Source organism: Myxine glutinosa, chromosome 14 (genome assembly GCF_964187855.1).
Source record: "Myxine glutinosa chromosome 14, kmMyxGlut1.1, whole genome shotgun sequence".
NCBI classification, from domain to species: Eukaryota; Metazoa; Chordata; class Myxini; order Myxiniformes; family Myxinidae; genus Myxine; species Myxine glutinosa.
In genome coordinates, this window is record NC_136274.1 from 67,692,709 (window position 1) to 67,764,797 (window position 72,089).

Below are 72,089 nucleotides of genomic sequence, written 5' to 3' on the forward strand. Positions count from 1 at the left end.
AACCACTTTTGCACTTGTATTATTGTGGAAAAAACACTTTTTGCACTTCTGATAGTGTTGAAAAACAACTTTTTGCACTTGTGTTAGTGTTGAAAAACCACTTTTCGCACTTGTGTTGGTGCAGGACACCACTTTTGCACTTGTATTAGTGTGGAAAAACCACTTTTTGCACTTGTGATAGTGTTGAAAACCACTTTTCGCACTTGTGTTAGTGTTGAAAAACCACTTTTCGCACTTGTGTTGGTGCAGGAAACCACTTTTGCACTTGTATTAGTGTGGAAAAAACACTTTTTGCACTTGTGATAGTGTTGAAAAACCACTTTTTGCACTTGTGTTAGTGTTGAAAAACCACTTTTCGCACTTGTGTTGGTGCAGGAAACCACTTATGCACTTGTGTTAGTGTTGAAAAACCACTTTTCGCACTTGTGTTAGTGTTGAAAAACCACTTTTCGCACTTGTGTTGGTGCAGAAACCAATTTTGCACTTGTATTAGTGTGGAAAAAACACTTTTTGCACTTGTGATAGTGTTGAAAAACCACTTTTTGCACTTGTGTTAGTGTTGAAAAACCACTTTTCGCACTTGTGTTGGTGCAGGAAACCATTTTTGCACTTGTATTAGTGTGGAAAAAACACTTTTTGCACTTGTGATAGTGTTGAAAAACCACTTTTTGCACTTGTGTTAGTGTTGAAAAACCACTTTTCGCACCTGTGTTGGTGCAGGAAACCACTTTTGCACTTGTATTAGTGTGGAAAAACCACTTTTCGCACTTGTGTTGGTGCAGGAAACCATTTTTGCACTTGTATTAGTGTGGAAAAAACACTTTTTGCACTTGTGATAGTGTTGAAAAACCACTTTTCGCACTTGTGTTAGTGTTGAAAAACCACTTTTCGCACTTGTTTTAGTGAAGGAAACCACTTTTCGCACCTGTGTTGGTGCAGGAAACCACTTTTGCACTTGTATTAGTGTGGAAAAACCACTTTTCGCACCTGTGTTAGTGTTGAAAAACCACTTTTCGCACATGTGTTAGTGTTGAAAAACCACTTTTCGCACTTGTGTTGGTGCAGGAAACCACTTTTGCACTTGTATTAGTGTGGAAAAACCACTTTTCGCACTTGTGTTAGTGTTGAAAAACCACTTTTCGCACTTGTGCTAGTGTTGAAAAACCACTTTTCGCACTTGTGTTGGTGCAGGAAACCACTTTTGCACTTGTATTAGTGTGGAAAAAACACTTTTTGCACTTGTGATAGTGTTGAAAAACCACTTTTTGCAATTGTGTTAGTGTTGAAAAACCACTTTTCGCACCTGTGTTGGTGCAGGAAACCACTTTTGCACTTGTATTAGTGTGGAAAAACCACTTTTCGCACCTGTGTTAGTGTTGAAAAACCACTTTTCGCACATGTGTTAGTGTTGAAAAACCACTTTTCGCACTTGTGTTGGTGCAGGAAACCACTTTTGCACTTGTATTAGTGTGGAAAAAACACTTTTTGCACTTGTGATAGTGTTGAAAAACCACTTTTCGCACTTGTGTTAGTGTTGAAAAACCACTTTTCGCACCTGTGTTGGTGCAGGAAACCACTTTTGCACTTGTATTAGTGTGGAAAAAACACTTTTTGCACTTGTGATAGTGTTGAAAAACCACTTTTCGCACTTGTGTTTGTGTTGAAAAACCACTTTTCGCACCTGTGTTGGTGCAGGAAACCACTTTTGCACTTGTATTAGTGTGGAAAAAACACTTTTTGCACTTGTGATAGTGTTGAAAAACCGCTTTTTGCACTTGTGATAGTGTTGAAAAACTACTTTTTGCACTTGTGTTAGTGTTGAAAAACCACTTTTCGCACCTGTGTTGGTGCAGGAAACTACTTTTGCACTTGTATTAGTGTGGAAAAACCACTTTTTGCACTTGTGATAGTGTTGAAAAACCACTTTTCGCACTTGTGTTAGTGTTGAAAAAACACTTTTCGCACTTGTGTTGGTGCAGGAAACCACTTTTGCTCTTGTATTATTGTGGATAAAACACTTTTTGCACTTCTGATAGTGTTGAAAAACCACTTTTTGCACTTGTGTTAGTGTTGAAAAACCACTTTTCGCACTTGTGTTGGTGCAGGAAACCACTTTTGCACTTGTATTAGTGTGGAAATCCACTTTTCGCACTTGTGTTAGTGTTGAAAAACCACTTTTCGCACTTGTGTTGGTGCAGGAAACCATTTTTGCACTTGTATTAGTGTGGAAAAAACACTTTTTGCACTTGTGATAGTGTTGAAAAACCACTTTTTGCACTTGTGTTAGTGTTGAAAAACCACTTTTCGCACCTGTGTTGGTGCAGGAAACCGCTTTTGCACTTGTATTAGTGTGGAAAAACCACTTTTTGCACTTGTGATAGTGTTAAAAAACCACTTTTCGCACTTGTGTTAGTGTTGAAAAACCACTTTTCGCACTTGTGTTGGTGCAGGCAACCACTTTTGCACTTGTATTATTGTGGAAAAAACACTTTTTGCACTTCTGATAGTGTTGAAAAACAACTTTTTGCACTTGTGTTAGTGTTGAAAAACCACTTTTCGCACTTGTGTTGGTGCAGGACACCACTTTTGCACTTGTATTAGTGTGGAAAAACCACTTTTTGCACTTGTGATAGTGTTGAAAAACCACTTTTCGCACTTGTGTTAGTGTTGAAAAACCACTTTTCGCACTTGTGTTGGTGCAGGAAACCACTTTTGCACTTGTATTAGTGTGGAAAAAACACTTTTTGCACTTGTGATAGTGTTGAAAAACCACTTTTTGCACTTGTGTTAGTGTTGAAAAACCACTTTTCGCACTTGTGTTGGTGCAGGAAACCACTTTTGCACTTGTATTAGTGTGGAAAAACCACTTTTCGCACTTGTGTTAGTGTTGAAAAACCACTTTTCGCACTTGTGTTGGTGCAGAAACCAATTTTGCACTTGTATTAGTGTGGAAAAAACACTTTTTGCACTTGTGATAGTGTTGAAAAACCACTTTTTGCACTTGTGTTAGTGTTGAAAAACTACTTTTCGCACCTGTGTTGGTGCAGGAAACCACTTTTGCACTTGTATTAGTGTGGAAAAAACACTTTTTGCACTTGTGATAGTGTTGAAAAACCACTGTTTGCACTTGTGTTAGTGTTGAAAATCCACTTTTCGCACCTGTGTTGGTGCAGGAAACCACTTTTGCACTTGTATTAGTGGGGAAAAACCACTTTTCGCACTTGTATTAGTGTGGAAAAAACACTTTTTGCACTTGTGATAGTGTTGAAAAACCACTTTTTGCACTTGTGTTAGTGTTGAAAAACCACTTTTCGCACTTGTGTTGGTGCAGGAAACCACTTTTGCACTTGTATTAGTGTGGAAAAACCACTTTTCGCACTTGTGTTAGTGTTGAAAAACCACTTTTCGCACTTGTTTTAGTGAAGGAAACCACTTTTCGCACTTGTGTTAGTGTTGAAAAACCACTTTTCGCACTTGTGTTGGTGCAGGAAACCATTTTTGCACTTGTATTAGTGTTGAAAAACCACTTTTCGCACTTGTGTTAGTGTTGAAAAACCACTTTTCGCACTTGTGTTGGTGCAGGAAACCACTTTTGCACTTGTATTAGTGTGGAAAAAACACTTTTTGCACTTGTGATAGTGTTGAAAAACCACTTTTCGCACATGTGTTAGTGTTGAAAAACCACTTTTCGCACTTGTGTTGGTGCAGGAAACCACTTTTGCACTTGTATTAGTGTGGAAAAAACACTTTTTGCACTTGTGATAGTGTTGAAAAACCACTTTTCGCACTTGTGTTAGTGTTGAAAAACCACTTTTCGCACCTGTGTTAGTGTTGAAAAACCACTTTTCGCACATGTGTTAGTGTTGAAAAACCACTTTTCGCACTTGTGTTGGTGCAGGAAACCACTTTTGCACTTGTATTAGTGTGGAAAAAACACTTTTTGCACTTGTGATAGTGTTGAAAAACCACTTTTCGCACTTGTGTTAGTGTTGAAAAACCACTTTTCGCACCTGTGTTGGTGCAGGAAACCACTTTTGCACTTGTATTAGTGTGGAAAAAACACTTTTTGCACTTGTGATAGTGTTGAAAAACCACTTTTCGCACTTGTGTTTGTGTTGAAAAACCACTTTTCGCACCTGTGTTGGTGCAGGAAACCACTTTTGCACTTGTATTAGTGTGGAAAAAACACTTTTTGCACTTGTGATAGTGTTGAAAAACCGCTTTTTGCACTTGTGATAGTGTTGAAAAACTACTTTTTGCACTTGTGTTAGTGTTGAAAAACCACTTTTCGCACCTGTGTTGGTGCAGGAAACTACGTTTGCACTTGTATTAGTGTGGAAAAACCACTTTTTGCACTTGTGATAGTGTTGAAAAACCACTTTTCGCACTTGTGTTAGTGTTGAAAAACCACTTTTCGCACTTGTGTTGGTGCAGGAAACCACTTTTGCTCTTGTATTATTGTGGAAAAAACACTTTTTGCACTTCTGATAGTGTTGAAAAACCACTTTTTACACTTGTGTTAGTGTTGAAAAACCACTTTTCGCACTTGTGTTGGTGCAGGAAACCACTTTTGCACTTGTATTAGTGTGGAAAGCCACTTTTCGCACTTGTGTTAGTGTTGAAAAACCACTTTTCGCACTTGTGTTGGTGCAGGAAACCATTTTTGCACTTGTATTAGTGTGGAAAAAACACTTTTTGCACTTGTGATAGTGTTGAAAAACCACTTTTTGCACTTGTGTTAGTGTTGAAAAACCACTTTTCGCACCTGTGTTGGTGCAGGAAACCACTTTTGCACTTGTATTAGTGTGGAAAAACCACTTTTTGCACTTGTGATAGTGTTGAAAAACCACTTTTCGCACTTGTGTTAGTGTTGAAAAACCACTTTTCGCACTTGTGTTGGTGCAGGCAACCACTTTTGCACTTGTATTATTGTGGAAAAAACACTTTTTGCACTTCTGATAGTGTTGAAAAACCACTTTTCGCACTTGTGTTGGTGCAGGACACCACTTTTGCACTTGTATTAGTGTGGAAAAACCACTTTTTGCACTTGTGATAGTGTTGAAAACCACTTTTCGCACTTGTGTTAGTGTTGAAAAACCACTTTTCGCACTTGTGTTGGTGCAGGAAACCACTTTTGCACTTGTATTAGTGTGGAAAAACCACTTTTCGCACTTGTGTTAGTGTTGAAAAACCACTTTTCGCACTTGTGTTGGTGCAGAAACCAATTTTGCACTTGTATTAGTGTGGAAAAAACACTTTTTGCACTTGTGATAGTGTTGAAAAACCACTTTTTGCACTTGTGTTAGTGTTGAAAAACCACTTTTCGCACCTGTGTTGGTGCAGGAAAGCACTTTTGCACTTGTATTAGTGGGGAAAAACCACTTTTCGCACTTGCGTTAGTGTTGAAAAAGCACTTTTCGCACTTGTGTTAGTGTTGAAAAACCACTTTTCGCACTTGTGTTGGTGCAGGAAACCACTTTTGCACTTGTATTAGTGTGGAAAAAACACTTTTTGCACTTGTGATAGTGTTGAAAAACCACTTTTTGCACTTGTGTTAGTGTTGAAAAACCACTTTTCGCACTTGTGTTGGTGCAGGAAACCACTTTTGCACTTGTATTAGTGTGGAAAAACCACTTTTCGCACTTGTGTTAGTGTTGAAAAACCACTTTTCGCACTTGTTTTAGTGAAGGAAACCACTTTTCGCACTTGTGTTAGTGTTGAAAAACCACTTTTCGCACTTGTGTTGGTGCAGGAAACCATTTTTGCACTTGTATTAGTGTTGAAAAACCACTTTTCGCACTTGTGTTAGTGTTGAAAAACCACTTTTCGCACTTGTGTTGGTGCAGGAAACCACTTTTGCACATGTATTAGTGTGGAAAAAACACTTTTTGCACTTGTGTTAGTGTTGAAAAACCACTTTTCGCACCTGTGTTGGTGCAGGAAACCACTTTTGCACTTGTATTAGTGTGGAAAAACCACTTTTCGCACTTGTGTTAGTGTTGAAAAATCACTTTTCGCACTTGTGTTAGTGTTGAAAAACCACTTTTCGCACTTGTGTTGGTGCAGGAAACCACTTTTGCACTTGTATTAGTGTGGAAAAAACACTTTTTGCACTTGTGATAGTGTTGAAAAACCACTTTTCGCACTTGTGTTGGTGCAGGCAACCACTTTTGCACTTGTATTATTGTGGAAAAAACACTTTTTGCACTTCTGATAGTGTTGAAAAACAACTTTTTGCACTTGTGTTAGTGTTGAAAAACCACTTTTCGCACTTGTGTTGGTGCAGGACACCACTTTTGCACTTGTATTAGTGTGGAAAAACCACTTTTTGCACTTGTGATAGTGTTGAAAACCACTTTTCGCACTTGTGTTAGTGTTGAAAAACCACTTTTCGCACTTGTGTTGGTGCAGGAAACCACTTTTGCACTTGTATTAGTGTGGGAAAAACACTTTTTGCACTTGTGATAGTGTTGAAAAACCACTTTTTGCACTTGTGTTAGTGTTGAAAAACCACTTTTCGCACTTGTGTTGGTGCAGGAAACCACTTTTGCACTTGTATTAGTGTGGAAAAACCACTTTTCGCACTTGTGTTGGTGCAGAAACCAATTTTGCACTTGTATTAGTGTGGAAAAAACACTTTTTGCACTTGTGATAGTGTTGAAAAACCACTTTTTGCACTTGTGTTAGTGTTGAAAAACCACTTTTCGCACTTGTGTTGGTGCAGGAAACCATTTTTGCACTTGTATTAGTGTGGAAAAAACACTTTTTGCACTTGTGATAGTGTTGAAAAACCACTTTTTGCACTTGTGTTAGTGTTGAAAAACCACTTTTCGCACCTGTGTTGGTGCAGGAAACCACTTTTGCACTTGTATTAGTGTGGAAAAACCAATTTTCGCACTTGTGTTGGTGCAGGAAACCATTTTTGCACTTGTATTAGTGTGGAAAAAACACTTTTTGCACTTGTGATAGTGTTGAAAAACCACTTTTCGCACTTGTGTTAGTGTTGAAAAACCACTTTTCGCACTTGTTTTAGTGAAGGAAACCACTTTTCGCACCTGTGTTGGTGCAGGAAACCACTTTTGCACTTGTATTAGTGTGGAAAAACCACTTTTCGCACCTGTGTTAGTGTTGAAAAACCACTTTTCGCACATGTGTTAGTGTTGAAAAACCACTTTTCGCACTTGTGTTGGTGCAGGAAACCACTTTTGCACTTGTATTAGTGTGGAAAAACCACTTTTCGCACTTGTGTTAGTGTTGAAAAACCACTTTTCGCACATGTGTTAGTGTTGAAAAACCACTTTTCGCACTTGTGTTGGTGCAGGAAACCACTTTTGCACTTGTATTAGTGTGGAAAAAACACTTTTTGCACTTGTGATAGTGTTGAAAAACCACTTTTCGCACTTGTGTTAGTGTTGAAAAACCACTTTTCGCACCTGTGTTGGTGCAGGAAACCACTTTTGCACTTGTATTAGTGTGGAAAAAACACTTTTTGCACTTGTGATAGTGTTGAAAAACCACTTTTCGCACTTGTGTTTGTGTTGAAAAACCACTTTTCGCACCTGTGTTGGTGCAGGAAACCACTTTTGCACTTGTATTAGTGTGGAGAAAACACTTTTTGCACTTGTGATAGTGTTGAAAAACCGCTTTTTGCACTTGTGATAGTGTTGAAAAACTACTTTTTGCACTTGTGTTAGTGTTGAAAAACCACTTTTCGCACCTGTGTTGGTGCAGGAAACTACTTTTGCACTTGTATTAGTGTGGAAAAACCACTTTTTGCACTTGTGATAGTGTTGAAAAACCACTTTTCGCACTTGTGTTAGTGTTGAAAAACCACTTTTCGCACTTGTGTTGGTGCAGGAAACCACTTTTGCTCTTGTATTATTGTGGATAAAACACTTTTTGCACTTCTGATAGTGTTGAAAAACCACTTTTTGCACTTGTGTTAGTGTTGAAAAACCACTTTTCGCACTTGTGTTGGTGCAGGAAACCACTTTTGCACTTGTATTAGTGTGGAAATCCACTTTTCGCACTTGTGTTAGTGTTGAAAAACCACTTTTCGCACTTGTGTTGGTGCAGGAAACCATTTTTGCACTTGTATTAGTGTGGAAAAAACACTTTTTGCACTTGTGATAGTGTTGAAAAACCACTTTTTGCACTTGTGTTAGTGTTGAAAAACCACTTTTCGCACCTGTGTTGGTGCAGGAAACCACTTTTGCACTTGTATTAGTGTGGAAAAACCACTTTTTGCACTTGTGATAGTGTTGAAAAACCACTTTTCGCACTTGTGTTAGTGTTGAAAAACCACTTTTCGCACTTGTGTTGGTGCAGGCAACCACTTTTGCACTTGTATTATTGTGGAAAAAACACTTTTTGCACTTCTGATAGTGTTGAAAAACAACTTTTTGCACTTGTGTTAGTGTTGAAAAACCACTTTTCGCACTTGTGTTGGTGCAGGACACCACTTTTGCACTTGTATTAGTGTGGAAAAACCACTTTTTGCACTTGTGATAGTGTTGAAAAACCACTTTTCGCACTTGTGTTAGTGTTGAAAAACCACTTTTCGCACTTGTGTTGGTGCAGGAAACCACTTTTGCACTTGTATTAGTGTGGAAAAAACACTTTTTGCATTTGTGATAGTGTTGAAAAACCACTTTTTGCACTTGTGTTAGTGTTGAAAAACCACTTTTCGCACTTGTGTTGGTGCAGGAAACCACTTTTGCACTTGTATTAGTGTGGAAAAACCACTTTTCGCACTTGTGTTAGTGTTGAAAAACCACTTTTCGCACTTGTGTTGGTGCAGAAACCAATTTTGCACTTGTATTAGTGTGGAAAAAACACTTTTTGCACTTGTGATAGTGTTGAAAAACCACTTTTTGCACTTGTGTTAGTGTTGAAAAACTACTTTTAGCACCTGTGTTGGTGCAGGAAACCACTTTTGCACTTGTATTAGTGTGGAAAAAACACTTTTTGCACTTGTGATAGTGTTGAAAAACCACTTTTTGCACTTGTGTTAGTGTTGAAAAACCACTTTTCGCACCTGTGTTGGTGCAGGAAACCACTTTTGCACTTGTATTAGTGGGGAAAAACCACTTTTCGCACTTGTATTAGTGTGGAAAAAACACTTTTTGCACTTGTGATAGTGTTGAAAAACCACTTTTTGCACTTGTGTTAGTGTTGAAAAACCACTTTTCGCACTTGTGTTGGTGCAGGAAACCACTTTTGCACTTGTATTAGTGTGGAAAAACCACTTTTCGCACTTGTGTTAGTGTTGAAAAACCACTTTTCGCACTTGTTTTAGTGAAGGAAACCACTTTTCGCACTTGTGTTAGTGTTGAAAAACCACTTTTCGCACTTGTGTTGGTGCAGGAAACCATTTTTGCACTTGTATTAGTGTTGAAAAACCACTTTTCGCACTTGTGTTAGTGTTGAAAAACCACTTTTCGCACTTGTGTTGGTGCAGGAAACCATTTTTGCACTTGTATTAGTGTTGAAAAACCACTTTTCGCACTTGTGTTAGTGTTGAAAAACCACTTTTCGCACTTGTGTTCGTGCAGGAAACCACTTTTGCACTTGTATTAGTGTGGAAAAAACACTTTTTGCACTTGTGATAGTGTTGAAAAACCACTTTTTGCACTTGTGTTAGTGTTGAAAAACCACTTTTCGACCTGTGTTGGTGCAGGAAACCACTTTTGCACTTGTATTAGTGTGGAAAGCAACTTTTCGCACTTGTGTTAGTGTTGAAAAACCACTTTTCGCACTTGTGTTGGTGCAGGAAACCATTTTTGCACTTGTATTAGTGTGGAAAAAACACTTTTTGCACTTCTGATAGTGTTGAAAAACAACTTTTTGCACTTGTGTTAGTGTTGAAAAACCACTTTTCGCACTTGTGTTGGTGCAGGACACCACTTTTGCACTTGTATTAGTGTGGAAAAACCACTTTTTGCACTTGTGATAGTGTTGAAAACCACTTTTCGCACTTGTGTTAGTGTTGAAAAACCACTTTTCGCACTTGTGTTGGTGCAGGAAACCACTTTTGCACTTGTATTAGTGTGGAAAAACCACTTTTCGCACTTGTGTTAGTGTTGAAAAACCACTTTTCGCACTTGTGTTGGTGCAGAAACCAATTTTGCACTTGTATTAGTGTGGAAAAAACACTTTTTGCACTTGTGATAGTGTTGAAAAACCACTTTTTGCACTTGTGTTAGTGTTGAAAAACCACTTTTCGCACCTGTGTTGGTGCAAGGAAAGCACTTTTGCACTTGTATTAGTGGGGAAAAACCACTTTTCGCACTTGTGTTAGTGTTGAAAAAGCACTTTTCGCACTTGTGTTAGTGTTGAAAAACCACTTTTCGCACTTGTGTTGGTGCAGGAAACCACTTTTGCACTTGTATTAGTGTGGAAAAAACACTTTTTGCACTTGTGATAGTGTTGAAAAACCACTTTTTGCACTTGTGTTAGTGTTGAAAAACCACTTTTCGCACTTGTGTTGGTGCAGGAAACCACTTTTGCACTTGTATTAGTGTGGGAAAACCACTTTTCGCACTTGTGTTAGTGTTGAAAAACCACTTTTCGCACTTGTTTTAGTGAAGGAAACCACTTTTCGCACTTGTGTTAGTGTTGAAAAACCACTTTTCGCACTTGTGTTGGTGCAGGAAACCATTTTTGCACTTGTATTAGTGTTGAAAAACCACTTTTCGCACTTGTGTTAGTGTTGAAAAACCACTTTTCGCACTTGTGTTGGTGCAGGAAACCACTTTTGCACATGTATTAGTGTGGAAAAAACACTTTTTGCACTTGTGATAGTGTTGAAAAACCACTTTTTGCACTTGTGTTAGTGTTGAAAAACCACTTTTCGCACCTGTGTTGGTGCAGGAAACCACTTTTGCACTTGTATTAGTGTGGAAAAACCACTTTTCGCACTTGTGTTAGTGTTGAAAAACCACTTTTCGCACTTGTGTTAGTGTTGAAAAACCACTTTTCGCACTTGTGTTGGTGCAGGAAACCACTTTTGCACTTGTATTAGTGTGGAAAAAACACTTTTTGCACTTGTGATAGTGTTGAAAAACCACTTTTCGCACTTGTGTTGGTGCAGGCAACCACTTTTGCACTTGTATTATTGTGGAAAAAACACTTTTTGCACTTCTGATAGTGTTGAAAAACAACTTTTTGCACTTGTGTTAGTGTTGAAAAACCACTTTTCGCACTTGTGTTGGTGCAGGACACCACTTTTGCACTTGTATTAGTGTGGAAAAACCACTTTTTGCACTTGTGATAGTGTTGAAAACCACTTTTCGCACTTGTGTTAGTGTTGAAAAACCACTTTTCGCACTTGTGTTGGTGCAGGAAACCACTTTTGCACTTGTATTAGTGTGGAAAAAACACTTTTTGCACTTGTGATAGTGTTGAAAAACCACTTTTTGCACTTGTGTTAGTGTTGAAAAACCACTTTTCGCACTTGTGTTGGTGCAGGAAACCACTTTTGCACTTGTATTAGTGTGGAAAAACCACTTTTCGCACTTGTGTTAGTGTTGAAAACCCACTTTTCGCACTTGTGTTGGTGCAGAAACCAATTTTGCACTTGTATTAGTGTGGAAAAAACACTTTTTGCACTTGTGATAGTGTTGAAAAACCACTTTTTGCACTTGTGTTAGTGTTGAAAAACCACTTTTCGCACTTGTGTTGGTCCAGGAAACCATTTTTGCACTTGTATTAGTGTGGAAAAAACACTTTTTGCACTTGTGATAGTGTTGAAAAACCACTTTTTGCACTTGTGTTAGTGTTGAAAAACCACTTTTCGCACCTGTGTTGGTGCAGGAAACCACTTTTGCACTTGTATTAGTGTGGAAAAACCACTTTTCGCACTTGTGTTGGTGCAGGAAACCATTTTTGCACTTGTATTAGTGTGGAAAAAACACTTTTTGCACTTGTGATAGTGTTGAAAAACCACTTTTCGCACTTGTGTTAGTGTTGAAAAACCACTTTTCGCACTTGTTTTAGTGAAGGAAACCACTTTTCGCACCTGTGTTGGTGCAGGAAACCACTTTTGCACTTGTATTAGTGTGGAAAAACCACTTTTCGCAGCTGTGTTAGTGTTGAAAAACCACTTTTCGCACATGTGTTAGTGTTGAAAAACCACTTTTCGCACTTGTGTTGGTGCAGGAAACCACTTTTGCACTTGTATTAGTGTGGAAAAACCACTTTTCGCACTTGTGTTAGTGTTGAAAAACCACTTTTCGCACATGTGTTAGTGTTGAAAAACCACTTTTCGCACTTGTGTTGGTGCAGGAAACCACTTTTGCACTTGTATTAGTGTGGAAAAAACACTTTTTGCACTTGTGATAGTGTTGAAAAACCGCTTTTTGCACTTGTGATAGTGTTGAAAAACTACTTTTTGCACTTGTGTTAGTGTTGAAAAACCACTTTTCGCACCTGTGTTGGTGCAGGAAACTACTTTTGCACTTGTATTAGTGTGGAAAAACCACTTTTTGCACTTCTGATAGTGTTGAAAAACAACTTTTTGCACTTGTGTTAGTGTTGAAAAACCACTTTTCGCACTTGTGTTGGTGCAGGACACCACTTTTGCACTTGTATTAGTGTGGAAAAACCACTTTTTGCACTTGTGATAGTGTTGAAAAACCACTTTTCGCACTTGTGTTAGTGTTGAAAAACCACTTTTCGCACTTGTGTTGGTGCAGGAAACCACTTTTGCACTTGTATTAGTGTGGAAAAAACACTTTTTGCACTTGTGATAGTGTTGAAAAACCACTTTTTGCACTTGTGTTAGTGTTGAAAAACCACTTTTCGCACTTGTGTTGGTGCAGGAAACCACTTTTGCACTTGTATTAGTGTGGAAAAAACACTTTTTGCACTTGTGATAGTGTTGAAAAACCACTTTTTGCACTTGTGTTAGTGTTGAAAAACCACTTTTCGCACCTGTGTTGGTGCAGGAAACCACTTTTGCACTTGTATTAGTGGGGAAAAACCACTTTTCGCACTTGTATTAGTGTTGAAAAACCACTTTTCGCACTTGTGTTGGTGCAGGACACCACTTTTGCACTTGTATTAGTGTGGAAAAACCACTTTTTGCACTTGTGATAGTGTTGAAAAACCACTTTTCGCACTTGTGTTAGTGTTGAAAAACCACTTTTCGCACTTGTGTTGGTGCAGGAAACCACTTTTGCACTTGTATTAGTGTGGAAAAAACACTTTTTGCACTTGTGATAGTGTTGAAAAACCACTTTTTGCACTTGTGTTAGTGTTGAAAAACCACTTTTCGCACTTGTGTTGGTGCAGGAAACCACTTTTGCACTTGTATTAGTGTGGAAAAACCACTTTTCGCACTTGTGTTAGTGTTGAAAAACCACTTTTCGCACTTGTGTTGGTGCAGAAACCAATTTTGCACTTGTATTAGTGTGGAAAAAACACTTTTTGCACTTGTGATAGTGTTGAAAAACCACTTTTTGCACTTGTGTTAGTGTTGAAAAACTACTTTTAGCACCTGTGTTGGTGCAGGAAACCACTTTTGCACTTGTATTAGTGTGGAAAAAACACTTTTTGCACTTGTGATAGTGTTGAAAAACCACTTTTTGCACTTGTGTTAGTGTTGAAAAACCACTTTTCGCACCTGTGTTGGTGCAGGAAACCACTTTTGCACTTGTATTAGTGGGGAAAAACCACTTTTCGCACTTGTATTAGTGTGGAAAAAACACTTTTTGCACTTGTGATAGTGTTGAAAAACCACTTTTTGCACTTGTGTTAGTGTTGAAAAACCACTTTTCGCACTTGTGTTGGTGCAGGAAACCACTTTTGCACTTGTATTAGTGTGGAAAAACCACTTTTCGCACTTGTGTTAGTGTTGAAAAACCACTTTTCGCACTTGTTTTAGTGAAGGAAACCACTTTTCGCACTTGTGTTAGTGTTGAAAAACCACTTTTCGCACTTGTGTTGGTGCAGGAAACCATTTTTGCACTTGTATTAGTGTTGAAAAACCACTTTTCGCACTTGTGTTAGTGTTGAAAAACCACTTTTCGCACTTGTGTTGGTGCAGGAAACCATTTTTGCACTTGTATTAGTGTTGAAAAACCACTTTTCGCACTTGTGTTAGTGTTGAAAAACCACTTTTCGCACTTGTGTTCGTGCAGGAAACCACTTTTGCACTTGTATTAGTGTGGAAAAAACACTTTTTGCACTTGTGATAGTGTTGAAAAACCACTTTTTGCACTTGTGTTAGTGTTGAAAAACCACTTTTCGACCTGTGTTGGTGCAGGAAACCACTTTTGCACTTGTATTAGTGTGGAAAGCAACTTTTCGCACTTGTGTTAGTGTTGAAAAACCACTTTTCGCACTTGTGTTGGTGCAGGAAACCATTTTTGCACTTGTATTAGTGTGGAAAAAACACTTTTTGCACTTCTGATAGTGTTGAAAAACAACTTTTTGCACTTGTGTTAGTGTTGAAAAACCACTTTTCGCACTTGTGTTGGTGCAGGACACCACTTTTGCACTTGTATTAGTGTGGAAAAACCACTTTTTGCACTTGTGATAGTGTTGAAAACCACTTTTCGCACTTGTGTTAGTGTTGAAAAACCACTTTTCGCACTTGTGTTGGTGCAGGAAACCACTTTTGCACTTGTATTAGTGTGGAAAAACCACTTTTCGCACTTGTGTTAGTGTTGAAAAACCACTTTTCGCACTTGTGTTGGTGCAGAAACCAATTTTGCACTTCTATTAGTGTGGAAAAAACACTTTTTGCACTTGTGATAGTGTTGAAAAACCACTTTTTGCACTTGTGTTAGTGTTGAAAAACCACTTTTCGCACCTGTGTTGGTGCAGGAAAGCACTTTTGCACTTGTATTAGTGGGGAAAAACCACTTTTCGCACTTGTGTTAGTGTTGAAAAAGCACTTTTCGCACTTGTGTTAGTGTTGAAAAACCACTTTTCGCACTTGTGTTGGTGGAGGAAACCACTTTTGCACTTGTATTAGTGTGGAAAAAACACTTTTTGCACTTGTGATAGTGTTGAAAAACCACTTTTTGCACTTGTGTTAGTGTTGAAAAACCACTTTTCGCACTTGTGTTGGTGCAGGAAACCACTTTTGCACTTGTATTAGTGTGGAAAAACCACTTTTCGCACTTGTGTTAGTGTTGAAAAACCACTTTTCGCACTTGTTTTAGTGAAGGAAACCACTTTTCGCACTTGTGTTGGTGCAGGAAACCATTTTTGCACTTGTATTAGTGTTGAAAAACCACTTTTCGCACTTGTGTTAGTGTTGAAAAACCACTTTTCGCACTTGTGTTGGTGCAGGAAACCACTTTTGCACATGTATTAGTGTGGAAAAAACACTTTTTGCACTTGTGATAGTGTTGAAAAACCACTTTTTGCACTTGTGTTAGTGTTGAAAAACCACTTTTCGCACCTGTGTTGGTGCAGGAAACCACTTTTGCACTTGTATTAGTGTGGAAAAACCACTTTTCGCACTTGTGTTAGTGTTGAAAAACCACTTTTCGCACTTGTGTTAGTGTTGAAAAACCACTTTTCGCACTTGTGTTGGTGCAGAAAACCACTTTTGCACTTGTATTAGTGTGGAAAAAACACTTTTTGCACTTGTGATAGTGTTGAAAAACCACTTTTCGCACTTGTGTTGGTGCAGGAAACCACTTTTGCACTTGTATTAGTGTGGAAAAAACACTTTTTGCACTCGTGATAGTGTTGAAAAACCACTTTTTGCACTTGTGTTTGTGTTGAAAAACCACTTTTCGCACCTGTGTTGGTGCAGGAAACCACTTTTGCACTTGTATTAGTGTGGAAAAAACACTTTTTGCACTTGTGATAGTGTTGAAAAACCGCTTTTTGCACTTGTGATAGTGTTGAAAAACCACTTTTCGCACTTGTGTTAGTGTTGAAAAACCACTTTTCGCACTTGTGTTGGTACAGGAAACCATTTTTGCACTTGTATTAGTGTGGAAAAACCACTTTTCGCACTTGTGTTAGTGTTGAAAAACCACTTTTCGCACTTGTGTTAGTGTTGAAAAACCACTTTTCGCACTTGTGTTGGTGCAGGAAACCACTTTTGCACTTGTATTAGCCTGGAAAAAACACTTTTTGCACTTGTGATAGTGTTGAAAAACCACTTTTTGCACTTGTGTAAGTGTTGAAAAACCACTTTTCGCACCTGTTTTGGTGCAGGAAACCACTTTTGCACTTGTATTAGTGTGGAAAAACCACTTTTCGCACATGTGTTAGTGTTGAAAAACTACTTTTCGCACTTGTGTTAGTGTTGAAAAACCACTTTTCGCACTTGTGTTGGTGCAGGAAACCACTTTTGCACTTGTATTAGTGTGGCAAAAACACTTTTTGCACTTGTGATAGTGTTGAAAAACCACTTTTTGCACTTGTGTTAGTGTTGAAAAACCACTTTTCGCACCTGTGTTGGTGCAGGAAACCTCTTTTGCACTTGTATTAGTGTGGAAAAAACACTTTTTGCACTTGTGATAGTGTTGAAAAACCACTTTTTGCACTTGTGATAGTGTTGAAAAACCACTTTTTGCACTTGTGTTAGTGTTGAAAAACCACTTTTCGCACCTGTGTTGGTGCAGGAAACTACTTTTGCACTTGTATTAGTGTGGAAAAACCACTTTTTGCACTTGTGATAGTGTTGAAAAACCACTTTTCGCACTTGTGTTGGTGCAGGAAACCACTTTTGCACTTGTATTAGTGTGGAAAAACCACTTTTCGCACTTGTGTTAGTGTTGAAAAACCACTTTTCGCACTTGTGTTGGTGCAGGAAACCACTTTTGCACTTGTATTAGTGTGAAAAAAACACTTTTTGCACTTGTGATAGTGTTGAAAAACCACTTTTTGCACTTGTGTTAGTGTTGAAAAACCACTTTTCGCACCTGTGTTGGTGCAGGAAACCACTTTTGCACTTGTATTAGTGTGGAAAAACCACTTTTTGCACTTGTGATAGTGTTGAAAAACCACTTTTCGCACTTGTGTTAGTGTTGAAATACCACTTTTCGCACTTGTGTTGGTGCAGGAAACCACTTTTGCACTTGTATTATTGTGGAAAAAACACTTTTTGCACTTGTGATAGTGTTGAAAAACCACTTTTTGCACTTGTGTTAGTGTTGAAAAACCACTTTTCGCACTTGTGTTGGTGCAGGAAACCACTTTTGCACTTGTATTAGTGTGGAAAAACCACTTTTCGCACTTGTGTTAGTGTTGAAAAACCACTTTTCGCACTTGTTTTAGTGAAGGAAACCACTTTTCGCACTTGTGTTAGTGTTGAAAAACCACTTTTCGCACTTGTGTTGGTGCAGGAAACCATTTTTGCACTTGTATTAGTGTTGAAAAACCACTTTTCGCACTTGTGTTGGTGCAGGAAACCACTTTTGCACTTGTATTAGTGTGGAAAAACCACTTTTCGCACCTGTGTTAGTGTTGAAAAACCACTTTTCGCACATGTGTTAGTGTTGAAAAACCACTTTTCGCACTTGTGTTGGTGCAGGAAACCACTTTTGCACTTTTATTAGTGTGGAAAAAACACTTTTTGCACTTGTGATAGTGTTGAAAAACCACTTTTCGCACTTGTGTTAGTGTTGAAAAACCACTTTTCGCACTTGTGTTGGTACAGGAAACCATTTTTGCACTTGTATTAGTGTGGAAAAACCACTTTTCGCACTTGTGTTAGTGTTGAAAAACCACTTTTCGCACTTGTGTTAGTGTTGAAAAACCACTTTTCGCACTTGTGTTGGTGCAGGAAACCACTTTTGCACTTGTATTAGCCTGGAAAAAACACTTTTTGCACTTGTGATAGTGTTGAAAAACCACTTTTTGCACTTGTGTAAGTGTTGAAAAACCACTTTTCGCACCTGTTTTGGTGCAGGAAACCACTTTTGCACTTGTATTAGTGTGGAAAAACCACTTTTCGCACATGTGTTAGTGTTGAAAAACCACTTTTCGCACTTGTGTTAGTGTTGAAAAACCACTTTTCGCACTTGTGTTGGTGCAGAAAACCACTTTTGCACTTGTATTAGTGTGGAAAAAACACTTTTTGCACTTGTGATAGTGTTGAAAAACCACTTTTCGCACTTGTGTTGGTGCAGGAAACCACTTTTGCACTTGTATTAGTGTGGAAAAAACACTTTTTGCACTCGTGATAGTGTTGAAAAACCACTTTTTGCACTTATGTTTGTGTTGAAAAACCACTTTTCGCACCTGTGTTGGTGCAGGAAACCACTTTTGCACTTGTATTAGTGTGGAAAAAACACTTTTTGCACTTGTGATAGTGTTGAAAAACCGCTTTTTGCACTTGTGATAGTGTTGAAAAACCACTTTTCGCACTTGTGTTAGTGTTGAAAAACCACTTTTCGCACTTGTGTTGGTACAGGAAACCATTTTTGCACTTGTATTAGTGTGGAAAAACCACTTTTCGCACTTGTGTTAGTGTTGAAAAACCACTTTTCGCACTTGTGTTAGTGTTGAAAAACCACTTTTCGCACTTGTGTTGGTGCAGGAAACCACTTTTGCACTTGTATTAGCCTGGAAAAAACACTTTTTGCACTTGTGATAGTGTTGAAAAACCACTTTTTGCACTTGTGTAAGTGTTGAAAAACCACTTTTCGCACCTGTTTTGGTGCAGGAAACCACTTTTGCACTTGTATTAGTGTGGAAAAACCACTTTTCGCACATGTGTTAGTGTTGAAAAACTACTTTTCGCACTTGTGTTAGTGTTGAAAAACCACTTTTCGCACTTGTGTTGGTGCAGGAAACCACTTTTGCACTTGTATTAGTGTGGCAAAAACACTTTTTGCACTTGTGATAGTGTTGAAAAACCACTTTTTGCACTTGTGTTAGTGTTGAAAAACCACTTTTCGCACCTGTGTTGGTGCAGGAAACCTCTTTTGCACTTGTATTAGTGTGGAAAAAACACTTTTTGCACTTGTGATAGTGTTGAAAAACCACTTTTTGCACTTGTGATAGTGTTGAAAAACCACTTTTTGCACTTGTGTTAGTGTTGAAAAACCACTTTTCGCACCTGTGTTGGTGCAGGAAACTACTTTTGCACTTGTATTAGTGTGGAAAAACCACTTTTTGCACTTGTGATAGTGTTGAAAAACCACTTTTCGCACTTGTGTTGGTGCAGGAAACCACTTTTGCACTTGTATTAGTGTGGAAAAACCACTTTTCGCACTTATGTTAGTGTTGAAAAACCACTTTTCGCACTTGTGTTGGTGCAGGAAACCACTTTTGCACTTGTATTAGTGTGAAAAAAACACTTTTTGCACTTGTGATAGTGTTGAAAAACCACTTTTTGCACTTGTGTTAGTGTTGAAAAACCACTTTTCGCACCTGTGTTGGTGCAGGAAACCACTTTTGCACTTGTATTAGTGTGGAAAAACCACTTTTTGCACTTATGATAGTGTTGAAAAACCACTTTTCGCACTTGTGTTAGTGTTGAAATACCACTTTTCGCACTTGTGTTGGTGCAGGAAACCACTTTTGCACTTGTATTATTGTGGAAAAAACACTTTTTGCACTTGTGATAGTGTTGAAAAACCACTTTTTGCACTTGTGTTAGTGTTGAAAAACCACTTTTCGCACTTGTGTTGGTGCAGGAAACCACTTTTGCACTTGTATTAGTGTGGAAAAACCACTTTTCGCACTTGTGTTAGTGTTGAAAAACCACTTTTCGCACTTGTTTTAGTGAAGGAAACCACTTTTCGCACTTGTGTTAGTGTTGAAAAACCACTTTTCGCACTTGTGTTGGTGCAGGAAACCATTTTTGCACTTGTATTAGTGTTGAAAAACCACTTTTCGCACTTGTGTTGGTGCAGGAAACCACTTTTGCACTTGTATTAGTGTGGAAAAACCACTTTTCGCACCTGTGTTAGTGTTGAAAAACCACTTTTCGCACATGTGTTAGTGTTGAAAAACCACTTTTCGCACTTGTGTTGGTGCAGGAAACCACTTTTGCACTTTTATTAGTGTGGAAAAAACACTTTTTGCACTTGTGATAGTGTTGAAAAACCACTTTTCGCACTTGTGTTAGTGTTGAAAAACCACTTTTCGCACTTGTGTTGGTACAGGAAACCATTTTTGCACTTGTATTAGTGTGGAAAAACCACTTTTCGCACTTGTGTTAGTGTTGAAAAACCACTTTTCGCACTTGTGTTAGTGTTGAAAAACCACTTTTCGCACTTGTGTTGGTGCAGGAAACCACTTTTGCACTTGTATTAGCCTGGAAAAAACACTTTTTGCACTTGTGATAGTGTTGAAAAACCACTTTTTGCACTTGTGTAAGTGTTGAAAAACCACTTTTCGCACCTGTTTTGGTGCAGGAAACCACTTTTGCACTTGTATTAGTGTGGAAAAACCACTTTTCGCACATGTGTTAGTGTTGAAAAACTACTTTTCGCACTTGTGTTAGTGTTGAAAAACCACTTTTCGCACTTGTGTTGGTGCAGGAAACCACTTTTGCACTTGTATTAGTGTGGCAAAAACACTTTTTGCACTTGTGATAGTGTTGAAAAACCACTTTTTGCACTTGTGTTAGTGTTGAAAAACCACTTTTCGCACCTGTGTTGGTGCAGGAAACCTCTTTTGCACTTGTATTAGTGTGGAAAAAACACTTTTTGCACTTGTGATAGTGTTGAAAAACCACTTTTTGCACATGTGTTAGTGTTGAAAAACCACTTTTCCCACTTGTGTTGGTGCAGGAAACCACTTTTGCACTTGTATTAGTGGGGAAAAACCACTTTTCGCACTTGTGTTTGTGTTGAAAAACCACTTTTCGCACCTGTGTTGGTGCAGGAAACCACTTTTGCACTTGTATTAGTGTGGAAAAAACACTTTTTGCACTTGTGATAGTGTTGAAAAACCACTTTTTGCACTTGTGATAGTGTTGAAAAACCACTTTTTGCACTTGTGTTAGTGTTGAAAAACCACTTTTCACACCTGTGTTGGTGCAGGAAACTACTTTTGCACTTGTATTAGTGTGGAAAAACCACTTTTTGCACTTGTGATAGTGTTGAAAAACCACTTTTCGCACTAGTGTTGGTGCAGGAAACCACTTTTGCACTTGTATTAGTGTGGAAAAACCACTTTTCGCACTTGTGTTAGTGTTGAAAAACCACTTTTCGCACTTGTGTTGGTGCAGGAAACCACTTTTGCACTTGTATTAGTGTGGAAAAAACACTTTTTGCACTTGTGATAGTGTTGAAACACCACTTTTTGCACTTGTGTTAGTGTTGAAAAACCACTTTTCGCACCTGTGTTGGTGCAGGAAACCACTTTTGCACTTGTATTAGTGTGGGAAAACCACTTTTTGCACTTGTGATAGTGTTGAAAAACCACTTTTCGCACTTGTGTTAGTGTTGAAATACCACTTTTCGCACTTGTGTTGGTGCAGGAAACCACTTTTGCACTTGTATTATTGTGGAAAAAACACTTTTTGCACTTGTGATAGTGTTGAAAAACCACTTTTTGCACTTGTGTTAGTGTTGAAAAACCACTTTTCGCACTTGTGTTGGTGCAGGAAACCACTTTTGCACTTGTATTAGTGTGGAAAAACCACTTTTCGCACTTGTGTTAGTGTTGAAAAACCACTTTTCGCACTTGTTTTAGTGAAGGAAACCACTTTTTGCACTTGTGTTATTGTTGAAAAACCACTTTTCGCACTTGTGTTGGTGCAGGAAACCATTTTTGCACTTGTATTAGTGTTGAAAAACCACTTTTCGCACTTGTGTTGGTGCAGGAAAACACTTTTGCACTTGTATTAGTGTGGAAAAACCACTTTTCGCACTTGTGTTGGTGCAGGAAACCATTTTTGCACTTGTATTAGTGTGGAAAAACCACTTTTCGCACTTGTGTTAGTGTTGAAAAACCACTTTTCGCACATGTGTTAGTGTTGAAAAACCACTTTTCGCATTTGTGTTGTTGCAGGAAACCACTTTTGCACTTGTATTAGTGTGGAAAAAACACTTTTCGCACTTGTGTTAGTGTTGAAAAACCACTTTTCGCACTTGTGTTAGTGTTGAAAAACCACTTTTCACACTTGTGTTAGTGTTGAAAAACCACTTTTCGCACTGGTGTTAGTGTTGAAAAACCACTTTTCGCACTTGTGTTAGTGTTGAAAAACCACTTTTCGCACTTGTGTTGGTGCAGGAAACCACTTTTGCACTTGTATTAGTGTGGAAAAAACACTTTTCGCACTTGTGTAATGTTGAAAAACCACTTTTCGCACCTGTGTTGGTGCAGGAAACCACTTTTGCACTTGTATTAGTGGGGAAAAACCACTTTTCGCACTTGCGTTAGTGTTGAAAAACCACTTTTCGCACTTGTGTTAGTGTTGAAAAACCACTTTTCGCACTTGTGTTGGTGCAGGAAACCACTTTTGCACTTGTATTAGTGTGGAAAAAACACTTTTTGCACTTGTGATAGTGTTGAAAAACCACTTTTCGCACTTGTGTTAGTGTTGAAAAACCACTTTTCGCACTTGTGTTGGTGCAGGAAACCATTTTTGCACTTGTATTAGTGTGGAAAAACCACTTTTCGCACTTGTGTTAGTGTTGAAAAAGCACTTTTCGCACTTGTGTTAGTGTTGAAAAACCACTTTTCACACTTGTGTTGGTGCAGGAAACCACTTTTGCACTTGTATTAGTGTGGAAAAAACACTTTTTGCACTTGTGATAGTGTTGAAAATCCACTTTTCGCACTTGTGTTAGTGTTGAAAAACCACTTTTCGCACTTGTGTTGGTACAGGAAACCATTTTTGCACTTGTATTAGTGTGGAAAAACCACTTTTCGCACTTGTGTTAGTGTTGAAAAACCACTTTTCGCACTTGTGTTAGTGTTGAAAAACCACTTTTCGCACTTGTGTTGGTGCAGGAAACCACTTTTGCACTTGTATTAGCCTGGAAAAAACACTTTTTGCACTTGTGATAGTGTTGAAAAACCACTTTTTGCACTTGTGTAAGTGTTGAAAAACCACTTTTCGCACCTGTTTTGGTGCAGGAAACCACTTTTGCACTTGTATTAGTGTGGAAAAACCACTTTTCGCACCTGTGTTAGTGTTGAAAAACCACTTTTCGCACTTGTGTTAGTGTTGAAAAACCACTTTTCGCACTTGTGTTGGTGCAGGAAACCACTTTTGCACTTGTATTAGTGTGGCAAAAACACTTTTTGCACTTGTGATAGTGTTGAAAAACCACTTTTTGCACTTGTGTTAGTGTTGAAAAACCACTTTTCGCACCTGTGTTGGTGCAGGAAACCTCTTTTGCACTTGTATTAGTGTGGAAAAAACACTTTTTGCACTTGTGATAGTGTTGAAAAACCACTTTCTGCACTTGTGTTAGTGTTGAAAAACCACTTTTCGCACTTGTGTTGGTGCAGGAAACCACTTTTGCACTTGTATTAGTGGGGAAAAACCACTTTTCGCACTTGTGATAGTGTTGAAAAACCACATTTGCACTTGTGTTAGTGTTGAAAAACCACTTTTTGCACCTGTGTTGGTGCAGGAAACTACTTTTGCACTTGTATTAGTGTGGAAAAACCACTTTTTGCACTTGTGATAGTGTTGAAAAACCACATTTGCACTTGTGTTAGTGTTGAAAAACCACTTTTTGCACCTGTGTTTGTGCAGGAAACTACTTTTGCACTTGTATTAGTGTGGAAAAACCACTTTTTGCACTTGTGATAGTGTTGAAAAACCACTTTTCGCACTTGTGTTAGTGTTGAAAAACCACTTTTCACACTTGTGTTGGTGCAGGAAACCACTTTTGCACTTGTATTATTGTTGAAAAAACACTTTTTGCACTTCTGATAGTGTTGAAAAACCACTTTTTGCACTTGTATTAGTGTGGAAAAACCACTTTTCGCACTTGTGTTGGTGCAGGAAACCACTTTTGCACTTGTATTAGCCTGGAAAAAACACTTTTTGCACTTGTGATAGTGTTGAAAAACCACTTTTTGCACTTGTGTAAGTGTTGAAAAACCACTTTTCGCACCTGTTTTGGTGCAGGAAACCACTTTTGCACTTGTATTAGTGTGGAAAAACCACTTTTCGCACCTGTGTTAGTGTTGAAAAACCACTTTTCGCACTTGTGTTAGTGTTGAAAAACCACTTTTCGCACTTGTGTTGGTGCAGGAAACCACTTTTGCACTTGTATTAGTGTGGCAAAAACACTTTTTGCACTTGTGATAGTGTTGAAAAACCACTTTTTGCACTTGTGTTAGTGTTGAAAAACCACTTTTCGCACCTGTGTTGGTGCAGGAAACCTCTTTTGCACTTGTATTAGTGTGGAAAAAACACTTTTTGCACTTGTGATAGTGTTGAAAAACCACTTTCTGCACTTGTGTTAGTGTTGAAAAACCACTTTGTCGCACTTGTGTTGGTGCAGGAAACCACTTTTGCACTTGTATTAGTGGGGAAAAACCACTTTTCGCACTTGTGTTTGTGTTGAAAAACCACTTTTCGCACCTGTGTTGGTGCAGGAAACCACTTTTGCACTTGTATTAGTGTGGAAAAAACACTTTTTGCACTTGTGATAGTGTTGAAAAACCACTTTTTGCACTTGTGATAGTGTTGAAAAACCAGTTTTTGCACTTGTGTTAGTGTTGAAAAACCACTTTTCGCACCTGTGTTGGTGCAGGAAACTACTTTTGCACTTGTATTAGTGTGGAAAAACCACTTTTTGCACTTGTGATAGTGTTGAAAAACCACTTTTCGCACTTGTGTTAGTGTTGAAAAACCACTTTTCACACTTGTGTTGGTGCAGGAAACCACTTTTGCACTTGTATTATTGTTGAAAAAACACTTTTTGCACTTCTGATAGTGTTGAAAAACCACTTTTTGCACTTGTATTAGTGTGGAAAAACCACTTTTCGCACCTGTGTTAGTGTTGAAAAACCACTTTTCGCACTTGTGTTAGTGTTGAAAAACCACTTTTCGCACTTGTGTTGGTGCAGGAAACCACTTTTGCACTTGTATTAGTGTGGCAAAAACACTTTTTGCACTTGTGATAGTGTTGAAAAACCACTTTTTGCACTTGTGTTAGTGTTGAAAAACCACTTTTCGCACCTGTGTTGGTGCAGGAAACCTCTTTTGCACTTGTATTAGTGTGGAAAAAACACTTTTTGCACTTGTGATAGTGTTGAAAAACCACTTTCTGCACTTGTGTTAGTGTTGAAAAACCACTTTTCGCACTTGTATTGGTGCAGGAAACCACTTTTGCACTTGTATTAGTGGGGAAAAACCACTTTTCGCACTTGTGTTTGTGTTGAAAAACCACTTTTCGCACCTGTGTTGGTGCAGGAAACCACTTTTGCACTTGTATTAGTGTGGAAAAAACACTTTTTGCACTTGTGATAGTGTTGAAAAACCACTTTTTGCACTTGTGATAGTGTTGAAAAACCACTTTTTGCACTTGTGTTAGTGTTGAAAAACCACTTTTCGCACCTGTGTTGGTGCAGGAAACCACTTTTGCACTTGTATTAGTGTGGAAAAACCACTTTTTGCACTTGTGATAGTGTTGAAAAACCACTTTTCGCACACGTGTTAGTGTTGAAAAACCACTTTTCGCACTTGTGTTGGTGCAGGAAACCACTTTTGCACTTGTATTATTGTGGAAAAAACACTTTTTGCACTTCTGATAGTGTTGAAAAACCACTTTTTGCACTTGTGTTAGTGTTGAAAAACCACTTTTCGCACTTGTGTTGGTGCAGGAAACCACTTTTGCACTTGTATTAGTGTGGAAAAACCACTTTTCGCACTTGTGTTAGTGAAGGAAACCACTTTTCGCACTTGTGTTAGTGTTGAAAAACCACTTTTCGCACTTGTGTTGGTGCAGGAAACCACTTTTGCACTTGTATTAGTGTGGAAAAAACACTTTTTGCACTTGTGATAGTGTTGAAAAACCACTTTTTGAACTTGTGTTAGTGTTGAAAAACCACTTTTCGCACCTGTGTTGGTGCAGGAAACCTCTTTTGCACTTGTATTAGTGTGGAAAAAACACTTTTTGCACTTGTGATAGTGTTGAAAAACCACTTTTTGCACTTGTGTTAGTGTTGAAAAACCACTTTTAGCACTTGTGTTGGTGCAGGAAACCACTTTTGCACTTGTATTAGTGGGGAAAAACCACTTTTTGGCACTTGTGTTTGTGTTGAAAAACCACTTTTCGCACTTGTGTTAGTGTTGAAAAACCACTTTTTGCACTTGTGTTGGTGCAGGAAACCACTTTTGCACTTGTATTAGTGTGGAAAAAACACTTTTTGCACTTGTGATAGTGTTGAAAAACCACTTTTCGCAGTTGTGTTAGTGTTGAAAAACCACTTTTCGCACTTGTGTTGGTGCAGGAAACCATTTTTGCACTTGTATTAGTGTGGAAAAACCACTTTTCGCACTTGTGATAGTCTTCAAAAACCACTTTTTGCACTTGTGTTAGTGTTGAAAAACCACTTTTCGCACCTGTGTTGGTGCAGGAAACCACTTTTGCACTTGTATTAGTGTGGGAAAACCACTTTTTGCACTTGTGATAGTGTTGAAAAACCACTTTTCGCACTTGTGTTGGTGCAGGAAACCACTTTTGCACTTGTATTAGTGTGGCAAAAACCCTTTTTGCAGTTGTGATATTGTTAAAAAAACACTTTTTGCACTTGTGTTAGTGTTGAAAAACCACTTTTCGCACCTGTGTTGGTGCAGGAAACCTCTTTTGCACTTGTATTAGTGTGGAAAAAACAATTTTTGCACTTGTGATAGTGTTGAAAAACCACTTTTTGCACTTGTGTTAGTGTTGAAAAACCACTTTTTGCACTTGTGTTAGTGTTGAAAAACCACTTTTCGCACCTGTGTTGGTGCAGGAAACCACTTTTGCACTTGTATTAGTGGGGAAAAATCACTTTTCGCACTTGTGTTTGTGTTGAAAAACCACTTTTCGTACCTGTGTTGGTGCAGGAAACCACTTTTGCACTTGTATTAGTGTGGAAAAAACACTTTTTGCACTTGTGATAGTGTTGAAAAACCACTTTTTGCACTTGTGGTAGTGTTGAAAAACCACTTTTTGCACTTGTGTTAGTGTTGAAAAACCACTTTTCGCACCTGTGTTGGTGCAGGAAACTACTTTTGCACTTGTATTAGTGTGGAAAAACCACTTTTTGCACTTGTGTTAGTGTTGAAAAACCACTTTTCACACCTGTGTTGGTGCAGGAAACTACTTTTGCACTTGTATTAGTGTGGAAAAACCACTTTTTGCACTTGTGATAGTGTTGAAAAACCACTTTTCGCACTAGTGTTGGTGCAGGAAACCACTTTTGCACTTGTATTAGTGTGGAAAAACCACTTTTCGCACTTGTGTTAGTGTTGAAAAACCACTTTTCGCACTTGTGTTGGTGCAGGAAACCACTTTTGCACTTGTATTAGTGTGGAAAAAACAGTTTTTGCACTTGTGATAGTGTTGAAACACCACTTTTTGCACTTGTGTTAGTGTTGAAAAACCACTTTTCGCACCTGTGTTGGTGCAGGAAACCACTTTTGCACTTGTATTAGTGTGGGAAAACCACTTTTTGCACTTGTGATAGTGTTGAAAAACCACTTTTCGCACTTGTGTTAGTGTTGAAATACCACTTTTCGCACTTGTGTTGGTGCAGGAAACCACTTTTGCACTTGTATTATTGTGGAAAAAACACTTTTTGCACTTGTGATAGTGTTGAAAAACCACTTTTTGCACTTGTGTTAGTGTTGAAAAACCACTTTTCGCACTTGTGTTGGTGCAGGAAACCACTTTTGCACTTGTATTAGTGTGGAAAAACCACTTTTCGCACTTGTGTTAGTGTTGAAAAACCACTTTTCGCACTTGTTTTAGTGAAGGAAACCACTTTTTGCACTTGTGTTATTGTTGAAAAACCACTTTTCGCACTTGTGTTGGTGCAGGAAACCATTTTTGCACTTGTATTAGTGTTGAAAAACCACTTTTCGCACTTGTGTTGGTGCAGGAAACCACTTTTGCACTTGTATTAGTGTGGAAAAACCACTTTTCGCACTTGTGTTGGTGCAGGAAACCATTTTTGCACTTGTATTAGTGTGGAAAAACCACTTTTCGCACTTGTGTTAGTGTTGAAAAACCACTTTTCGCACATGTGTTAGTGTTGAAAAACCACTTTTCGCATTTGTGTTGTTGCAGGAAACCACTTTTGCACTTGTATTAGTGTGGAAAAAACACTTTTCGCACTTGTGTTAGTGTTGAAGAACCACTTTTCGCACTTGTGTTAGTGTTGAAAAACCACTTTTCACACTTGTGTTAGTGTTGAAAAACCACTTTTCGCACTGGTGTTAGTGTTGAAAAACCACTTTTCGCACTTGTGTTAGTGTTGAAAAACCACTTTTCGCACTTGTGTTGGTGCAGGAAACCACTTTTGCACTTGTATTAGTGTGGAAAAAACACTTTTCGCACTTGTGTAATGTTGAAAAACCACTTTTCGCACCTGTGTTGGTGCAGGAAACCACTTTTGCACTTGTATTAGTGGGGAAAAACCACTTTTCGCACTTGCGTTAGTGTTGAAAAACCACTTTTCGCACTTGTGTTAGTGTTGAAAAACCACTTTTCGCACTTGTGTTGGTGCAGGAAACCACTTTTGCACTTGTATTAGTGTGGAAAAAACACTTTTTGCACTTGTGATAGTGTTGAAAAACCACTTTTCGCACTTGTGTTAGTGTTGAAAAACCACTTTTCGCACTTGTGTTGGTGCAGGAAACCATTTTTGCACTTGTATTAGTGTGGAAAAACCACTTTTCGCACTTGTGTTAGTGTTGAAAAAGCACTTTTCGCACTTGTGTTAGTGTTGAAAAACCACTTTTCACACTTGTGTTGGTGCAGGAAACCACTTTTGCACTTGTATTAGTGTGGAAAAAACACTTTTTGCACTTGTGATAGTGTTGAAAAACCACTTTTCGCACTTGTGTTAGTGTTGAAAAACCACTTTTCGCACTTGTGTTGGTACAGGAAACCATTTTTGCACTTGTATTAGTGTGGAAAAACCACTTTTCGCACTTGTGTTAGTGTTGAAAAACCACTTTTCGCACTTGTGTTAGTGTTGAAAAACCACTTTTCGCACTTGTGTTGGTGCAGGAAACCACTTTTGCACTTGTATTAGCCTGGAAAAAACACTTTTTGCACTTGTGATAGTGTTGAAAAACCACTTTTTGCACTTGTGTAAGTGTTGAAAAACCACTTTTCGCACCTGTTTTGGTGCAGGAAACCACTTTTGCACTTGTATTAGTGTGGAAAAACCACTTTTCGCACCTGTGTTAGTGTTGAAAAACCACTTTTCGCACTTGTGTTAGTGTTGAAAAACCACTTTTCGCACTTGTGTTGGTGCAGGAAACCACTTTTGCACTTGTATTAGTGTGGCAAAAACACTTTTTGCACTTGTGATAGTGTTGAAAAACCACTTTTTGCACTTGTGTTAGTGTTGAAAAACCACTTTTCGCACCTGTGTTGGTGCAGGAAACCTCTTTTGCACTTGTATTAGTGTGGAAAAAACACTTTTTGCACTTGTGATAGTGTTGAAAAACCACTTTCTGCACTTGTGTTAGTGTTGAAAAACCACTTTTCGCACTTGTGTTGGTGCAGGAAACCACTTTTGCACTTGTATTAGTGGGGAAAAACCACTTTTCGCACTTGTGATAGTGTTGAAAAACCACTTTTTGCACTTGTATTAGTGTGGAAAAACCACTTTTCGCACCTGTGTTAGTGTTGAAAAACCACTTTTCGCACTTGTGTTAGTGTTGAAAAACCACTTTTCGCACTTGTGTTGGTGCAGGAAACCACTTTTGCACTTGTATTAGTGTGGCAAAAACACTTTTTGCACTTGTGATAGTGTTGAAAAACCACTTTTTGCACTTGTGTTAGTGTTGAAAAACCACTTTTCGCACTTGTGTTGGTACAGGAAACCATTTTTGCACTTGTATTAGTGTGGAAAAACCACTTTTCGCACTTGTGTTAGTGTTGAAAAACCACTTTTCGCACTTGTGTTAGTGTTGAAAAACCACTTTTCGCACTTGTGTTGGTGCAGGAAACCACTTTTGCACTTGTATTAGCCTGGAAAAAACACTTTTTGCACTTGTGATAGTGTTGAAAAACCACTTTTTGCACTTGTGTAAGTGTTGAAAAACCACTTTTCGCACCTGTTTTGGTGCAGGAAACCACTTTTGCACTTGTATTAGTGTGGAAAAACCACTTTTCGCACCTGTGTTAGTGTTGAAAAACCACTTTTCGCACTTGTGTTAGTGTTGAAAAACCACTTTTCGCACTTGTGTTGGTGCAGGAAACCACTTTTGCACTTGTATTAGTGTGGCAAAAACACTTTTTGCACTTGTGATAGTGTTGAAAAACCACTTTTTGCACTTGTGTTAGTGTTGAAAAACCACTTTTCGCACCTGTGTTGGTGCAGGAAACCTCTTTTGCACTTGTATTAGTGTGGAAAAAACACTTTTTGCACTTGTGATAGTGTTGAAAAACCACTTTCTGCACTTGTGTTAGTGTTGAAAAACCACTTTGTCGCACTTGTGTTGGTGCAGGAAACCACTTTTGCACTTGTATTAGTGGGGAAAAACCACTTTTCGCACTTGTGTTTGTGTTGAAAAACCACTTTTCGCACCTGTGTTGGTGCAGGAAACCACTTTTGCACTTGTATTAGTGTGGAAAAAACACTTTTTGCACTTGTGATAGTGTTGAAAAACCACTTTTTGCACTTGTGATAGTGTTGAAAAACCACTTTTTGCACTTGTGTTAGTGTTGAAAAACCACTTTTCGCACCTGTGTTGGTGCAGGAAACTACTTTTGCACTTGTATTAGTGTGGAAAAACCACTTTTTGCACTTGTGATAGTGTTGAAAAACCACTTTTCGCACTTGTGTTAGTGTTGAAAAACCACTTTTCACACTTGTGTTGGTGCAGGAAACCACTTTTGCACTTGTATTATTGTTGAAAAAACACTTTTTGCACTTCTGATAGTGTTGAAAAACCACTTTTTGCACTTGTATTAGTGTGGAAAAACCACTTTTCGCACCTGTGTTAGTGTTGAAAAACCACTTTTCGCACTTGTGTTAGTGTTGAAAAACCACTTTTCGCACTTGTGTTGGTGCAGGAAACCACTTTTGCACTTGTATTAGTGTGGCAAAAACACTTTTTGCACTTGTGATAGTGTTGAAAAACCACTTTTTGCACTTGTGTTAGTGTTGAAAAACCACTTTTCGCACCTGTGTTGGTGCAGGAAACCTCTTTTGCACTTGTATTAGTGTGGAAAAAACACTTTTTGCACTTGTGATAGTGTTGAAAAACCACTTTCTGCACTTGTGTTAGTGTTGAAAAACCACTTTTCGCACTTGTATTGGTGCAGGAAACCACTTTTGCACTTGTATTAGTGGGGAAAAACCACTTTTCGCACTTGTGTTTGTGTTGAAAAACCACTTTTCGCACCTGTGTTGGTGCAGGAAACCACTTTTGCACTTGTATTAGTGTGGAAAAAACACTTTTTGCACTTGTGATAGTGTTGAAAAACCACTTTTTGCACTTGTGATAGTGTTGAAAAACCACTTTTCGCACTTGTGTTAGTGTTGAAAAACCACTTTTCGCACTTGTGTTGGTGCAGGAAACCACTTTTGCACTTGTATTAGTGTGGAAAAAACACTTTTCGCACTTGTGTAATGTTGAAAAACCACTTTTCGCACCTGTGTTGGTGCAGGAAACCACTTTTGCACTTGTATTAGTGGGGAAAAACCACTTTTCGCACTTGCGTTAGTGTTGAAAAACCACTTTTCGCACTTGTGTTAGTGTTGAAAAACCACTTTTCGCACTTGTGTTGGTGCAGGAAACCACTTTTGCACTTGTATTAGTGTGGAAAAAACACTTTTTGCACTTGTGATAGTGTTGAAAAACCACTTTTCGCACTTGTGTTAGTGTTGAAAAACCACTTTTCGCACTTGTGTTGGTGCAGGAAACCATTTTTGCACTTGTATTAGTGTGGAAAAACCACTTTTCGCACTTGTGTTAGTGTTGAAAAAGCACTTTTCGCACTTGTGTTAGTGTTGAAAAACCACTTTTCACACTTGTGTTGGTGCAGGAAACCACTTTTGCACTTGTATTAGTGTGGAAAAAACACTTTTTGCACTTGTGATAGTGTTGAAAAACCACTTTTCGCACTTGTGTTAGTGTTGAAAAACCACTTTTCGCACTTGTGTTGGTACAGGAAACCATTTTTGCACTTGTATTAGTGTGGAAAAACCACTTTTCGCACTTGTGTTAGTGTTGAAAAACCACTTTTCGCACTTGTGTTAGTGTTGAAAAACCACTTTTCGCACTTGTGTTGGTGCAGGAAACCACTTTTGCACTTGTATTAGCCTGGAAAAAACACTTTTTGCACTTGTGATAGTGTTGAAAAACCACTTTTTGCACTTGTGTAAGTGTTGAAAAACCACTTTTCGCACCTGTGTTGGTGCAGGAAACCTCTTTTGCACTTGTATTAGTGTGGAAAAAACACTTTTTGCACTTGTGATAGTGTTGAAAAACCACTTTCTGCACTTGTGTTAGTGTTGAAAAACCACTTTTCGCACCTGTGTTGGTGCAGGAAACCTCTTTTGCACTTGTATTAGTGGGGAAAAACCACTTTTCGCACTTGTGATAGTGTTGAAAAACCACATTTGCACTTGTGTTAGTGTTGAAAAACCACTTTTTGCACCTGTGTTGGTGCAGGAAACTACTTTTGCACTTGTATTAGTGTGGAAAAACCACTTTTTGCACTTGTGATAGTGTTGAAAAACCACATTTGCACTTGTGTTAGTGTTGAAAAACCACTTTTTGCACCTGTGTTTGTGCAGGAAACTACTTTTGCACTTGTATTAGTGTGGAAAAACCACTTTTTGCACTTGTGATAGTGTTGAAAAACCACTTTTCGCACTTGTGTTAGTGTTGAAAAACCACTTTTCACACTTGTGTTGGTGCAGGAAACCACTTTTGCACTTGTATTATTGTTGAAAAAACACTTTTTGCACTTCTGATAGTGTTGAAAAACCACTTTTTGCACTTGTATTAGTGTGGAAAAACCACTTTTCGCACCTGTGTTAGTGTTGAAAAACCACTTTTCGCACTTGTGTTAGTGTTGAAAAACCACTTTTCGCACTTGTGTTGGTGCAGGAAACCACTTTTGCACTTGTATTAGTGTGGCAAAAACACTTTTTGCACTTGTGATAGTGTTGAAAAACCACTTTTTGCACTTGTGTTAGTGTTGAAAAACCACTTTTCGCACTTGTGTTGGTACAGGAAACCATTTTTGCACTTGTATTAGTGTGGAAAAACCACTTTTCGCACTTGTGTTAGTGTTGAAAAACCACTTTTCGCACTTGTGTTAGTGTTGAAAAACCACTTTTCGCACTTGTGTTGGTGCAGGAAACCACTTTTGCACTTGTATTAGCCTGGAAAAAACACTTTTTGCACTTGTGATAGTGTTGAAAAACCACTTTTTGCACTTGTGTAAGTGTTGAAAAACCACTTTTCGCACCTGTTTTGGTGCAGGAAACCACTTTTGCACTTGTATTAGTGTGGAAAAACCACTTTTCGCACCTGTGTTAGTGTTGAAAAACCACTTTTCGCACTTGTGTTAGTGTTGAAAAACCACTTTTCGCACTTGTGTTGGTGCAGGAAACCACTTTTGCACTTGTATTAGTGTGGCAAAAACACTTTTTGCACTTGTGATAGTGTTGAAAAACCACTTTTTGCACTTGTGTTAGTGTTGAAAAACCACTTTTCGCACCTGTGTTGGTGCAGGAAACCTCTTTTGCACTTGTATTAGTGTGGAAAAAACACTTTTTGCACTTGTGATAGTGTTGAAAAACCACTTTCTGCACTTGTGTTAGTGTTGAAAAACCACTTTGTCGCACTTGTGTTGGTGCAGGAAACCACTTTTGCACTTGTATTAGTGGGGAAAAACCACTTTTCGCACTTGTGTTTGTGTTGAAAAACCACTTTTCGCACCTGTGTTGGTGCAGGAAACCACTTTTGCACTTGTATTAGTGTGGAAAAAACACTTTTTGCACTTGTGATAGTGTTGAAAAACCACTTTTTGCACTTGTGATAGTGTTGAAAAACCACTTTTTGCACTTGTGTTAGTGTTGAAAAACCACTTTTCGCACCTGTGTTGGTGCAGGAAACTACTTTTGCACTTGTATTAGTGTGGAAAAACCACTTTTTGCACTTGTGATAGTGTTGAAAAACCACTTTTCGCACTTGTGTTAGTGTTGAAAAACCACTTTTCACACTTGTGTTGGTGCAGGAAACCACTTTTGCACTTGTATTATTGTTGAAAAAACACTTTTTGCACTTCTGATAGTGTTGAAAAACCACTTTTTGCACTTGTATTAGTGTGGAAAAACCACTTTTCGCACCTGTGTTAGTGTTGAAAAACCACTTTTCGCACTTGTGTTAGTGTTGAAAAACCACTTTTCGCACTTGTGTTGGTGCAGGAAACCACTTTTGCACTTGTATTAGTGTGGCAAAAACACTTTTTGCACTTGTGATAGTGTTGAAAAACCACTTTTTGCACTTGTGTTAGTGTTGAAAAACCACTTTTCGCACCTGTGTTGGTGCAGGAAACCTCTTTTGCACTTGTATTAGTGTGGAAAAAACACTTTTTGCACTTGTGATAGTGTTGAAAAACCACTTTCTGCACTTGTGTTAGTGTTGAAAAACCACTTTTCGCACTTGTATTGGTGCAGGAAACCACTTTTGCACTTGTATTAGTGGGGAAAAACCACTTTTCGCACTTGTGTTTGTGTTGAAAAACCACTTTTCGCACCTGTGTTGGTGCAGGAAACCACTTTTGCACTTGTATTAGTGTGGAAAAAACACATTTTGCACTTGTGATAGTGTTGAAAAACCACTTTTTGCACTTGTGATAGTGTTGAAAAACCACTTTTTGCACTTGTGTTAGTGTTGAAAAACCACTTTTCGCACCTGTGTTGGTGCAGGAAACCACTTTTGCACTTGTATTAGTGTGGAAAAACCACTTTTTGCACTTGTGATAGTGTTGAAAAACCACTTTTCGCACACGTGTTAGTGTTGAAAAACCACTTTTCGCACTTGTGTTAGTGTTGAAAAACCACTTTTCGCACTTGTGTTGGTGCAGGAAACCACTTTTGCACTTGTATTAGTGTGGAAAAACCACTTTTCGCACTTGTGTTAGTGAAGGAAACCACTTTTCGCACTTGTGTTAGTGTTGAAAAACCACTTTTCGCACTTGTGTTGGTGCAGGAAACCACTTTTGCACTTGTATTAGTGTGGAAAAAACACTTTTTGCACTTGTGATAGTGTTGAAAAACCACTTTTTGAACTTGTGTTAGTGTTGAAAAACCACTTTTCGCACCTGTGTTGGTGCAGGAAACCACTTTTGCACTTGTATTAGTGTGGAAAAAACACTTTTTGCACTTGTGATAGTGTTGAAAAACCACTTTTCGCAGTTGTGTTAGTGTTGAAAAACCACTTTTCGCACTTGTGTTGGTGCAGGAAACCATTTTTGCACTTGTATTAGTGTGGAAAAACCACTTTTCGCACTTGTGATAGTCTTCAAAAACCACTTTTTGCACTTGTGTTAGTGTTGAAAAACCACTTTTCGCACCTGTGTTGGTGCAGGAAACCACTTTTGCACTTGTATTAGTGTGGGAAAACCACTTTTTGCACTTGTGATAGTGTTGAAAAACCACTTTTCGCACTTGTGTTGGTGCAGGAAACCACTTTTGCACTTGTATTAGTGTGGCAAAAACACTTTTTGCAGTTGTGATATTGTTAAAAAAACACTTTTTGCACTTGTGTTAGTGTTGAAAAACCACTTTTCGCACCTGTGTTGGTGCAGGAAACCTCTTTTGCACTTGTATTAGTGTGGAAAAAACAATTTTTGCACTTGTGATAGTGTTGAAAAACCACTTTTTGCACTTGTGTTAGTGTTGAAAAACCACTTTTTGCACTTGTGTTAGTGTTGAAAAACCACTTTTCGCACCTGTGTTGGTGCAGGAAACCACTTTTGCACTTGTATTAGTGGGGAAAAATCACTTTTCGCACTTGTGTTTGTGTTGAAAAACCACTTTTCGTACCTGTGTTGGTGCAGGAAACCACTTTTGCACTTGTATTAGTGTGGAAAAAACACTTTTTGCACTTGTGATAGTGTTGAAAAACCACTTTTTGCACTTGTGATAGTGTTGAAAAACCACTTTTTGCACTTGTGTTAGTGTTGAAAAACCACTTTTCGCACCTGTGTTGGTGCAGGAAACTACTTTTGCACTTGTATTAGTGTGGAAAAACCACTTTTTGCACTTGTGATAGTGTTGAAAAACCACTTTTCGCACTTGTGTTGGTGCAGGAAACCACTTTTGCACTTGTATTAGTGTGGAAAAACCACTTTTCGCACTTGTGTTAGTGTTGAAAAACCACTTTTCGCACTTGTGTTGGTGCAGGAAACCACTTTTGCACTTGTATTAGTGTGGAAAAAACACTTTTTGCACTTGTGATAGTGTTGAAAAACCACTTTTTGCACTTGTGTTAGTGTTGAAAAACCACTTTTCGCACCTGTGTTGGTGCAGGAAACCACTTTTGCACTTGTATTAGTGTGGAAAAACCACTTTTTGCACTTGTGATAGTGTTGAAAAACCACTTTTCGCACTTGTGTTAGTGTTGAAATACCACTTTTCGCACTTGTGTTGGTGCAGGAAACCACTTTTGCACTTGTATTATTGTGGAAAAAACACTTTTTGCACTTGTGATAGTGTTGAAAAACCACTTTTTGCACTTGTGTTAGTGTTGAAAAACCACTTTTCGCACTTGTGTTGGTGCAGGAAACCACTTTTGCACTTGTATTAGTGTGGAAAAACCACTTTTCGCACTTGTGTTAGTGTTGAAAAACTACTTTTCGCACTTGTTTTAGTGAAGGAAACCACTTTTCGCACTTGTGTTAGTGTTGAAAAACCACTTTTCGCACTTGTGTTGGTGCAGGAAACCATTTTTGCACTTGTATTAGTGTTGAAAAACCACTTTTCGCACTTGTGTTGGTGCAGGAAACCACTTTTGCACTTGTATTAGTGTGGAAAAAACACTTTTTGCACTTGTGATAGTGTTGAAAAACCACTTTTTGCACTTGTGTTAGTGTTGAAAAACCACTTTTCGCACCTGTGTTGGTGCAGGAAACCACTTTTGCACTTGTATTAGTGTGGATAAAACACTTTTTGCACTTGTGATAGTGTGGAAAAAACACTTTTTGCACTTGTGATAGTGTTGAAAAACCACTTTTTGCACTTGTGTTAGTGTTGAAAAACCACTTTTCGCACTTGTGTTGGTGCAGGAAACCACTTTTGCACTTGTATTAGCCTGGAAAAAACACTTTTTGCACTTGTGATAGTGTTGAAAAACCACTTTTTGCACTTGTGTAAGTGTTGAAAAACCACTTTTCGCACCTGTTTTGGTGCAGGAAACCACTTTTGCACTTGTATTAGTGTGGAAAAACCACTTTTCGCACCTGTGTTAGTGTTGAAAAACCACTTTTCGCACTTGTGTTAGTGTTGAAAAACCACTTTTCGCACTTGTGTTGGTGCAGGAAACCACTTTTGCACTTGTATTAGTGTGGCAAAAACACTTTTTGCACTTGTGATAGTGTTGAAAAACCACTTTTTGCACTTGTGTTAGTGTTGAAAAACCACTTTTCGCACCTGTGTTGGTGCAGGAAACCTCTTTTGCACTTGTATTAGTGTGGAAAAAACACTTTTTGCACTTGTGATAGTGTTGAAAAACCACTTTCTGCACTTGTGTTAGTGTTGAAAAACCACTTTTCGCACTTGTGTTGGTGCAGGAAACCACTTTTGCACTTGTATTAGTGGGGAAAAACCACTTTTCGCACTTGTGATAGTGTTGAAAAACCACATTTGCACTTGTGTTAGTGTTGAAAAACCACTTTTTGCACCTGTGTTGGTGCAGGAAACTACTTTTGCACTTGTATTAGTGTGGAAAAACCACTTTTTGCACTTGTGATAGTGTTGAAAAACCACATTTGCACTTGTGTTAGTGTTGAAAAACCACTTTTTGCACCTGTGTTTGTGCAGGAAACTACTTTTGCACTTGTATTAGTGTGGAAAAACCACTTTTTGCACTTGTGATAGTGTTGAAAAACCACTTTTCGCACTTGTGTTAGTGTTGAAAAACCACTTTTCACACTTGTGTTGGTGCAGGAAACCACTTTTGCACTTGTATTATTGTTGAAAAAACACTTTTTGCACTTCTGATAGTGTTGAAAAACCACTTTTTGCACTTGTATTAGTGTGGAAAAACCACTTTTCGCACCTGTGTTAGTGTTGAAAAACCACTTTTCGCACTTGTGTTAGTGTTGAAAAACCACTTTTCGCACTTGTGTTGGTGCAGGAAACCACTTTTGCACTTGTATTAGTGTGGCAAAAACACTTTTTGCACTTGTGATAGTGTTGAAAAACCACTTTTTGCACTTGTGTTAGTGTTGAAAAACCACTTTTCGCACTTGTGTTGGTACAGGAAACCATTTTTGCACTTGTATTAGTGTGGAAAAACCACTTTTCGCACTTGTGTTAGTGTTGAAAAACCACTTTTCGCACTTGTGTTAGTGTTGAAAAACCACTTTTCGCACTTGTGTTGGTGCAGGAAACCACTTTTGCACTTGTATTAGCCTGGAAAAAACACTTTTTGCACTTGTGATAGTGTTGAAAAACCACTTTTTGCACTTGTGTAAGTGTTGAAAAACCACTTTTCGCACCTGTTTTGGTGCAGGAAACCACTTTTGCACTTGTATTAGTGTGGAAAAACCACTTTTCGCACCTGTGTTAGTGTTGAAAAACCACTTTTCGCACTTGTGTTAGTGTTGAAAAACCACTTTTCGCACTTGTGTTGGTGCAGGAAACCACTTTTGCACTTGTATTAGTGTGGCAAAAACACTTTTTGCACTTGTGATAGTGTTGAAAAACCACTTTTTGCACTTGTGTTAGTGTTGAAAAACCACTTTTCGCACCTGTGTTGGTGCAGGAAACCTCTTTTGCACTTGTATTAGTGTGGAAAAAACACTTTTTGCACTTGTGATAGTGTTGAAAAACCACTTTCTGCACTTGTGTTAGTGTTGAAAAACCACTTTGTCGCACTTGTGTTGGTGCAGGAAACCACTTTTGCACTTGTATTAGTGGGGAAAAACCACTTTTCGCACTTGTGTTTGTGTTGAAAAACCACTTTTCGCACCTGTGTTGGTGCAGGAAACCACTTTTGCACTTGTATTAGTGTGGAAAAAACACTTTTTGCACTTGTGATAGTGTTGAAAAACCACTTTTTGCACTTGTGATAGTGTTGAAAAACCACTTTTTGCACTTGTGTTAGTGTTGAAAAACCACTTTTCGCACCTGTGTTGGTGCAGGAAACTACTTTTGCACTTGTATTAGTGTGGAAAAACCACTTTTTGCACTTGTGATAGTGTTGAAAAACCACTTTTCGCACTTGTGTTAGTGTTGAAAAACCACTTTTCACACTTGTGTTGGTGCAGGAAACCACTTTTGCACTTGTATTATTGTTGAAAAAACACTTTTTGCACTTCTGATAGTGTTGAAAAACCACTTTTTGCACTTGTATTAGTGTGGAAAAACCACTTTTCGCACCTGTGTTAGTGTTGAAAAACCACTTTTCGCACTTGTGTTAGTGTTGAAAAACCACTTTTCGCACTTGTGTTGGTGCAGGAAACCACTTTTGCACTTGTATTAGTGTGGCAAAAACACTTTTTGCACTTGTGATAGTGTTGAAAAACCACTTTTTGCACTTGTGTTAGTGTTGAAAAACCACTTTTCGCACCTGTGTTGGTGCAGGAAACCTCTTTTGCACTTGTATTAGTGTGGAAAAAACACTTTTTGCACTTGTGATAGTGTTGAAAAACCACTTTCTGCACTTGTGTTAGTGTTGAAAAACCACTTTTCGCACTTGTATTGGTGCAGGAAACCACTTTTGCACTTGTATTAGTGGGGAAAAACCACTTTTCGCACTTGTGTTTGTGTTGAAAAACCACTTTTCGCACCTGTGTTGGTGCAGGAAACCACTTTTGCACTTGTATTAGTGTGGAAAAAACACTTTTTGCACTTGTGATAGTGTTGAAAAACCACTTTTTGCACTTGTGATAGTGTTGAAAAACCACTTTTTGCACTTGTGTTAGTGTTGAAAAACCACTTTTCGCACCTGTGTTGGTGCAGGAAACCACTTTTGCACTTGTATTAGTGTGGAAAAACCACTTTTTGCACTTGTGATAGTGTTGAAAAACCACTTTTCGCACACGTGTTAGTGTTGAAAAACCACTTTTCGCACTTGTGTTGGTGCAGGAAACCACTTTTGCACTTGTATTATTGTGGAAAAAACACTTTTTGCACTTCTGATAGTGTTGAAAAACCACTTTTTGCACTTGTGTTAGTGTTGAAAAACCACTTTTCGCACTTGTGTTGGTGCAGGAAACCACTTTTGCACTTGTATTAGTGTGGAAAAACCACTTTTCGCACTTGTGTTAGTGAAGGAAACCACTTTTCGCACTTGTGTTAGTGTTGAAAAACCACTTTTCGCACTTGTGTTGGTGCAGGAAACCACTTTTGCACTTGTATTAGTGTGGAAAAAACACTTTTTGCACTTGTGATAGTGTTGAAAAACCACTTTTTGAACTTGTGTTAGTGTTGAAAAACCACTTTTCGCACCTGTGTTGGTGCAGGAAACCTCTTTTGCACTTGTATTAGTGTGGAAAAAACACTTTTTGCACTTGTGATAGTGTTGAAAAACCACTTTTTGCACTTGTGTTAGTGTTGAAAAACCACTTTTAGCACTTGTGTTGGTGCAGGAAACCACTTTTGCACTTGTATTAGTGGGGAAAAACCACTTTTTGGCACTTGTGTTTGTGTTGAAAAACCACTTTTCGCACTTGTGTTAGTGTTGAAAAACCACTTTTTGCACTTGTGTTGGTGCAGGAAACCACTTTTGCACTTGTATTAGTGTGGAAAAAACACTTTTTGCACTTGTGATAGTGTTGAAAAACCACTTTTCGCAGTTGTGTTAGTGTTGAAAAACCACTTTTCGCACTTGTGTTGGTGCAGGAAACCATTTTTGCACTTGTATTAGTGTGGAAAAAACAATTTTTGCACTTGTGATAGTGTTGAAAAACCACTTTTTGCACTTGTGTTAGTGTTGAAAAACCACTTTTTGCACTTGTGTTAGTGTTGAAAAACCACTTTTCGCACCTGTGTTGGTGCAGGAAACCACTTTTGCACTTGTATTAGTGGGGAAAAATCACTTTTCGCACTTGTGTTTGTGTTGAAAAACCACTTTTCGTACCTGTGTTGGTGCAGGAAACCACTTTTGCACTTGTATTAGTGTGGAAAAAACACTTTTTGCACTTGTGATAGTGTTGAAAAACCACTTTTTGCACTTGTGATAGTGTTGAAAAACCACTTTTTGCACTTGTGTTAGTGTTGAAAAACCACTTTTCGCACCTGTGTTGGTGCAGGAAACTACTTTTGCACTTGTATTAGTGTGGAAAAACCACTTTTTGCACTTGTGATAGTGTTGAAAAACCACTTTTCGCACTTGTGTTGGTGCAGGAAACCACTTTTGCACTTGTATTAGTGTGGAAAAACCACTTTTCGCACTTGTGTTAGTGTTGAAAAACCACTTTTCGCACTTGTGTTGGTGCAGGAAACCACTTTTGCACTTGTATTAGTGTGGAAAAAACACTTTTTGCACTTGTGATAGTGTTGAAAAACCACTTTTTGCACTTGTGTTAGTGTTGAAAAACCACTTTTCGCACCTGTGTTGGTGCAGGAAACCACTTTTGCACTTGTATTAGTGTGGAAAAACCACTTTTTGCACTTGTGATAGTGTTGAAAAACCACTTTTCGCACTTGTGTTAGTGTTGAAATACCACTTTTCGCACTTGTGTTGGTGCAGGAAACCACTTTTGCACTTGTATTATTGTGGAAAAAACACTTTTTGCACTTGTGATAGTGTTGAAAAACCACTTTTTGCACTTGTGTTAGTGTTGAAAAACCACTTTTCGCACTTGTGTTGGTGCAGGAAACCACTTTTGCACTTGTATTAGTGTGGAAAAACCACTTTTCGCACTTGTGTTAGTGTTGAAAAACTACTTTTCGCACTTGTTTTAGTGAAGGAAACCACTTTTCGCACTTGTGTTAGTGTTGAAAAACCACTTTTCGCACTTGTGTTGGTGCAGGAAACCATTTTTGCACTTGTATTAGTGTTGAAAAACCACTTTTCGCACTTGTGTTGGTGCAGGAAACCACTTTTGCACTTGTATTAGTGTGGAAAAAACACTTTTTGCACTTGTGATAGTGTTGAAAAACCACTTTTTGCACTTGTGTTAGTGTTGAAAAACCACTTTTCGCACCTGTGTTGGTGCAGGAAACCACTTTTGCACTTGTATTAGTGTGGATAAAACACTTTTTGCACTTGTGATAGTGTGGAAAAAACACTTTTTGCACTTGTGATAGTGTTGAAAAACCACTTTTTGCACTTGTGTTAGTGTTGAAAAACCACTTTTCGCACCTGTGTTGGTGCAGGAAACCACTTTTGCACTTGTATTAGTGTGGAAAAACCACTTTTCGCACCTGTGTTAGTGTTGAAAAACCACTTTTCGCACATGTGTTAGTGTTGAAAAACCACTTTTCGCACTTGTGTTGGTGCAGGAAACCACTTTTGCACTTTTATTAGTGTGGAAAAAACACTTTTCGCACTTGTGTTAGTGTTGAAAAACCACTTTTCGCACCTGTGTTGGTGCAGGAAACCACTTTTGCACTTGTATTAGTGTGGAAAAACCACTTTTCGCACCTGTGTTAGTGTTGAAAAACCACTTTTCGCACATGTGTTAGTGTTGAAAAACCACTTTTCGCACTTGTGTTGGTACAGGAAACCATTTTTGCACTTGTATTAGTGTGGAAAAACCACTTTTCGCACTTGTGTTAGTGTTGAAAAACCACTTTTCGCACTTGTGTTAGTGTTGAAAAACCACTTTTCGCACTTGTGTTGGTGCAGGAAACCACTTTTGCACTTGTATTAGCCTGGAAAAAACACTTTTTGCACTTGTGATAGTGTTGAAAAACCACTTTTTGCACTTGTGTAAGTGTTGAAAAACCACTTTTCGCACCTGTTTTTGGTGCAGGAAACCACTTTTGCACTTGTATTAGTGTGGAAAAACCACTTTTCGCACCTGTGTTAGTGTTGAAAAACCACTTTTCGCACTTGTGTTAGTGTTGAAAAACCACTTTTCGCACTTGTGTTGGTGCAGGAAACCACTTTTGCGCTTGTATTAGTGTGGAAAAACCACTTTTCGCACCTGTGTTAGTGTTGAAAAAACACTTTTTGCACTTGTGATAGTGTTGAAAAACCACTTTTTGCACTTGTGTTAGTGTTGAAAAACCACTTTTCGCACCTGTGTTGGTGCAGGAAACCTCTTTTGCACTTGTATTAGTGTGGAAAAAACACTTTTTGCACTTGTGATAGTGTTGAAAAACCACTTTCTGCACTTGTGTTAGTGTTGAAAAACCACTTTTCGCACTTGTGTTGGTGCAGGAAACCACTTTTGCACTTGTATTAGTGGGGAAAAACCACTTTTCGCACTTGTGTTTGTGTTGAAAAACCACTTTTCGCACCTGTGTTGGTGCAGGAAACCACTTTTGCACTTGTATTAGTGTGGAAAAAACACTTTTTGCACTTGTGATAGTGTTGAAAAACCACTTTTTGCACTTGTGATAGTGTTGAAAAACCACTTTTTGCACTTGTGTTAGTGTTGAAAACCACTTTTCGCACCTGTGTTGGTGCAGGAAACCACTTTTGCACTTGTATTATTGTTGAAAAAACACTTTTTGCACTTCTGATAGTGTTGAAAAACCACTTTTTGCACTTGTATTAGTGTGGAAAAACCACTTTTCGCACCTGTGTTAGTGTTGAAAAACCACTTTTCGCACTTGTGTTAGTGTTGAAAAACCACTTTTCGCACTTGTGTTGGTGCAGGAAACCACTTTTGCACTTGTATTAGTGTGGCAAAAACACTTTTTGCACTTGTGATAGTGTTGAAAAACCACTTTTTGCACTTGTGTTAGTGTTGAAAAACCACTTTTCGCACCTGTGTTGGTGCAGGAAACCTCTTTTGCACTTGTATTAGTGTGGAAAAAACACTTTTTGCACTTGTGATAGTGTTGAAAAACCACTTTCTGCACTTGTGTTAGTGTTGAAAAACCACTTTTCGCACTTGTGTTGGTGCAGGAAACCACTTTTGCACTTGTATTAGTGGGGAAAAACCACTTTTCGCACTTGTGTTTGTGTTGAAAAACCATTTTTCGCACCTGTGTTGGTGCAGGAAACCACTTTTGCACTTGTATTAGTGTGGAAAAAACACTTTTTGCACTTGTGATAGTGTTGAAAAACCACTTTTTGCACTTGTGATAGTGTTGAAAAACCACTTTTTGCACTTGTGTTAGTGTTGAAAAACCACTTTTCGCACCTGTGTTGGTGCAGGAAACTACTTTTGCACTTGTATTAGTGTGGAAAAACCACTTTTTGCACTTGTGATAGTGTTGAAAAACCACTTTTCGCACATGTGTTAGTGTTGAAAAACCACTTTTCGCACTTGTGTTGGTGCAGGAAACCACTTTTGCACTTGTATTATTGTGGAAAAAACACTTTTTGCACTTCTGATAGTGTTGAAAAACCACTTTTTGCACTTGTGTTAGTGTTGAAAAACCACTTTTCGCACTTGTGTTGGTGCAGGAAACCACTTTTGCACTTGTATTAGTGTGGAAAAACCACTTTTCGCACTTGTGTTAGTGTTGAAAAACCACTTTTCGCACTTGTGTTAGTGAAGGAAACCACTTTTCGCACTTGTGTTATTGTTGAAAAACCACTTTTCGCACTTGTGTTGGTGCAGGAAACCACTTTTGCACTTGTATTAGTGTGGAAAAAACACTTTTTGCACTTGTGATAGTGTTGAAAAACCACTTTTTGCACTTGTGTTAATGTTGAAAAACCACTTTTCGCACCTGTGTTGGTGCAGGAAACCTCTTTGCACTTGTATTAGTGTGGAAAAAACACTTTTTGCACTTGTGATAGTGTTGAAAAACCACTTTTTGCACTTGTGTTAGTGTTGAAAAACCACTTTTAGCACTTGTGTTGGTGCAGGAAACCACTTTTGCACTTGTATTAGTAGGGAAAAACCACTTTTTGGCACTTGTGTTTGTGTTGAAAAACCACTTTTCGCACTTGTGTTAGTGTTGAAAAACCACTTTTCGCACTTGTGTTGGTGCAGGAAACCACTTTTGCACTTGTATTAGTGTGGAAAAAACACTTTTTGCACTTGTGATAGTGTTGAAAAACCACTTTTCGCAGTTGTGTTAGTGTTGAAAAACCACTTTTCGCACTTGTGTTGGTGCAGGAAACCATTTTTGCACTTGTATTAGTGTGGAAAAACCACTTTTCGCACTTGTGTTAGTGTTGAAAAACCACTTTTCGCACTTGTGTTAGTGTTGAAAAACCACTTTTCGCACTTGTGTTGTTGCAGGAAACCACTTTTGCACTTGTATTAGTGTGGAAAAAACACTTTTTGCACTTGTGATAGTCTTCAAAAACCACTTTTTGCACTTGTGTTAGTGTTGAAAAACCACTTTTCGCACCTGTGTTGGTGCAGGAAACCACTTTTGCACTTGTATTAGTGTGGGAAAACCACTTTTTGCACTTGTGATAGTGTTGAAAAACCACTTTTCGCACTTGTGTTAGTGTTGAAAAACCACTTTTCGCACTTGTGTTGGTGCAGGAAACCACTTTTGCACTTGTATTAGTGTGGAAAAAACACTTTTTGCACTTGTGATAGTGTTGAAAAACCACTTTTTGCACTTGTGTTAGTGTTGAAAAACCACTTTTCGCACTTGTGTTGGTGCAGGAAACCACTTTTGCACTTGTATTAGTGTGGCAAAAACACTTTTTGCAGTTGTGATAGTGTTAAAAAAACACTTTTTGCACTTGTGTTAGTGTTGAAAAACCACTTTTCGCACCTGTGTTGGTGCAGGAAACCTCTTTTGCACTTGTATTAGTGTGGAAAAAACAATTTTTGCACTTGTGATAGTGTTGAAAAACCACTTTTTGCACTTGTGTTAGTGTTGAAAAACCACTTTTCGCACTTGTGTTGGTGCAGGAAACCACTTTTGCACTTGTATTAGTGGGGAAAATCCACTTTTCGCACTTGTGTTTGTGTTGAAAAACCACTTTTCGCACCTGTGTTGGTGCAGGAAACCACTTTTGCACTTGTATTAGTGTGGAAAAACACATTTTGCACTTGTGATAGTGTTGAAAAACCACTTTTTGCACTTGTGATAGTGTTGAAAAACCACTTTTTGCACTTGTGTTAGTGTTGAAAAACCACTTTTCGCACCTGTGTTGGTGCAGGAAACCACTTTTGCACTTGTATTAGTGTGGAAAACCACTTTTTGCACTTGTGATAGTGTTGAAAAACCACTTTTCGCACTTGTGTTAGAGTTGAAAAACCACTTTTCGCACTTGTGTTGGTGCAGGAAACCGCTTTTGCACTTGTATTATTGTGGAAAAAACACTTTTTGCACTTCTGATAGTTGAAAAACCACTTTTTGCACTTGTGTTAGTGTTGAAAAACCACTTTTCGCACTTGTGTTGGTGCAGGAAACCACTTTTGCACTTGTATTAGTGTGGAAAAACCACTTTTCGCACTTGTGTTAGTGTTGAAAAACCACTTTTCGCACTTGTGTTAGTGAAGGAAACCACTTTTCACACTTGTGTTAGTGTTGAAAAACCACTTTTCGCACTTGTGTTGGTGCAGGAAACCACTTTTGCACTTGTGTTAGTGTTGAAAAACCACTTTTCGCACCTGTGTTGGTGCAGGAAACCACTTTTGCACTTGTATTAGTGTGGAAAAAACACTTTTTGCACTTGTGATAGTGTTGAAAAACCACTTTTTGCACTTGTGATAGTGTTGAAAAACCACTTTTTGCACTTGTGTTAGTGTTGAAAAACCACTTTTTGCACTTGTGTTAGTGTTGAAAAACCACTTTTCGCACCTGTGTTGGTGCAGGAAACCACTTTTGCACTTGTATTAGTGGGGAGAAACCACTTTTCGCACTTGTGTTTGTGTTGAAAAACCACTTTTCGCACCTGTGTTGGTGCAGGAAACCACTTTTGCACTTGTATTAGTGTGGAAAAAACACTTTTTGCACTTGTGATAGTGTTGAAAAACCACTTTTTGCACTTGTGATATAGTGTTGAAAAACCACTTTTTGCACTTGTGTTAGTGTTGAAAAACCACTTTTCGCACCTGTGTTGGTGCAGGAAACTACTTTTGCACTTGTATTAGTGTGGAAAAACCACTTTTTGCACTTGTGATAGTGTTGAAAAACCACTTTTCGCACTTGTGTTGTGCAGGAAACCACTTTTGCACTTTTATTAGTGTGGAAAAAACACTTTTCGCACTTGTGTTAGTGTTGAAAAACCACTTTTCGCACCTGTGTTGGTGCAGGAAACCACTTTTGCACTTGTATTAGTGTGGAAAAACCACTTTTCGCACCTGTGTTAGTGTTGAAAAACCACTTTTCGCACATGTGTTAGTGTTGAAAAACCACTTTTCGCACTTGTGTTGGTACAGGAAACCATTTTTGCACTTGTATTAGTGTGGAAAAACCACTTTTCGCACTTGTGTTAGTGTTGAAAAACCACTTTTCGCACTTGTGTTAGTGTTGAAAAACCACTTTTCGCACTTGTGTTGGTGCAGGAAACCACTTTTGCACTTGTATTAGCCTGGAAAAAACACTTTTGCACTTGTGATAGTGTTGAAAAACCACTTTTTGCACTTGTGTAAGTGTTGAAAAACCACTTTTCGCACCTGTTTTTGGTGCAGGAAACCACTTTTGCACTTGTATTAGTGTGGAAAAACCACTTTTCGCACCTGTGTTAGTGTTGAAAAACCACTTTTCGCACTTGTGTTAGTGTTGAAAAACCACTTTTCGCACTTGTGTTGGTGCAGGAAACCACTTTTGCACTTGTATTAGTGTGGAAAAACCACTTTTCGCACCTGTGTTAGTGTTGAAAAAACACTTTTTGCACTTGTGATAGTGTTGAAAAACCACTTTTTGCACTTGTGTTAGTGTTGAAAAACCACTTTTCGCACCTGTGTTGGTGCAGGAAACCTCTTTTGCACTTGTATTAGTGTGGAAAAAACACTTTTTGCACTTGTGATAGTGTTGAAAAACCACTTTCTGCACTTGTGTTAGTGTTGAAAAACCACTTTTCGCACTTGTGTTGGTGCAGGAAACCACTTTTGCACTTGTATTAGTGGGGAAAAACCACTTTTCGCACTTGTGTTTGTGTTGAAAAACCACTTTTCGCACCTGTGTTGGTGCAGGAAACCACTTTTGCACTTGTATTAGTGTGGAAAAAACACTTTTTGCACTTGTGATAGTGTTGAAAAACCACTTTTTGCACTTGTGATAGTGTTGAAAAACCACTTTTTGCACTTGTGTTAGTGTTGAAAACCACTTTTCGCACCTGTGTTGGTGCAGGAAACCACTTTTGCACTTGTATTATTGTTGAAAAAACACTTTTTGCACTTCTGATAGTGTTGAAAAACCACTTTTTGCACTTGTATTAGTGTGGAAAACCACTTTTCGCACCTGTGTTAGTGTTGAAAAACCACTTTTCGCACTTGTGTTAGTGTTGAAAAACCACTTTTCGCACTTGTGTTGGTGCAGGAAACCACTTTTGCACTTGTATTAGTGTGGCAAAAACACTTTTTGCACTTGTGATAGTGTTGAAAAACCACTTTTTGCACTTGTGTTAGTGTTGAAAAACCACTTTTCGCACTTGTGTTGGTGCAGGAAACCTCTTTTGCACTTGTATTAGTGTGGAAAAAACACTTTTTGCACTTGTGATAGTGTTGAAAAACCACTTTCTGCACTTGTGTTAGTGTTGAAAAACCACTTTTCGCACTTGTGTTGGTGCAGGAAACCACTTTTGCACTTGTATTAGTGGGGAAAAACCACTTTTCGCACTTGTGTTTGTGTTGAAAAACCATTTTTCGCACCTGTGTTGGTGCAGGAAACCACTTTTGCACTTGTATTAGTGTGGAAAAAACACTTTTTGCACTTGTGATAGTGTTGAAAAACCACTTTTTGCACTTGTGATAGTGTTGAAAAACCACTTTTTGCACTTGTGTTAGTGTTGAAAAACCACTTTTCGCACCTGTGTTGGTGCAGGAAACTACTTTTGCACTTGTATTAGTGTGGAAAAACCACTTTTTGCACTTGTGATAGTGTTGAAAAACCACTTTTCGCACATGTGTTAGTGTTGAAAAACCACTTTTCGCACTTGTGTTGGTGCAGGAAACCACTTTTGCACTTGTATTATTGTGGAAAAAACACTTTTTGCACTTCTGATAGTGTTGAAAAACCACTTTTTGCACTTGTGTTAGTGTTGAAAAACCACTTTTCGCACTTGTGTTGGTGCAGGAAACCACTTTTGCACTTGTATTAGTGTGGAAAAACCACTTTTCGCACTTGTGTTAGTGTTGAAAAACCACTTTTCGCACTTGTGTTAGTGAAGGAAACCACTTTTCGCACTTGTGTTAGTGTTGAAAAACCACTTTTCGCACTTGTGTTGGTGCAGGAAACCACTTTTGCACTTGTATTAGTGTGGAAAAAACACTTTTTGCACTTGTGATAGTGTTGAAAAACCACTTTTTGCACTTGTGTTAATGTTGAAAAACCACTTTTCGCACCTGTGTTGGTGCAGGAAACCTCTTTTGCACTTGTATTAGTGTGGAAAAAACACTTTTTGCACTTGTGATAGTCTTCAAAAACCACTTTTTGCACTTGTGTTAGTGTTGAAAAACCACTTTTCGCACCTGTGTTGGTGCAGGAAACCACTTTTGCACTTGTATTAGTGTGGGAAAACCACTTTTTGCACTTGTGATAGTGTTGAAAAACCACTTTTCGCACTTGTGTTAGTGTTGAAAAACCACTTTTCGCACTTGTGTTGGTGCAGGAAACCACTTTTGCACTTGTATTAGTGTGGAAAAAACACTTTTTGCACTTGTGATAGTGTTGAAAAACCACTTTTTGCACTTGTGTTAGTGTTGAAAAACCACTTTTCGCACTTGTGTTGGTGCAGGAAACCACTTTTGCACTTGTATTAGTGTGGCAAAAACACTTTTTGCAGTTGTGATAGTGTTAAAAAAACACTTTTTGCACTTGTGTTAGTGTTGAAAAACCACTTTTCGCACCTGTGTTGGTGCAGGAAACCTCTTTTGCACTTGTATTAGTGTGGAAAAAACAATTTTTGCACTTGTGATAGTGTTGAAAAACCACTTTTTGCACTTGTGTTAGTGTTGAAAAACCACTTTTCGCACTTGTGTTGGTGCAGGAAACCACTTTTGCACTTGTATTAGTGGGGAAAATCCACTTTTCGCACTTGTGTTTGTGTTGAAAAACCACTTTTCGCACCTGTGTTGGTGCAGGAAACCACTTTTGCACTTGTATTAGTGTGGAAAAACACATTTTGCACTTGTGATAGTGTTGAAAAACCACTTTTTGCACTTGTGATAGTGTTGAAAAACCACTTTTTGCACTTGTGTTAGTGTTGAAAAACCACTTTTCGCACCTGTGTTGGTGCAGGAAACCACTTTTGCACTTGTATTAGTGTGGAAAACCACTTTTTGCACTTGTGATAGTGTTGAAAAACCACTTTTCGCACTTGTGTTAGTGTTGAAAAACCACTTTTCGCACTTGTGTTGGTGCAGGAAACCGCTTTTGCACTTGTATTATTGTGGAAAAAACACTTTTTGCACTTCTGATAGTTGAAAAACCACTTTTTGCACTTGTGTTAGTGTTGAAAAACCACTTTTCGCACTTGTGTTGGTGCAGGAAACCACTTTTGCACTTGTATTAGTGTGGAAAAACCACTTTTCGCACTTGTGTTAGTGTTGAAAAACCACTTTTCGCACTTGTGTTAGTGAAGGAAACCACTTTTCACACTTGTGTTAGTGTTGAAAAACCACTTTTCGCACTTGTGTTGGTGCAGGAAACCACTTTTGCACTTGTGTTAGTGTTGAAAAACCACTTTTCGCACCTGTGTTGGTGCAGGAAACCACTTTTGCACTTGTATTAGTGTGGAAAAAACACTTTTTGCACTTGTGATAGTGTTGAAAAACCACTTTTTGCACTTGTGATAGTGTGGAAAAACCACTTTTCGCACCTGTGTTAGTGTTGAAAAACCACTTTTCGCACATGTGTTAGTGTTGAAAAACCACTTTTCGCACTTGTGTTGGTACAGGAAACCATTTTTGCACTTGTATTAGTGTGGAAAAACCACTTTTCGCACTTGTGTTAGTGTTGAAAAACCACTTTTCGCACTTGTGTTAGTGTTGAAAAACCACTTTTCGCACTTGTGTTGGTGCAGGAAACCACTTTTGCACTTGTATTAGCCTGGAAAAAACACTTTTTGCACTTGTGATAGTGTTGAAAAACCACTTTTTGCACTTGTGTAAGTGTTGAAAAACCACTTTTCGCACCTGTTTTTGGTGCAGGAAACCACTTTTGCACTTGTATTAGTGTGGAAAAACCACTTTTCGCACCTGTGTTAGTGTTGAAAAACCACTTTTCGCACTTGTGTTAGTGTTGAAAAACCACTTTTCGCACTTGTGTTGGTGCAGGAAACCACTTTTGCACTTGTATTAGTGTGGAAAAACCACTTTTCGCACCTGTGTTAGTGTTGAAAAAACACTTTTTGCACTTGTGATAGTGTTGAAAAACCACTTTTTGCACTTGTGTTAGTGTTGAAAAACCACTTTTCGCACCTGTGTTGGTGCAGGAAACCTCTTTTGCACTTGTATTAGTGTGGAAAAAACACTTTTTGCACTTGTGATAGTGTTGAAAAACCACTTTCTGCACTTGTGTTAGTGTTGAAAAACCACTTTTCGCACTTGTGTTGGTGCAGGAAACCACTTTTGCACTTGTATTAGTGGGGAAAAACCACTTTTCGCACTTGTGTTTGTGTTGAAAAACCACTTTTCGCACCTGTGTTGGTGCAGGAAACCACTTTTGCACTTGTATTAGTGTGGAAAAAACACTTTTTGCACTTGTGATAGTGTTGAAAAACCACTTTTTGCACTTGTGATAGTGTTGAAAAACCACTTTTTGCACTTGTGTTAGTGTTGAAAACCACTTTTCGCACCTGTGTTGGTGCAGGAAACCACTTTTGCACTTGTATTATTGTTGAAAAAACACTTTTTGCACTTCTGATAGTGTTGAAAAACCACTTTTTGCACTTGTATTAGTGTGGAAAACCACTTTTCGCACCTGTGTTAGTGTTGAAAAACCACTTTTCGCACTTGTGTTAGTGTTGAAAAACCACTTTTCGCACTTGTGTTGGTGCAGGAAACCACTTTTGCACTTGTATTAGTGTGGCAAAAACACTTTTTGCACTTGTGATAGTGTTGAAAAACCACTTTTTGCACTTGTGTTAGTGTTGAAAAACCACTTTTCGCACTTGTGTTGGTGCAGGAAACCTCTTTTGCACTTGTATTAGTGTGGAAAAAACACTTTTTGCACTTGTGATAGTGTTGAAAAACCACTTTCTGCACTTGTGTTAGTGTTGAAAAACCACTTTTCGCACTTGTGTTGGTGCAGGAAACCACTTTTGCACTTGTATTAGTGGGGAAAAACCACTTTTCGCACTTGTGTTTGTGTTGAAAAACCATTTTTCGCACCTGTGTTGGTGCAGGAAACCACTTTTGCACTTGTATTAGTGTGGAAAAAACACTTTTTGCACTTGTGATAGTGTTGAAAAACCACTTTTTGCACTTGTGATAGTGTTGAAAAACCACTTTTTGCACTTGTGTTAGTGTTGAAAAACCACTTTTCGCACCTGTGTTGGTGCAGGAAACTACTTTTGCACTTGTATTAGTGTGGAAAAACCACTTTTTGCACTTGTGATAGTGTTGAAAAACCACTTTTCGCACATGTGTTAGTGTTGAAAAACCACTTTTCGCACTTGTGTTGGTGCAGGAAACCACTTTTGCACTTGTATTATTGTGGAAAAAACACTTTTTGCACTTCTGATAGTGTTGAAAAACCACTTTTTGCACTTGTGTTAGTGTTGAAAAACCACTTTTCGCACTTGTGTTGGTGCAGGAAACCACTTTTGCACTTGTATTAGTGTGGAAAAACCACTTTTCGCACTTGTGTTAGTGTTGAAAAACCACTTTTCGCACTTGTGTTAGTGAAGGAAACCACTTTTCGCACTTGTGTTAGTGTTGAAAAACCACTTTTCGCACTTGTGTTGGTGCAGGAAACCACTTTTGCACTTGTATTAGTGTGGAAAAAACACTTTTTGCACTTGTGATAGTGTTGAAAAACCACTTTTTGCACTTGTGTTAATGTTGAAAAACCACTTTTCGCACCTGTGTTGGTGCAGGAAACCTCTTTTGCACTTGTATTAGTGTGGAAAAAACACTTTTTGCACTTGTGATAGTGTTGAAAAACCACTTTTTGCACTTGTGTTAGTGTTGAAAAACCACTTTTAGCACTTGTGTTGGTGCAGGAAACCACTTTTGCACTTGTATTAGTAGGGAAAAACCACTTTTTGGCACTTGTGTTTGTGTTGAAAAACCACTTTTCGCACTTGTGTTAGTGTTGAAAAACCACTTTTCGCACTTGTGTTGGTGCAGGAAACCACTTTTGCACTTGTATTAGTGTGGAAAAAACACTTTTTGCACTTGTGATAGTGTTGAAAAACCACTTTTCGCAGTTGTGTTAGTGTTGAAAAACCACTTTTCGCACTTGTGTTGGTGCAGGAAACCATTTTTGCACTTGTATTAGTGTGGAAAAACCACTTTTCGCACTTGTGTTAGTGTTGAAAAACCACTTTTCGCACTTGTGTTGTTGCAGGAAACCACTTTTGCACTTGTATTAGTGTGGAAAAAACACTTTTTGCACTTGTGATAGTCTTCAAAAACCACTTTTTGCACTTGTGTTAGTGTTGAAAAACCACTTTTCGCACCTGTGTTGGTGCAGGAAACCACTTTTGCACTTGTATTAGTGTGGGAAAACCACTTTTTGCACTTGTGATAGTGTTGAAAAACCACTTTTCGCACTTGTGTTAGTGTTGAAAAACCACTTTTCGCACTTGTGTTGGTGCAGGAAACCACTTTTGCACTTGTATTAGTGTGGAAAAAACACTTTTTGCACTTGTGATAGTGTTGAAAAACCACTTTTTGCACTTGTGTTAGTGTTGAAAAACCACTTTTCGCACTTGTGTTGGTGCAGGAAACCACTTTTGCACTTGTATTAGTGTGGCAAAAACACTTTTTGCAGTTGTGATAGTGTTAAAAAAACACTTTTTGCACTTGTGTTAGTGTTGAAAAACCACTTTTCGCACCTGTGTTGGTGCAGGAAACCTCTTTTGCACTTGTATTAGTGTGGAAAAAACAATTTTTGCACTTGTGATAGTGTTGAAAAACCACTTTTTGCACTTGTGTTAGTGTTGAAAAACCACTTTTCGCACTTGTGTTGGTGCAGGAAACCACTTTTGCACTTGTATTAGTGGGGAAAATCCACTTTTCGCACTTGTGTTTGTGTTGAAAAACCACTTTTCGCACCTGTGTTGGTGCAGGAAACCACTTTTGCACTTGTGTTAGTGTTGAAAAACCACTTTTCGCACCTGTGTTGGTGCAGGAAACCACTTTTGCACTTGTATTAGTGTGGAAAAAACACTTTTTGCACTTGTGATAGTGTTGAAAAACCACTTTTTGCACTTGTGATAGTGTTGAAAAACCACTTTTTGCACTTGTGTTAGTGTTGAAAAACCACTTTTTGCACTTGTGTTAGTGTTGAAAAACCACTTTTCGCACCTGTGTTGGTGCAGGAAACCACTTTTGCACTTGTATTAGTGGGGAAAAACCACTTTTCGCACTTGTGTTTGTGTTGAAAAACCACTTTTCGCACCTGTGTTGGTGCAGGAAACCACTTTTGCACTTGTATTAGTGTGGAAAAAACACTTTTTGCACTTGTGATAGTGTTGAAAAACCACTTTTTGCACTTGTGATAGTGTTGAAAAACCACTTTTTGCACTTGTGTTAGTGTTGAAAAACCACTTTTCGCACCTGTGTTGGTGCAGGAAACTACTTTTGCACTTGTATTAGTGTGGAAAAACCACTTTTTGCACTTGTGATAGTGTTGAAAAACCACTTTTCGCACTTGTGTTGGTGCAGGAAACCACTTTTGCACTTGTATTAGTGTGGAAAAACCACTTTTCGCACTTGTGTTAGTGTTGAAAAACCACTTTTTGCACTTGTGTTAGTGTTGAAAAACCACTTTTCGCACTTGTGTTGGTGCAGGAAACCACTTTTGCACTTGTATTAGTGTGGCAAAAACACTTTTTGCAGTTGTGATAGTGTTAAAAAAACACTTTTTGCACTTGTGTTAGTGTTGAAAAACCACTTTTCGCACCTGTGTTGGTGCAGGAAACCTCTTTTGCACTTGTATTAGTGTGGAAAAAACAATTTTTGCACTTGTGATAGTGTTGAAAAACCACTTTTTGCACTTGTGTTAGTGTTGAAAAACCACTTTTCGCACTTGTGTTGGTGCAGGAAACCACTTTTGCACTTGTATTAGTGGGGAAAAACCACTTTTCGCACTTGTGTTTGTGTTGAAAAACCACTTTTCGCACCTGTGTTGGTGCAGGAAACCACTTTTGCACTTGTATTAGTGTGGAAAAACACATTTTGCACTTGTGATAGTGTTGAAAAACCACTTTTTGCACTTGTGATAGTGTTGAAAAACCACTTTTTGCACGTGTGTTGGTGCAGGAAACCACTTTTGCACTTGTATTAGTGTGGAAAACCACTTTTTGCACTTGTGATAGTGTTGAAAAACCACTTTTCGCACTTGTGTTAGTGTTGAAAAACCACTTTTCGCACTTGTGTTGGTGCAGGAAACCGCTTTTGCACTTGTATTATTGTGGAAAAAACACTTTTTGCACTTCTGATAGTGTTGAAAAACCACTTTTTGCACTTGTGTTAGTGTTGAAAAACCACTTTTCGCACTTGTGTTGGTGCAGGAAACCACTTTTGCACTTGTATTAGTGTGGAAAAACCACTTTTCGCACTTGTGTTAGTGTTGAAAAACCACTTTTCGCACTTGTGTTAGTGAAGGAAACCACTTTTCACACTTGTGTTAGTGTTGAAAAACCACTTTTCGCACTTGTGTTGGTGCAGGAAACCACTTTTGCACTTGTGTTAGTGTTGAAAAACCACTTTTCGCACCTGTGTTGGTGCAGGAAACCACTTTTGCACTTGTATTAGTGTGGAAAAACCACTTTTTGCACTTGTGATAGTGTTGAAAAACCACTTTTCGCACTTGTGTTAGTGTTGAAAAACCACTTTTCGCACTTGTGTTGGTGCAGGAAACCACTTTTGCACTTGTATTAGTGTGGAAAAAACACTTTTTGCACTTGTGATAGTGTTGAAAAACCACTTTTTGCACTTGTGTTAGTGTTGAAAAACCACTTTTCGCACTTGTGTTGGTGCAGGAAACCACTTTTGCACTTGTATTAGTGTGGCAAAAACACTTTTTGCAGTTGTGATAGTGTTAAAAAAACACTTTTTGCACTTGTGTTAGTGTTGAAAAACCACTTTTCGCACCTGTGTTGGTGCAGGAAACCTCTTTTGCACTTGTATTAGTGTGGAAAAAACAATTTTTGCACTTGTGATAGTGTTGAAAAACCACTTTTTGCACTTGTGTTAGTGTTGAAAAACCACTTTTCGCACTTGTGTTGGTGCAGGAAACCACTTTTGCACTTGTATTAGTGGGGAAAATCCACTTTTCGCACTTGTGTTTGTGTTGAAAAACCACTTTTCGCACCTGTGTTGGTGCAGGAAACCACTTTTGCACTTGTGTTAGTGTTGAAAAACCACTTTTCGCACCTGTGTTGGTGCAGGAAACCACTTTTGCACTTGTATTAGTGTGGAAAAAACACTTTTTGCACTTGTGATAGTGTTGAAAAACCACTTTTTGCACTTGTGATAGTGTTGAAAAACCACTTTTTGCACTTGTGTTAGTGTTGAAAAACCACTTTTTGCACTTGTGTTAGTGTTGAAAAACCACTTTTCGCACCTGTGTTGGTGCAGGAAACCACTTTTGCACTTGTATTAGTGGGGAAAAACCACTTTTCGCACTTGTGTTTGTGTTGAAAAACCACTTTTCGCACCTGTGTTGGTGCAGGAAACCACTTTTGCACTTGTATTAGTGTGGAAAAAACACTTTTTGCACTTGTGATAGTGTTGAAAAACCACTTTTTGCACTTGTGATAGTGTTGAAAAACCACTTTTTGCACTTGTGTTAGTGTTGAAAAACCACTTTTCGCACCTGTGTTGGTGCAGGAAACTACGTTTGCACTTGTATTAGTGTGGAAAAACCACTTTTTGCACTTGTGATAGTGTTGAAAAACCACTTTTCGCACTTGTGTTGGTGCAGGAAACCACTTTTGCACTTGTATTAGTGTGGAAAAACCACTTTTCGCACTTGTGTTAGTGTTGAAAAACCACTTTTTGCACTTGTGTTAGTGTTGAAAAACCACTTTTCGCACTTGTGTTGGTGCAGGAAACCACTTTTGCACTTGTATTAGTGTGGCAAAAACACTTTTTGCAGTTGTGATAGTGTTAAAAAAACACTTTTTGCACTTGTGTTAGTGTTGAAAAACCACTTTTCGCACCTGTGTTGGTGCAGGAAACCTCTTTTGCACTTGTATTAGTGTGGAAAAAACAATTTTTGCACTTGTGATAGTGTTGAAAAACCACTTTTTGCACTTGTGTTAGTGTTGAAAAACCACTTTTCGCACTTGTGTTGGTGCAGGAAACCACTTTTGCACTTGTATTAGTGGGGAAAAACCACTTTTCGCACTTGTGTTTGTGTTGAAAAACCACTTTTCGCACCTGTGTTGGTGCAGGAAACCACTTTTGCACTTGTATTAGTGTGGAAAAACACATTTTGCACTTGTGATAGTGTTGAAAAACCACTTTTTGCACTTGTGATAGTGTTGAAAAACCACTTTTTGCACTTGTGTTAGTGTTGAAAAAACACTTTTCGCACCTGTGTTGGTGCAGGAAACCACTTTTGCACTTGTATTAGTGTGGAAAACCACTTTTTGCACTTGTGATAGTGTTGAAAAACCACTTTTCGCACTTGTGTTAGTGTTGAAAAACCACTTTTCGCACTTGTGTTGGTGCAGGAAACCGCTTTTGCACTTGTATTATTGTGGAAAAAACACTTTTTGCACTTCTGATAGTGTTGAAAAACCACTTTTTGCACTTGTGTTAGTGTTGAAAAACCACTTTTCGCACTTGTGTTGGTGCAGGAAACCACTTTTGCACTTGTATTAGTGTGGAAAAACCACTTTTCGCACTTGTGTTAGTGTTGAAAAACCACTTTTCGCACTTGTGTTAGTGAAGGAAACCACTTTTCACACTTGTGTTAGTGTTGAAAAACCACTTTTCGCACTTGTGTTGGTGCAGGAAACCACTTTTGCACTTGTGTTAGTGTTGAAAAACCACTTTTCGCACCTGTGTTGGTGCAGGAAACCACTTTTGCACTTGTATTAGTGTGGAAAAAACACTTTTTGCACTTGTGATAGTGTTGAAAAACCACTTTTTGCACTTGTGATAGTGTTGAAAAACCACTTTTTGCAGTTGTGTTAGTGTTGAAAAACCACTTTTTGCACTTGTGTTAGTGTTGAAAAACCACTTTTCGCATCTGTGTTGGTGCAGGAAACCACTTTTGCACTTGTATTAGTGGGGAAAAACCACTTTTCGCACTTGTGTTTGTGTTGAAAAACCACTTTTCTCACCTGTGTTGGTGCAGGAAACCACTTTTGCACTTGTATTAGTGTGGAAAAACCACTTTTCGCACTTGTGTTAGTGTTGAAAAACCACTTTTCGCACTTGTGTTGGTGCAGGAAACCACTTTTGCACTTGTATTAGTGTGGAAAAAACACTTTTTGCACTTGTGATAGTGTTGAAAAACCACTTTTTGAACTTGTGTTAGTGTTGAAAAACCACTTTTCGCACCTGTGTTGGTGCAGGAAACCACTTTTGCACTTGTATTAGTGTGGAAAAACCACTTTTTGCACTTGTGATAGTGTTGAAAAACCACTTTTCGCACTTGTGTTAGTGTTGAAATACCACTTTTCGCACTTGTGTTGGTGCAGGAAACCACTTTTGCACTTGTATTATTGTGGAAAAAACACTTTTTGCACTTGTGATAGTGTTGAAAAACCACTTTTTGCACTTGTGTTAGTGTTGAAAAACCACTTTTAGCACTTGTGTTGGTGCAGGAAACCACTTTTGCACTTGTATTAGTGTGGAAAAACCACTTTTCGCACTTGTGTTAGTGTTGAAAAACCACTTTTCGCACTTGTTTTAGTGAAGGAAACCACTTTTCGCACTTGTGTTAGTGTTGAAAAACCACTTTTCGCACTTGTGTTGGTGCAGGAAACCATTTTTGCACTTGTATTAGTGTTGAAAAACCACTTTTCGCACTTGTGTTGGTGCAGGAAACCACTTTTGCACTTGTATTAGTGTGGAAAAAACACTTTTTGCACTTGTGATAGTGTTGAAAAACCACTTTTTGCACTTGTGTTAGTGTTGAAAAACCACTTTTCGCACCTGTGTTGGTGCAGGAAACCACTTTTGCACTTGTATTAGTGTGGATAAAACACTTTTTGCACTTGTGATAGTGTGGAAAAAACACTTTTTGCACTTGTGATAGTGTTGAAAAACCACTTTTTGCACTTGTGTTAGTGTTGAAAAACCACTTTTCGCACCTGTGTTGGTGCAGGAAACCACTTTTGCACTTGTATTAGTGTGGAAAAACCACTTTTCGCACCTGTGTTAGTGTTGAAAAACCACTTTTCGCACATGTATTAGTGTTGAAAAACCACTTTTCGCACTTGTGTTGGTGCAGGAAACCACTTTTGCACTTTTATTAGTGTGGAAAAAACACTTTTCGCACTTGTGTTAGTGTTGAAAAACCACTTTTCGCACTTGTGTTAGTGTTGAAAAACCACTTTTCGCACTTGTGTTGGTGCAGGAAACCACTTTTGCACTTGTATTAGCCTGGAAAAAACACTTTTTGCACTTGTGATAGTGTTGAAAAACCACTTTTTGCACTTGTGTAAGTGTTGAAAAACCACTTTTCGCACCTGTTTTGGTGCAGGAAACCACTTTTGCACTTGTATTAGTGTGGAAAAACCACTTTTCGCACATGTGTTAGTGTTGAAAAACTACTTTTCGCACTTGTGTTGGTGCAGGAAACCACTTTTGCACTTGTATTAGTGTGGCAAAAACACTTTTTGCACTTGTGATAGTGTTGAAAAACCACTTTTGCACTTGTATTAGTGGGGAAAAACCACTTTTCGCACTTGTGTTTGTGTTGAAAAACCACTTTTCGCACCTGTGTTGGTGCAGGAAACCACTTTTGCACTTGTATTAGTGTGGAAAAACACATTTTGCACTTGTGATAGTGTTGAAAAACCACTTTTTGCACTTGTGATAGTGTTGAAAAACCACTTTTTGCACTTGTGTTAGTGTTGAAAAACCACTTTTCGCACCTGTGTTGGTGCAGGAAACCACTTTTGCACTTGTATTAGTGTGGAAAACCACTTTTTGCACTTGTGATAGTGTTGAAAAACCACTTTTCGCACTTGTGTTAGTGTTGAAAAACCACTTTTCGCACTTGTGTTGGTGCAGGAAACCGCTTTTGCACTTGTATTATTGTGGAAAAAACACTTTTTGCACTTGTGATAGTGTTGAAAAACCACTTTTCGCACTTGTGTTGGTGCAGGAAACCACTTTTGCACTTGTATTAGTGTGGCAAAAACACTTTTTGCAGTTGTGATAGTGTTAAAAAAACACTTTTTGCACTTGTGTTAGTGTTGAAAAACCACTTTTCGCACCTGTGTTGGTGCAGGAAACCTCTTTTGCACTTGTATTAGTGTGGAAAAAACAATTTTTGCACTTGTGATAGTGTTGAAAAACCACTTTTTGCACTTGTGTTAGTGTTGAAAAACCACTTTTTGCACTTGTGTTAGTGTTGAAAAACCACTTTTCGCACCTGTGTTGGTGCAGGAAACCACTTTTGCACTTGTATTAGTGGGGAAAAACCACTTTTCGCACTTGTGTTTGTGTTGAAAAACCACTTTTCGCACCTGTGTTGGTGCAGGAAACCACTTTTGCACTTGTATTAGTGTGGAAAAAACACTATTTGCACTTGTGATAGTGTTGAAAAACCACTTTTGCACTTGTATTAGTGTGGAAAAAACACTTTTTGCACTTGTGATAGTGTTGAAAAACCACTTTTCGCACTTGTGTTGGTGCAGGAAACCACTTTTGCACTTGTATTAGTGTGGCAAAAACACTTTTTGCAGTTGTGATAGTGTTAAAAAAACACTTTTTGCACTTGTGTTAGTGTTGAAAAACCACTTTTCGCACCTGTGTTGGTGCAGGAAACCTCTTTTGCACTTGTATTAGTGTGGAAAAAACAATTTTTGCACTTGTGATAGTGTTGAAAAACCACTTTTTGCACTTGTGTTAGTGTTGAAAAACCACTTTTTGCACTTGTGTTAGTGTTGAAAAACCACTTTTCGCACCTGTGTTGGTGCAGGAAACCACTTTTGCACTTGTATTAGTGGGGAAAAACCACTTTTCGCACTTGTGTTTGTGTTGAAAAACCACTTTTCGCACCTGTGTTGGTGCAGGAAACCACTTTTGCACTTGTATTAGTGTGGAAAAAACACTTTTTGCACTTGTGATAGTGTTGAAAAACCACTTTTTGCACTTGTGATAGTGTTGAAAAACCACTTTTTGCACTTGTGTTAGTGTTGAAAAACCACTTTTCGCACCTGTGTTGGTGCAGGAAACTACTTTTGCACTTGTATTAGTGTGGAAAAACCACTTTTTGCACTTGTGATAGTGTTGAAAAACCACTTTTCGCACTTGTGTTGGTGCAGGAAACCACTTTTGCACTTGTATTAGTGTGGAAAAAACCACTTTTCGCACTTGTGTTAGTGTTGAAAAACCACTTTTCGCACTTGTGTTGGTGCAGGAAACCACTTTTGCACTTGTATTAGTGTGGAAAAAACACTATTTGCACTTGTGATAGTGTTGAAAAACCACTTTTGCACTTGTATTAGTGGGGAAAAACCACTTTTCGCATTTGTGTTTGTGTTGAAAAACCACTTTTCGCACTTGTGTTGGTGCAGGAAACCACTTTTGCACTTTTATTAGTGTGGAAAAAACACTTTTCGCACTTGTGTTAGTGTTGAAAAACCACTTTTCGCACTTGTGTTAGTGTTGAAAAACCACTTTTCGCACTTGTGTTGGTGCAGGAAACCACTTTTGCACTTGTATTAGCCTGGAAAAAACACTTTTTGCACTTGTGATAGTGTTGAAAAACCACTTTTTGCACTTGTGTAAGTGTTGAAAAACCACTTTTCGCACCTGTTTTGGTGCAGGAAACCACTTTTGCACTTGTATTAGTGTGGAAAAACCACTTTTCGCACATGTGTTAGTGTTGAAAAACTACTTTTCGCACTTGTGTTAGTGTTGAAAAACCACTTTTCGCACTTGTGTTGGTGCAGGAAACCACTTTTGCACTTGTATTAGTGTGGCAAAAACACTTTTTGCACTTGTGATAGTGTTGAAAAACCACTTTTGCACTTGTATTAGTGGGGAAAAACCACTTTTCGCACTTGTGTTTGTGTTGAAAAACCACTTTTCGCACCTGTGTTGGTGCAGGAAACCACTTTTGCACTTGTATTAGTGTGGAAAAACACATTTTGCACTTGTGATAGTGTTGAAAAACCACTTTTTGCACTTGTGATAGTGTTGAAAAACCACTTTTTGCACTTGTGTTAGTGTTGAAAAACCACTTATCGCACCTGTGTTGGTGCAGGAAACCACTTTTGCACTTGTATTAGTGTGGAAAACCACTTTTTGCACTTGTGATAGTGTTGAAAAACCACTTTTCGCACTTGTGTTAGTGTTGAAAAACCACTTTTCGCACTTGTGTTGGTGCAGGAAACCGCTTTTGCACTTGTATTATTGTGGAAAAAACACTTTTTGCACTTGTGATAGTGTTGAAAAACCACTTTTCGCACTTGTGTTGGTGCAGGAAACCACTTTTGCACTTGTATTAGTGTGGCAAAAACACTTTTTGCAGTTGTGATAGTGTTAAAAAAACACTTTTTGCACTTGTGTTAGTGTTGAAAAACCACTTTTCGCACCTGTGTTGGTGCAGGAAACCTCTTTTGCACTTGTATTAGTGTGGAAAAAACAATTTTTGCACTTGTGATAGTGTTGAAAAACCACTTTTTGCACTTGTGTTAGTGTTGAAAAACCACTTTCTGCACTTGTGTTAGTGTTGAAAAACCACTTTTCGCACCTGTGTTGGTGCAGGAAACCACTTTTGCACTTGTATTAGTGGGGAAAAACCACTTTTCGCACTTGTGTTTGTGTTGAAAAACCACTTTTCGCACCTGTGTTGGTGCAGGAAACCACTTTTGCACTTGTATTAGTGTGGAAAAAACACTTTTTGCACTTGTGATAGTGTTGAAAAACCACTTTTTGCACTTGTGATAGTGTTGAAAAACCACTTTTTGCACTTGTGTTAGTGTTGAAAAACCACTTTTCGCACCTGTGTTGGTGCAGGAAACTACTTTTGCACTTGTATTAGTGTGGAAAAACCACTTTTTGCACTTGTGATAGTGTTGAAAAACCACTTTTCGCACTTGTGTTGGTGCAGGAAACCACTTTTGCACTTGTATTAGTGTGGAAAAAACCACTTTTCGCACTTGTGTTAGTGTTGAAAAACCACTTTTCGCACTTGTGTTGGTGCAGGAAACCACTTTTGCACTTGTATTAGTGTGGAAAAAACACTTTTTGCACTTGTGATAGTGTTGAAAAACCACTTTTTGCACTTGTGTTAGTGTTGAAAAACCACTTTTCGCACCTGTGTTGGTGCAGGAAACCACTTTTGCACTTGTATTAGTGTGGAAAAACCACTTTTTGCACTTGTGATAGTGTTGAAAAACCACTTTTCGCACTTGTGTTAGTGTTGAAATACCACTTTTCGCACTTGTGTTGGTGCAGGAAACCACTTTTGCACTTGTATTATTGTGGAAAAACCACTTTTTGCACTTGTGATAGTGTTGAAAAACCACTTTTTGCACTTGTGTTAGTGTTGAAAAACCACTTTTCGCACTTGTGTTGGTGCAGGAAACCACTTTTGCACTTGTATTAGTGTGGAAAAACCACTTTTCGCACTTGTGTTAGTGTTGAAAAACCACTTTTCGCACTTGTTTTAGTGAAGGAAACCACTTTTCGCACTTGTGTTAGTGTTGAAAAACCACTTTTCGCACTTGTGTTGGTGCAGGAAACCATTTTTGCACTTGTATTAGTGTTGAAAAACCACTTTTCCCTCTTGTGTTGGTGCAGGAAACCACTTTTGCACTTGTATTAGTGTGGAAAAAACACTTTTTGCACTTGTGATAGTGTTGAAAAACCACTTTTTGCACTTGTGTTAGTGTTGAAAAACCACTTTTCGCACCTGTGTTGGTGCAGGAAACCACTTTTGCACTTGTATTAGTGTGGATAAAACACTTTTTGCACTTGTGATAGTGTGGAAAAAACACTTTTTGCACTTGTGATAGTGTTGAAAAACCACTTTTTGCACTTGTGTTAGTGTTGAAAAACCACTTTTCGCACCTGTGTTGGTGCAGGAAACCACTTTTGCACTTGTATTAGTGTGGAAAAACCACTTTTCGCACCTGTGTTAGTGTTGAAAAACCACTTTTCGCACATGTGTTAGTGTTGAAAAACCACTTTTCGCACTTGTGTTGGTGCAGGAAACCACTTTTGCACTTTTATTAGTGTGGAAAAAACACTTTTCGCACTTGTGTTAGTGTTGAAAAACCACTTTTCGCACCTGTGTTGGTGCAGGAAACCACTTTTGCACTTGTATTAGTGTGGAAAAACCACTTTTCGCACCTGTGTTAGTGTTGAAAAACCACTTTTCGCACATGTGTTAGTGTTGAAAAACCACTTTTCGCACTTGTGTTGGTACAGGAAACCATTTTTGCACTTGTATTAGTGTGGAAAAACCACTTTTCGCACCTGTGTTAGTGTTGAAAAACCACTTTTCGCACTTGTGTTAGTGTTGAAAAACCACTTTTCGCACTTGTGTTGGTGCAGGAAACCACTTTTGCACTTGTATTAGTGTGGAAAAACCACTTTTCGCACCTGTGTTAGTGTTGAAAAAACACTTTTTGCACTTGTGATAGTGTTGAAAAACCACTTTTTGCACTTGTGTTAGTGTTGAAAAACCACTTTTCGCACTTGTGTTGGTGCAGGAAACCACTTTTGCACTTGTATTAGTGTGGAAAAAACACTATTTGCACTTGTGATAGTGTTGAAAAACCACTTTTGCACTTGTATTAGTGGGGAAAAACCACTTTTCGCATTTGTGTTTGTGTTGAAAAACCACTTTTCGCACTTGTGTTGGTGCAGGAAACCACTTTTGCACTTTTATTAGTGTGGAAAAAACACTTTTCGCACTTGTGTTAGTGTTGAAAAACCACTTTTCGCACTTGTGTTAGTGTTGAAAAACCACTTTTCGCACTTGTGTTGGTGCAGGAAACCACTTTTGCACTTGTATTAGCCTGGAAAAAACACTTTTTGCACTTGTGATAGTGTTGAAAAACCACTTTTTGCACTTGTGTAAGTGTTGAAAAACCACTTTTCGCACCTGTTTTGGTGCAGGAAACCACTTTTGCACTTGTATTAGTGTGGAAAAACCACTTTTCGCACATGTGTTAGTGTTGAAAAACTACTTTTCGCACTTGTGTTGAAAAACCACTTTTCGCACTTGTGTTGGTGCAGGAAACCACTTTTGCACTTGTATTAGTGTGGCAAAAACACTTTTTGCACTTGTGATAGTGTTGAAAAACCACGTTTGCACTTGTATTAGTGGGGAAAAACCACTTTTCGCACTTGTGTTTGTGTTGAAAAACCACTTTTCGCACCTGTGTTGGTGCAGGAAACCACTTTTGCACTTGTATTAGTGTGGAAAAACACATTTTGCACTTGTGATAGTGTTGAAAAACCACTTTTTGCACTTGTGATAGTGTTGAAAAACCACTTTTTGCACTTGTGTTAGTGTTGAAAAACCACTTATCGCACCTGTGTTGGTGCAGGAAACCACTTTTGCACTTGTATTAGTGTGGAAAACCACTTTTTGCACTTGTGATAGTGTTGAAAAACCACTTTTCGCACTTGTGTTAGTGTTGAAAAACCACTTTTCGCACTTGTGTTGGTGCAGGAAACCGCTTTTGCACTTGTATTATTGTGGAAAAAACACTTTTTGCACTTGTGATAGTGTTGAAAAACCACTTTTCGCACTTGTGTTGGTGCAGGAAACCACTTTTGCACTTGTATTAGTGTGGCAAAAACACTTTTTGCAGTTGTGATAGTGTTAAAAAAACACTTTTTGCACTTGTGTTAGTGTTGAAAAACCACTTTTCGCACCTGTGTTGGTGCAGGAAACCTCTTTTGCACTTGTATTAGTGTGGAAAAAACAATTTTTGCACTTGTGATAGTGTTGAAAAACCACTTTTTGCACTTGTGTTAGTGTTGAAAAACCACTTTCTGCACTTGTGTTAGTGTTGAAAAACCACTTTTCGCACCTGTGTTGGTGCAGGAAACCACTTTTGCACTTGTATTAGTGGGGAAAAACCACTTTTCGCACTTGTGTTTGTGTTGAAAAACCACTTTTCGCACCTGTGTTGGTGCAGGAAACCACTTTTGCACTTGTATTAGTGTGGAAAAAACACTTTTTGCACTTGTGATAGTGTTGAAAAACCACTTTTTGCACTTGTGATAGTGTTGAAAAACCACTTTTTGCACTTGTGTTAGTGTTGAAAAACCACTTTTCGCACCTGTGTTGGTGCAGGAAACTACTTTTGCACTTGTATTAGTGTGGAAAAACCACTTTTTGCACTTGTGATAGTGTTGAAAAACCACTTTTCGCACTTGTGTTGGTGCAGGAAACCACTTTTGCACTTGTATTAGTGTGGAAAAAACCACTTTTCGCACTTGTGTTAGTGTTGAAAAACCACTTTTCGCACTTGTGTTGGTGCAGGAAACCACTTTTGCACTTGTATTAGTGTGGAAAAAACACTTTTTGCACTTGTGATAGTGTTGAAAAACCACTTTTTGCACTTGTGTTAGTGTTGAAAAACCACTTTTCGCACCTGTGTTGGTGCAGGAAACCACTTTTGCACTTGTATTAGTGTGGAAAAACCACTTTTTGCACTTGTGATAGTGTTGAAAAACCACTTTTCGCACTTGTGTTAGTGTTGAAATACCACTTTTCGCACTTGTGTTGGTGCAGGAAACCACTTTTGCACTTGTATTATTGTGGAAAAACCACTTTTTGCACTTGTGATAGTGTTGAAAAACCACTTTTTGCACTTGTGTTAGTGTTGAAAAACCACTTTTCGCACTTGTGTTGGTGCAGGAAACCACTTTTGCACTTGTATTAGTGTGGAAAAACCACTTTTCGCACTTGTGTTAGTGTTGAAAAACCACTTTTCGCACTTGTTTTAGTGAAGGAAACCACTTTTCGCACTTGTGTTAGTGTTGAAAAACCACTTTTCGCACTTGTGTTGGTGCAGGAAACCATTTTTGCACTTGTATTAGTGTTGAAAAACCACTTTTCCCTCTTGTGTTGGTGCAGGAAACCACTTTTGCACTTGTATTAGTGTGGAAAAAACACTTTTTGCACTTGTGATAGTGTTGAAAAACCACTTTTTGCACTTGTGTTAGTGTTGAAAAACCACTTTTCGCACCTGTGTTGGTGCAGGAAACCACTTTTGCACTTGTATTAGTGTGGATAAAACACTTTTTGCACTTGTGATAGTGTGGAAAAAACACTTTTTGCACTTGTGATAGTGTTGAAAAACCACTTTTTGCACTTGTGTTAGTGTTGAAAAACCACTTTTCGCACCTGTGTTGGTGCAGGAAACCACTTTTGCACTTGTATTAGTGTGGAAAAACCACTTTTCGCACCTGTGTTAGTGTTGAAAAACCACTTTTCGCACATGTGTTAGTGTTGAAAAACCACTTTTCGCACTTGTGTTGGTGCAGGAAACCACTTTTGCACTTTTATTAGTGTGGAAAAAACACTTTTCGCACTTGTGTTAGTGTTGAAAAACCACTTTTCGCACCTGTGTTGGTGCAGGAAACCACTTTTGCACTTGTATTAGTGTGGAAAAACCACTTTTCGCACCTGTGTTAGTGTTGAAAAACCACTTTTCGCACATGTGTTAGTGTTGAAAAACCACTTTTCGCACTTGTGTTGGTACAGGAAACCATTTTTGCACTTGTATTAGTGTGGAAAAACCACTTTTCGCACCTGTGTTAGTGTTGAAAAACCACTTTTCGCACTTGTGTTAGTGTTGAAAAACCACTTTTCGCACTTGTGTTGGTGCAGGAAACCACTTTTGCACTTGTATTAGTGTGGAAAAACCACTTTTCGCACCTGTGTTAGTGTTGAAAAAACACTTTTTGCACTTGTGATAGTGTTGAAAAACCACTTTTTGCACTTGTGTTAGTGTTGAAAAACCACTTTTCGCACCTGTGTTGGTGCAGGAAACCTCTTTTGCACTTGTATTAGTGTGGAAAAAACACTTTTTGCACTTGTGAAAGTGTTGAAAAACCACTTTCTGCACTTGTGTTAGTGTTGAAAAACCACTTTTCGCACTTGTGTTGGTGCAGGAAACCACTTTTGCACTTGTATTAGTGGGGAAAAACCACTTTTCGCACTTGTGTTTGTGTTGAAAAACCACTTTTCGCACCTGTGTTGGTGCAGGAAACCACTTTTGCACTTGTATTAGTGTGGAAAAAACACTTTTTGCACTTGTGATAGTGTTGAAAAACCACTTTTTGCACTTGTGATAGTGTTGAAAAACCACTTTTTGCACTTGTGTTAGTGTTGAAAACCACTTTTCGCACCTGTGTTGGGGCAGGAAACCACTTTTGCACTTGTATTATTGTTGAAAAAACACTTTTTGCACTTCTGATAGTGTTGAAAAACCACTTTTTGCACTTGTATTAGTGTGGAAAAACCACTTTTCGCACCTGTGTTAGTGTTGAAAAACCACTTTTCGCACTTGTGTTAGTGTTGAAAAACCACTTTTCGCACTTGTGTTGGTGCAGGAAACCACTTTTGCACTTGTATTAGTGTGGCAAAAACACTTTTTGCACTTGTGATAGTGTTGAAAAACCACTTTTTGCACTTGTGTTAGTGTTGAAAAACCACTTTTCGCACCTGTGTTGGTGCAGGAAACCACTTTTGCACTTGTATTAGTGTGGAAAAAACACTTTTCGCACTTGTGTTTGTGTTGAAAAACCATTTTTCGCACCTGTGTTGGTGCAGGAAACCACTTTTGCACTTGTATTAGTGTGGAAAAAACACTTTTTGCACTTGTGATAGTGTTGAAAAACCACTTTTTGCACTTGTGATAGTGTTGAAAAACCACTTTTTGCACTTGTGTTAGTGTTGAAAAACCACTTTTCGCACCTGTGTTGGTGCAGGAAACTACTTTTGCACTTGTATTAGTGTGGAAAAACCACTTTTTGCACTTGTGATAGTGTTGAAAAACCACTTTTCGCACATGTGTTAGTGTTGAAAAACCACTTTTCGCACTTGTGTTGGTGCAGGAAACCACTTTTGCACTTGTATTATTGTGGAAAAAACACTTTTTGCACTTCTGATAGTGTTGAAAAACCACTTTTTGCACTTGTGTTAGTGTTGAAAAACCACTTTTCGCACTTGTGTTGGTGCAGGAAACCACTTTTGCACTTGTATTAGTGTGGAAAAACCACTTTTCGCACTTGTGTTAGTGTTGAAAAACCACTTTTCGCACTTGTGTTAGTGAAGGAAACCACTTTTCGCACTTGTGTTAGTGTTGAAAAATCACTTTTCGCACTTGTGTTGGTGCAGGAAACCACTTTTGCACTTGTATTAGTGTGGAAAAAACACTTTTTGCACTTGTGATAGTGTTGAAAAACCACTTTTTGCACTTGTGTTAATGTTGAAAAACCACTTTTCGCACCTGTGTTGGTGCAGGAAACCTCTTTTGCACTTGTATTAGTGTGGAAAAAACACTTTTTGCACTTGTGATAGTGTTGAAAAACCACTTTTTGCACTTGTGTTAGTGTTGAAAAACCACTTTTAGCACTTGTGTTGGTGCAGGAAACCACTTTTGCACTTGTATTAGTGGGGAAAAACCACTTTTTGGCACTTGTGTTTGTGTTGAAAAACCACTTTTCGCACTTGTGTTAGTGTTGAAAAACCACTTTTCGCACTTGTGTTGGTGCAGGAAACCACTTTTGCACTTGTATTAGTGTGGAAAAAACACTTTTTGCACTTGTGATAGTGTTGAAAAACCACTTTTCGCAGTTGTGTTAGTGTTGAAAAACCACTTTTCGCACTTGTGTTGGTGCAGGAAACCATTTTTGCACTTGTATTAGTGTGGAAAAACCACTTTTCGCACTTGTGTTAGTGTTGAAAAACCACTTTTCGCACTTGTGTTGTTGCAGTAAATCACTTTTGCACTTGTATTAGTGTGGAAAAAACACTTTTTGCACTTGTGATAGTCTTCAAAAACCACTTTTTGCACTTGTGTTAGTGTTGAAAAACCACTTTTCGCACCTGTGTTGGTGCAGGAAACCACTTTTGCACTTGTATTAGTGTGGGAAAACCACTTTTTGCACTTGTGATAGTGTTGAAAAACCACTTTTCGCACTTGTGTTAGTGTTGAAAAACCACTTTTCGCACTTGTGTTGGTGCAGGAAACCACTTTTGCACTTGTATTAGCCTGGAAAAAACACTTTTTGCACTTGTGATAGTGTTGAAAAACCACTTTTTGCACTTGTGTAAGTGTTGAAAAACCACTTTTCGCACCTGTTTTGGTGCAGGAAACCACTTTTGCACTTGTATTAGTGTGGAAAAACCACTTTTCGCACCTGTGTTAGTGTTGAAAAACCACTTTTCGCACTTGTGTTAGTGTTGAAAAACCACTTTTCGCACTTGTGTTGGTGCAGGAAACCACTTTTGCACTTGTATTAGTGTGGAAAAACCACTTTTCGCACCTGTGTTAGTGTTGAAAAAACACTTTTTGCACTTGTGATAGTGTTGAAAAACCACTTTTTGCACTTGTGTTAGTGTTGAAAAACCACTTTTCGCACCTGTGTTGGTGCAGGAAACCTCTTTTGCACTTGTATTAGTGTGGAAAAAACACTTTTTGCACTTGTGATAGTGTTGAAAAACCACTTTCTGCACTTGTGTTAGTGTTGAAAAACCACTTTTCGCACTTGTGTTGGTGCAGGAAACCACTTTTGCACTTGTATTAGTGGGGAAAAACCACTTTTTGCACTTGTGTTTGTGTTGAAAAACCACTTTTCGCACCTGTGTTGGTGCAGGAAACCACTTTTGCACTTGTATTAGTGTGGAAAAAACACTTTTTGCACTTGTGATAGTGTTGAAAAACCACTTTTTGCACTTGTGATAGTGTTGAAAAACCACTTTTTGCACTTGTGTTAGTGTTGAAAACCACTTTTCGCACCTGTGTTGGTGCAGGAAACCACTTTTGCACTTGTATTATTGTTGAAAAAACACTTTTTGCACTTCTGATAGTGTTGAAAAACCACTTTTTGCACTTGTATTAGTGTGGAAAAACCACTTTTCGCACCTGTGTTAGTGTTGAAAAACCACTTTTCGCACTTGTGTTAGTGTTGAAAAACCACTTTTCGCACTTGTGTTGGTGCAGGAAACCACTTTTGCACTTGTATTAGTGTGGCAAAAACACTTTTTGCACTTGTGATAGTGTTGAAAAACCACTT